General features: G+C 38.3%; 2 protein-coding genes and 2 long non-coding RNA genes across 4 annotated transcripts; 3 read left to right on the forward strand and 1 right to left on the reverse strand.

Annotated features, from left to right (window-relative positions):
- Positions 1–20,945: 20,945 nt before the first annotated feature.
- Positions 20,946–24,065, forward strand: LOC134793419 (uncharacterized). The gene is made up of 3 exons (XR_010144547.1): positions 20,946–21,184; positions 21,269–21,434; positions 23,544–24,065. It is a non-coding gene; the product is annotated as an uncharacterized LOC134793419 (long non-coding RNA).
- A 2,681-nt stretch (positions 24,066–26,746) lies between these two features.
- On the reverse strand, positions 26,747–29,072 carry LOC134793480 (uncharacterized). Its single transcript, XR_010144558.1, has 3 exons — positions 28,680–29,072; positions 27,614–27,830; positions 26,747–26,861 (listed from the first exon to the last, which is right to left on the reverse strand). It is a non-coding gene; the product is annotated as an uncharacterized LOC134793480 (long non-coding RNA).
- A 4,121-nt stretch (positions 29,073–33,193) lies between these two features.
- On the forward strand, positions 33,194–36,516 carry LOC134793534 (chymotrypsin-1-like). The gene is made up of 5 exons (XM_063765178.1): positions 33,194–33,314; positions 33,627–33,765; positions 34,838–35,087; positions 35,671–35,841; positions 36,294–36,516. Exons 1-5 carry the CDS (start codon positions 33,227–33,229, stop codon positions 36,444–36,446), a joined length of 801 nt encoding a protein of 266 aa, XP_063621248.1. The 5' UTR covers positions 33,194–33,226; the 3' UTR covers positions 36,447–36,516.
- Positions 36,517–41,885: 5,369 nt separating this feature from the next.
- On the forward strand, positions 41,886–48,301 carry LOC134794551 (chymotrypsin-1-like). The gene is made up of 5 exons (XM_063766364.1): positions 41,886–41,974; positions 42,551–42,689; positions 45,559–45,808; positions 46,774–46,935; positions 48,119–48,301. The coding sequence occupies exons 1-5, from the start codon at positions 41,896–41,898 to the stop codon at positions 48,299–48,301; spliced, it is 813 nt and encodes a 270-aa protein (XP_063622434.1). The 5' UTR covers positions 41,886–41,895.
- Positions 48,302–72,089: the final 23,788 nt, after the last annotated feature.

Below are 72,089 nucleotides of genomic sequence, written 5' to 3' on the forward strand. Positions count from 1 at the left end.
ATTTTTCTTTATTTATTTTTCTTCTTATTATTATAATCCATCACTACGCAAGATTTACCCACTCTGTTTGTAGGTTATTCTGCTCTAAATTTCGAACGCGCGATTACAAATTAGGCAGCAAGTAAACACGAAGGGGATTACAGTCCAATTTTCAGAATAATTGCACTCTGTGTTGCTGTGTTAGATTAAATCTAATGGGAACAATTGACTTCGCTACTATTTGACTAAATATGAATATGATATCAAAAACAATTCGGTTGTTTGTGTATACAGTGAAACCTGGTTAATTGGCACCTGGATAAATGGCAAACCTCAATAATTGCAACCAAAAGTCCGGTCCCGGTCCCTTGAGACCAAAAGGCCTCTATAATTGAAAGTTTGGAACCTCTATAATTGCAATTTAGATTTTAGTGCTTTTCGTAATTTTGCCTCTGTAATTGACCACATCGCAACTAAGACCTCTATAATTGACACTGTGCTAAAAAAATCCGTTATTTTTGCTTTTCTTTTTACCTCTATTATTGAAATGAGTCTTACTTATTACCTCTGTAATTGAAATAATGTAGTTGTATGCAGCAGAAACAATATTTTAATAGCAATGATCATTTTATTTATATCTTCATCCAGAATTCAATTTATTTATTGGGTATCTATCACAGCCTGTAGTAGGTGAAATAGTTTTGATTTAATCAAAAACAAAGTATGCTTTTTACATTCTAATTAAACTTTCTTCTACAATTCAAGGGAATTTTTAAACCCAAATGATTAATAAGAAAATAAAGTGGTAATTAATGTAGTGTAAAAGTACAAGTATAGACAGAAGCAATATATAGACCAGAAACCCAGAATTTAAGCGTGTAAATCTACTTTCAATGGTTATTTGCACCTCCATAAAAGAAATTTGTCAAAACGCAACCTCTATTAATGAAAACCTCTATAATTGACACAACAATATTTTGAACCTCATTAATTGACATGACCTGCTTAAATGGAAAACCTGGTTAATTGACAAAAAATGGCCGGTCCCTTGAGATTGCAATTATCCAGGTTCCACTGTATTTGATATAACTACCTACGTGATAAATATAAATAGTTGCGGGCAGTTCTATGAATGGAGATATCTACTATAATTTAAGCCCTGAGCAACTTCTCACTTAGGTACCTACTTTCTTCTGTAACAATTATTTAAGAATATCAAAACACAATCGTTTGAATTAATTTATTATCAAAGTTAGCACTAGAAAATGTGTACATATAATTATAATTTCTGTTACTATTTTAAATCACTATTTTTAGAAATATAACATAAAAACCCCTCAATATTAAAAAAAAGTTTGTGTTATTTTCTGTCCAGTTCACAAGGTATATGAAAAGCGTATTTTAATTATAGTACGACCCATTCTTTACTAGGACCACTAAAAGGAGAAACACCAAAAATCTCATTCTTCATAATTCATAAGATTTTCTTTTTAATTTATGCAGTGCTGTGTGTAGAGTTTTGCAATAAATGTTTTTCTATTCTATTGTTAGTACAACAACTAAGTATCAAATTAAATTAACTAACAAAAGCCGTACAATTAAAAAGCCACCAACATCCCATGCACAGTAACAAAGCACTCAGCCACACAAGTTGATCACTTTTGGCGGTTAACTAAGAAGCTTACCCACCTTTCCAGTCCCTAAATACAGTCGTAACCGCGGACTAGTCAATAATAAGGACCGCTCAGGCGCTCACATCCACACCGACGGTGGAACCCAGGGCGTGTGCGTAGACGTGCACGTGCGCGTCTGCGCGTGCGCTAAAATGTTGGAGCCGCGCACGCACACGTCGCGCAAGCGATGCGTCGTCTCTCATAAAGGCAGGGACACACTTTCCCACTTACGCAGCGTATGCAATGCATTATGACAATCTGAACCCTGAAAGTTGTATGCTTAGAAACATACTTGTCATGCGTTGCGTTGCGTATGACAAGTATGTTTCTAAGCGTACAAATTTCAAGGTTCAGATGTCATAATGCATTGCATACGTTGCGTACGTGGGATAAGTGTGTCCCGAGCTTAAGGAACTCATCCGGTGTGCACAGCGCAAGCGACATTTTGCTCAAAATAGAGATAAATATGTCGGCGGCCGATCGCAATATCCGCTAGAGCATGAAATTCCTAGGCACATCGTGAAACGTGAAATCATTGACTCGTTCCGTGAGGCGACGGAGTCCCGCTATATAAGTTGAACAGAAAAAATATCAAAGAGAAAAGAAATATAATAAAGACAATAGAAAATAGAAGAGGAGTACTAATTGGACATCTACTATGACACGATCTGTTCCTTTAGAACATCATAAAAGGAAAAATAGAAGAAGAGGAAGACCGAGAAACCGTTTCAACCAAATAAAAGAAGAGGTTCAGGTCTTGACATACCAGAAGGTTAAGGAGTTGACAGAGGACCGGACAAGTTGGAGATTGCTTCACCGGAAAACGTAATAGCACATCTCTTAAATATAAAGAAGATGGTATATATGGTGATATGTATTATTTATTGGTATGGCAAAAAGCGCAATGACCCGACTAAACAGGATTTGGTTAGACCGAGCAATCTCCAAAAAAATCAAGATTGGACTGGTGAAGACTTTGGTGTTCTCGATCTTCACTTACGGCGCGGAAACTTGGACCTTGAAAAAGGCCGACAGAGCTCGCATTGATGCGTTTGAGATTTGGTGCTGGAGGCGAATGCTTCGAGTGCCATGGACAGCTCACCGCACAAATGTGTCCATCCTACAAGAAGTGGGAGTTACTGTCAGGCTGTCAACCATCTGTCTTCGCAGAATTTTTGAATTCTTTGGGAGGGGGAGGGGGGGGGGGGTATATATTTATCTAATATGAAGTAGTGATGCGCATTGCTATTATTGTGAACAGCAGCCTATATAATCAACTCGTCTCTGCTCGTAACACTGCCATTAGCAACACGGGGCGAATGCAAAGCGGGCCTTTGTTCCCCATTGTGAGCAAACAAAGAGGTTACTTATGCATTATAAATCTAAGCCCATTGCCGAGGCAATAAGCTGCGGTAATGCCGGCTAATTATATAAATTATATTAATCGTATGTGGTTGGAAACATACTGGGTGCATGGTCATGCGTGTTTTTGTCGTTTTAAGGCCTGTGCACACCGGCTGCGTGTGCGTGACGTTCACGTGCGCGTGCGGTGTCGTAGTATACAGATCCTTATGAGAGACGGCATACCGCTTGCGTGACGTGTGCGTGTGCGGCTCCAACATTTAAGCGCACGCGCACGTGCACGTCACGCACACGCAGCCGGTGTGCACAGGCCTTTATGGATTGAGGGGTGCTTTAAGCTTTCATACCGGTTGTATATTACATTGCTGTACAGCATTCATAGCGGGAAATGGATGAAGTCACTGTCAATATTCTTATTCTTCATGCCCTTAAGGCCGATACAGACGGATTGCAAACCGACTGCAATTTGTATGGGAACTGCACACCGACTGCACGGCAACTGCAACCTCAGCCTGCAGTTCCCATACAAGTTGCAGTCGGGTTGCAGTCTGTCTTTATATAATCCCAACTTTATGCATGGGCAAGGTGGAACAATTTATTTACATCATTTTTAGGGTTCCGTACCCAAAGGGTAAAAACGGGACCCTATTACAAAGACTCCGCTGTCCGTCTGTCCGTCTGTCTGTCAAAATTTCACAGATGATGTATTTCTGTTGCCGCTATAACAACAAATACCAAAAATAAAATAAAATAAATATTTAAGTGGACCCATACAACAAACCTGACTTTTTTTCCGTTTTTGCGAAATGGTACGGAACACTTCGTGCGCGAGCCCGACTCGCACTTGGCCGGTTTTGATAATGAATACTCAACGCGGGATTAGAAAAATTTGAACTATTACCAATTGTGACACGGCACTTTGCATGTATAATTCAGTTTAACGTTTTTAGGATTGTCTCGAATATAGTATAGTTTTGTTTTATGGCAAGGAAGTCATTGATGTAGCAACAAAACAAATGACAACCATTTGGCCAATTAGAAACTAATTAAATCTGATGGTGTTGCTACTTCAAATTAAATCCTAAATTGATGGAATAGTATTTATTAAATATTTAAATCAAAACTTAATTTTTAAATACAAAAAAGGTGGAAATATGTTTAGATAATTAAATATGATTTATTTCTATATGTTGGACTTACATACAAAAATTATTCCAAGAATTTCATTAGTTACTGTTATTTTGATTGTGTTATCCCAGGGACAGTTAGGTTGAGATCATTTCCTGGTTGGCTTTTGCCCTGGATGGGCATCTTTTAATTTAGAAAGTGAAGCTAAATACATCATGCTATGGTAGCATCGATCCGAGTCTTGATTAGGCAGCAGCCGCTGCATCCATGAGCTAGGAAGCTCATGCAGAAGTTATTTTGCCACAGACAGTAAGTAGAATATGATAATATATAATTGTCTTCAGGTTTGACTCCTTGTTGAATCTTTGTCCCTACTTATTTGACCATTCGTTTTGTTTCCAGTCTGCTGGCGAAACAATGTGGTGGGATGGGTATCAGAGCTGTGAGATGAGTCCACTGTAGGAATTTCCAGCTGGTGAGAAACTTAGATCATATAATGTCTCTTAGGTTAGCAGAGCACATGCTTCTAGTTATTAATCTTGAATTGTTTCTTTCAGCTGACTGGGTTTTTTTTTCGTTTTTATGTTACTACGTATGTGAAATCAGTTCGCATATCAGAGTATGGAAGTCTGTCCATATTCCTAAAACTTCAAGTGTGTCTGGTGAGCAGTTCGCCATAAGAATTTCGCTCTTCTGCTGGATGGAGGTGACGTCACCTTCAAACTGAGACCTTAGTCCCTCGGTGTTGCTCTGCGGTGTCGGGTCAGATTCCCGCTGCAGCAAATCAGCTCCGGCACAGCGGAGGATCACACGTCGGGCTTGAACTGGTGGAACATTGTTATGAGGTTGGTGTACGCTTTCCTTCCGTCCTAGAAGTTTTTCCAAATTTAAAGTTAGAGAATTTATTAAATCGTATGTGATGGCAAATGATAAATTAGGTACTAACAAATTTAGATAGGTCTGCTTGTAAATCATTGTAGAACCATTTTTGGCACGACCCGGCTCTATCGTCTGATATTATAGAATAAGGTGCTTAATGCTAGCTTAATAAATGATTTACTTGTAGAACAACTTCCTCAGTGTGAGAATAGAAATAAATTATGTGTCACAAAACTAACATTTCATTTTGACATCCTTTAGAAACCCCTGAATAGTTGATGGAAATAAGTGTAAGCACTGCTTGAGTTTTTGGTTAAGATTTAGATTGGTTAATTTAGTAACCTTAATTGTCCGTGAGTTTCCCCTGGGCAAAGCCCCTGACGGGCTAGGAATACTCCGTGACACAATTGTTCCAGGCGGCGAAATAAGTCAATATTTTTCCATTTGTTTCCACCTAGTTGCTCATGGGACGGGGACACAGTAGAGTATACCACTATTCAGCACTAGAGCAGAAACGTATCACTTTCTGCGCACTTCATATATCAACAACCAGACCATGAGATATGAAAAAGAATTTCAGCGCAAGACGACGTACGATGGAACTAAAACAATCGATTCCTAGTATCCTCGATAGCTTATTATGAGCTTATGGCGATCCTGTGTCATTTGTTCCAAGACTATCGCTAATAGACTGTACTTTGTCTCGCCCACACTGTGTGGGTGTCCGACTTCGGTTTCGAAGATATGTTTACAATTTTATACCTTTTCCATTGTAAAAAGGTAAAATCCTAAAATCCCTACTCATACTATTATAAATATGAAAGTAACTCTGTGACCTCTCCATGCTTAAGCGGCTGAACCGGTTTAAATGAAATTTGGTACGAAGATGGGGCCCCTTTGTTTCACATAAAGTTTTAAGTCATAATGTACTTAAGTATTGTTTCAATTGTTTGTCATACTATGATTAGTCCTAAAACTGAAACCGTTAACTTTTCAGGATTTTCGTAAGGTACGGTTAGGTTAGGTTTGATTTACGGCAATCCTGAAATTTACGCGTTTCTCAACCAAACAAATAATGACTAACGAAAATGCGGACAAACAATACATTATGACATAAAACTTTATGGGAAACAATAGTGGAGACCCTTTGAAGAACGTTTGGGTCCTGTACAGTCACCTGCAATAATATGTAACATAACGAAGGCCGCAAAAATATCTGACACGATCTTGTTTGTAGAGCCATAAGAGCGTGTCACATATTTTTGCGGCCTTCGAATAGTAACATATTATTGCAGGTGACTGGACTCACTGCACCTTAATCGGGTTAGTTTAAAAAAACTTGTTCCGTAGTCAGGTAACATGTTAAAAGTTATTCGCCCAAAGGATCACGGCCGGCATTTCACAATCATATTTAGCCCTAAACCAGTGACAAAGCGATCCGATTGCGGGCTGAAAAATGCGGGCCCCTCGCCCTAACGACACACATTTGTCGAGGCCCGCACTTCTGACTTACATACATATATTCTATATTTTCATATGTTCTGTAAAAATGTTATTTTGAAGTTAAATTATGGTGGGAGGTGATGTACTGTAAGGGTGCGTGTGTGTGGGTGAGGCCGTCTGTGGTTTTGCTCGCTGTCCCTTATCAATTTATCACAATAGAAGTTATGCTTTAATTTTAAGTCAACATAGCATAAAACTGCTAAGAAATATTAATATATTACGAATGGTATTACTAGTGGTATTAGTTATCGTTGCAAAAATAATTATAAAAACCGGCCAAGTGCGAGTCGGACTCGCGTTTCTAGGGTTCCGTACATAAGTCCGATTCACGCTTGACTGCACATTTCTAATAGGTTTTCCTGACATCTACAGGTAAAAGAACTATTTTGTGTATTTTTTTCAAAAATTTAGACCCAGTAGTTTCGGAGATAAAGGAGGGGGGGGGGGGGCGGGAGGAATGGTAATTTTTTGGCTATTTTCTTAAATAACTTCGAACCTACGTATTTTAAAATTATAAAAAAACCATGTCCATCACTCACTACTTTCTAATCACTAATTTACATATGTATACCAAATTTCAACTTAATTGGTCCAGTAGTTTCCGAGAAAATAGGCTGTGACGGACGGACAGACAGACGCACGAGTGATCCTATAAGGGTTCCGTTTTTTTGCTTTTGAGGTACGGAACCCTAAAAAGTAAACAGAGCAAGTTTCTACTCAAAAACAGCAGACCTGATCTGCAAGTAAAACTTCTAATTTTTTTTCTTTCTTATAATCTTTGTATAACAAATACATGTATATTAGCATCAACTTCAACATCGCATATTAGACTGGTCTTATTTTTGTAAAATTAAAGCGGGAAAGTTAAATAATGTGTAGAATTGATTATTAAAGTGGGTAATTAACTTACCCACTTTAATACCTCTTTAAATATTGATTGTAGCGAAAAAGTGTACAGAACCTTTTTTGTGGATAATTTCATGTTTAATATACATGTATAATATTGTTTTGCAACGGGCCACCGTTTACGAGTTATTTACGAAAAACTAAAAAAATGTGACCTGTGAACTGATTGTAATTAACTTTCTTCCTTTAATGTCGCTTTAAATATTGATCCTGGAGAAAAGTGTTCCAGATGTTTTTTGGAGGAAATTTTATGTAGATATTTTATTCTTATCAACCTATTTTGCTATGGGACACAGTTTACGAGTTATTTACAAAAAGCTAAAAAGGGACTTTAAAATTGATTATAATTAACTTACCCGCTGCTTTGTCTTTTTAAATATTGATCCTAGCGAAAAGTGTTCCACATGTTTCTTGTAGGAAATTTTATGCTTATTATTTATGTATAAGATTTTTTTTGCTATGAGTCATACTTTTCAAATTATTAACGAAAAAATAAAAAACAAGGAACCTTACAATTTATTATAATTAACTTCTCCTCTTTATTAAATAATAATATTTCTCTTAAATATTGATCCCTGCGAAAAGTGTACTGAACCTTTTTTGTTTAAAATTTTGTGTAGATTATTAACGTTTAACAACATTTTTTGATATTGGCCACCGTTTATGAGTTATTTACGAAAAACTAAAAAAAGGGACCTTAGAAGTGATTATAATTAAATTTCCCGCGTTAATATCTGTTTGAATATTGATCCTAGCGAAAAATTGTACTGAATCTTTCTTGTAGGAAATTTTATGCAGATTACTTACGTAATAGAACATTTCTTACTATGCGCCACCGTTTAAGAGATATTTACGAAAAGCTAAAAAAAGGTACCGATAATGTCAAATATCTCACTTCCGGTCAAGATTTCGATCAAGCAACCGGCAAATTCGGGTTCAGCGGGGTCTAATTAGGTTAAAAAACCCGGTTGCTTAAAAGTAATATGATTTGCCAGTCGCATCAAGAAGGAGAGCGAGTTTAAATTTTTTTATCTAGTCTATATATTATCTGACATAGGTACTTAGTAGACATGTGTCGTTCAGGAGTGAGTGATTTAAATGAACTATATTTTGATTGAACTCGCTCACTCTTCAAATCACTGATGATTTAACTCGCTCAGTCCCTCACCTATCTCTTTGTTCCTTGCGCGCTCTTTCCCACTCATGATTCGAATGAGCCGGCCGAGCGTGACGAGCAACGAGCCAGTGAGACGATGCGAATAGGTTTCGGAAGAATTCGGAGGGTGTCGGGAAAACATAGCGGAATCGTATCGCGTGATTCGCCATCTTTGTCGCACTTATGGCTGTGTGTATCTGATTGACATTTTCCTCTACTCACTCTTGAACAATATAGTCTACAGATCCACTGAGCGAAATGAGCGAAATTAGTGATATATATCACCGCGAGCGAAAGATATGGATCAATCTTTTCAATTCAGTGAAGCGTTTTGCGCGTCTCTAGTACTTAGATACTTACTTTAAGAGTCACAAGTCGACAAAAAGCCTATACCTAAAATATACCTAATCGAATATACGCTCTCATTTAAAAACGACATACTTACTTAAATTACATGAAACTTGGCATAAAAATATTTGTATTCAGTAGGTATTCAACTATTATGCGTATTCAGATTTATTTTATGTGATTTAGATCGTGTCATTCACGAAGACGCGTGCCTAGGTTCGTATTGTTATGCCGTTAAAGGTTAGATTTGTCAAATTCGCGCGTCATCGCGAATGACACGATCTATTGATATGATACCTAAATCTTTAGTTAGATAAATGTCGCTTTATATGCGTAGAAAGCTTCAATACGATTACAGGTAACACTAAGATATAAAGATACCAGCATGCAGGATGTTTTGAAAACACTAAAGCAACAGTATGTTACCAAAAATAACATTCTCCTAGAAAATCCCACTCCGGTCTAATAAGAAATTTCATAGTTCGCCGCAACCCACATAACATATTCATATTATTAATTTTATACCCGCTAGGGGTCGCATGTGGGGTTTACAGCCCGTTGTCTGTAAACAAGTGCGGCTACAACGCCGCACTAGCACCGTCGCTCGCGCTACAAGGCTGTGGTGACCCCCAGCTGTTCACACATAAATGCAGGCATTTGAGAAAAATATTTGCTATATTTCGAGTTTTTAAAGTGACTGTTTGTTTTAAAAATGGAGGCGTATTTGGAAAGTGCATATTCTGGTAATAGTTTAAGATTTGTGTTATGCTGAATCAGTTTCGCGGATAAGTTTTTGCAGAAATGGCAGTAGATTTTACTGCCGTTCATTGGTAGAGGCAAATAACAATCGCTTATAGAAAACGCCAATTAAAACTAAAATAATGTATGAATAATATGCCGAATTCACTTCTCAAATTTATCGATATACATTTGTTTCAGTACTCCTTCGCTCGACGATTGATGTATCGTTCTTCCCGAACTCATTATTAATAATGAACTCATTATTTATAATGATTCATTAAACTCAAAACTAATTCGAGCTGCAATGGAACTGACGACCGATCGATGCACAGACCATGGATTGACCTAGAGGCCGCAAATGCCGTGTGACAACCAAGTGTGTCGATTTTGTATAGACTGTATAAAAACCGACACACTTGGTTGTCTAGCTCTAGCTGCTGCTGCTGATTAGCAGCAGGATTATTTTACCATTCTTGGCGGTTACTGCATTACCTACCTCCAATAAGTGACACGCGACTGGGCACTGGCTGCATCTAGTTCAACATGGTCTGTGGATCGATGCGTAATGGTGGGGAAGATGGATGATATCTCCCACAGGAGCATTTTAACTTGCAAATGAAAACGATTGCCCTTTTCTACCCGCGAAACGGTTTCCACTCGATTATGCGCTTCGATTCCAGTGTAATTTGAGCTTTACGTAACAAATAAGTCATCCCATTCTTGAAGCTTTCCCGGTTGCATTCTAAAAGAGTGTAGGGTCTAGCCCACTAGTATTTTTCAAATAGCTTGGGTACGGTGACAGCTGTCATTTGTTCTCAATCAATGCTATTGATTGATTCCCGCTCTCTCCGCCACAGTGGAAAGGAAGCAATAAAATTTAGCAAACAACCCTTATACTGGTTTATGTACAAATCAGCCATTGAGCGTTTTGAATAATTATCAGCCCTGAGTTTGGAACAGTTCGACCGGTGGTTACAGATTATCTTGTAAAAGTTTTTGATAACGCAAGTTCAAATTTCATTCGTTTTCGAACCATCCCTGTAATTTTGTTGAGAGTTAGGCGGAAATATCAAGTGAATCAAGATTCAATATGGTTTTTTCACATCACCTAAAAAAAGGACTTTTTCTTCCCTGCTAGGAGGGATCAAATGACACTTTACTGTTCCGAGTTTTTTTTTTCTTTTTTGCATACATATTTTTTTAGCTTAAATAATATTTTGGAACATGATAATTTCCTCATAGGTGATGTGAAAAACAGTATATATCTATGTATTTGCCATTATTATACTCAAATATTAATTATTTGATTTGACGCCCGATCACTGATTTGTGAAATACAATAGGTTTTCGGCTTAATACAGATGACCTAAATGTATTAAGAAGATTGGAAACGCGAGACCTTACGGATAAAGAGATGACATTAGACTAGTTGGTTTATCCGAACGAAATCCTGCCTGGTTTAGCACGAATGAGAATTCATGGCTATGCATAAAGCTCCACTCCGCCACACTTAGACCAGGATTCTGACCCCCGATCACGTACAGAAGTATCGAAGTTAAGAATAAAGTTATACTGGACACGCAGTCCCAGTCGAGTTTGAGTATCTTTTTAATAGACAAACATTTGGTACGCAAACACTCAGGCTAGTTGACATGTTTCTCGAAAGTTCCGAGTTGTGGAACTTCGTGTTTGGAGCAATTTCGAAATTGTGCTGACGTCTTCGGAGTTCTTAAAGTTTCGATGTAGTTCATCAATTTGTCGGAACGTTTACCTGGAGAAGTATGTGACGTGAAACAACAGTGGAAAAAACTTGGACGGAATGCTCTTCGTTCCACCATGCAGTTAATTTTTAACGGTTGGCATAATATTGGTATGTGAAATAGGAAATACTTTTCGACTTATCAATCATCATCATAATTACCTTTCTCTGTTTAGCCCTATGATTGAGAATTAATAAATAGCACCTACAAAAACCCTTTTATTGTCGCAGACACAGTCACAAAGGAAGAGCTTCACGCCTTCTGCTCTACCGACCTTTTGTAATAAATAAATATTAGGGAACATCTTACACAGATCAACCTAGCCCTAAACTAAGCAAAGCTTCTATTATGGGTGCCAGGCGACGATATACATACTTATATACATTAGAAAACACCCATGACTCAGGAACAAATATCTGTGTTCATCACACAAATAAATGCCCTTACCGAGATTCGAACCAAGGACCATTGGCTTCGCAGGCAGGGTCACTAGTGTCACTACCCACTAGGCCAGACCGGTCGTCGGTCGGTCGGTGATGTAAGTAGAGTATGTGTACAAACTCAAGAGTTTAAACTGTTAAAAGCGACCAAAGAGCTTGTAGACGGTTTTCCCTTGTCGACAGACGGTTTTGGCCACATTTATCTTACTTGCCGAAATACATTATGTGTCGATTTATCATACATTAACATACATACATGCATACATAAGTTTTTAGAGAGTTCGGTACAAATTATATTAAATTTCGTCAACATTACACATTGCTGTTTACAGTCTTTATCTCGTTTCGCTGGTCTTACTCTATATTTTATTTGTAGCAATGTAAGCTAGGTACGTTAGAAACAAAAACAACCAATGCATGCTCTTTTTGGATTCCCGGCGAATTTTCCTTACAGCTGGGTGTGTGAACACTAGAGTGGAGTGTCCACAAACGATATTTCAAGCCCGAGAGCGTCAGCGGCAAAACCTATACGAGCGTTTCGAGTGGTGGCCGTTTATTGTGCGGAAATATAACGGAGTTTAAGAAAAAAAATATTTTTACGTCCAGTTTATTTAGGTTAGTAACCAAGCAATAATATGGAGAAATATAGTATTTCTGTCACTATACAAATATTTAAGACGACAACAACATTTCGCGCTACACGTTTCAGCCACTTCTTTTTGTGACGGAAATGGGCAGAGTGGCCAGACTGTACATCACGTTTTTAAATTTCACTATGCCACTCACCACTAACCACTATTATTTATAGCTATATTTTAATAAAATCTTATAAGCTATATTTTTACGATTTCCCAATGTCTGACTTTACACAATATGTATGACGGAGGCACGGGCGACGGCAGTGGGCATAGTACCTCAATGTATTACTTCACAGCTAAATTAGTATGCTACCAGTGCATGAAATAAACATTCGAACTCGTTAACCATACTAGTGCCTACTTTATCTCAGTACTAAATGATAAAATATCTAGTCGCTATTGGGATGCACTCAAATAAAAGGATCACATAGAATCGTTCAAGTCTTTATTCAAGTCAAGCTAGGCCGGCTCCAACCGTACACCTGTGACCCGAGAAGATTTAGCCCTATTTGGGACCGGCAACAAACTCGGCGGGACACATCTTTTCAAAACAACACTTCTTCTCTTTATTTTACAAAAGTAAGCTTCTAATGAAACATAAGAAATCAAAATAACACTTGGAATAAAACACTTAGCTAAATGGATAAAGAACGTTGGATTCTAATACGCTTTCAGAATAATCCTTCAGGTATAAGCCTTCAGGAACGTGGCGAGTTAGGCACGAGGTTGGCTAACGAGTACGTCCGACTTCTAGCGCTGTCCGATCAAGACTGCCCACCAGCGGCGGAGCCTCGCTGCTCCAGTCCTCCCGCCTCAACATCAAGTTGGTCAACCTGCTTGACCAGTCTACCAACGACAAAAATGCCAACTCGTGCCTACCTTCACCCAAGAGAAACCTCTTGACGTTCCAAAGCCTGCTACCTGTCATCTTAGTTCAACAATACGCCAATAGACGGCGTTACTCTACGTTATGAATTTCGTTACAACTTCCAAACAGCAAACATTGCTAGTAGCCAAACATTGCTAATCAATTGTATACAGGCGTCTAAAACTATGAACTGTAACGCTGCAATACGTCCTTCTGGAGTCACGCCCCGACATGTATGTTTAAAAACCACTAAATTAATAAAGGAAAAATTAAAAATATACGAGTGGATCGCGACGCCCTCGTAAGGCAAGGTATATTATATAACAATGACACATAATTATAGTGGTGATATTATCCGCAGACGGGTGTCTCGGTAGCTTAATTGGTTGAGCGACGAGTATCAGTTGCGAGTGAATTTTCTTTTATTTCTAAAACTTAATATTTTCTCTGTTTTATCACCCACTATCGCCTACATACGTAATTAAAGCGCATAATAAAATCCACGAGTAAAACTCCAAGTGGCAATTTAACTAGAACAAGGTTAAAGGAAATAAGAAATTCCTTGTTCTCAAGCCCAGGCACAAAGTTAATTAAGTTTAAACCACTTTGTTTCATAAAAAACCTGTTGCGCTAGTTTTTCTATTCAGCAGCTAAAGGAGGAAAGGGGACGATGTCACGTGACCGCTTCTTTATACAAACGTAGGTAGTCCCCGTTTTCCTCTCTGCGTATTAAGATAAAAGTATGTTCTGTAAGGTATGTTTCTTTGTTGCCTATTGATCCTAATTGATCATTAACGGGTCTAACGCGATTAAATTTCATTATTAGTACCTACCTTTTTTCCGATGTTTCAGCCAGGTTGCACTAGCTGTGGTCACGGTTGCTTGTCACTGTCGCTCTAATATGTAAGAGTGATAGAGAAACACAAAGCGTTACGTTATCGTAGCGCAAGCGATTGTCACCTTGGCCAGGCACCCTGGTGTAGGATTCGGCAGATTCCCACGGAACCGCCGTAATACTCTCAAATTGCGCTTTATAGAACTGTATAGCGGTATAGGGACCGTGCGCGTTAGAGGGTCTGCCATTTTGTGGCCCGAATCGGAAACACATAAATGCACATGTACATTGCCAAAGCAAGTGCTAACACCATCTACCGTACTCGTAAGTACGTTTCCTTGTGCAAGTAGGTTCTGCCATCTTGTGGGCTACAATCGGCTACATCTGAAGCATAAACATCACATTTACGCTTCGCGCCGGCTCCTATGCTGTCCTAGCAATGTACAAGTTGCAGAACATTCTCAAAAATTCAGTAACATTCTCGGGAATTTCCGGAAACTTACACGAGAATTTAAATTAAATTTCCAATGAGAACATTCCCTATGAGAATTATCAAAAAATGTACTATTAGTATTACTTTAATAAACCCGTAAATAAGACAGTCAGTTAAAATAATTGATAACGGCGGTGTCCAGAGACTTCCTGAATAATTTTTATGGTTCGTAAAATTTAAGTTCTGAGAACATTCCATATTGAAAATTTCGCAACTTTGGAAACTTCTCATTTGTGCATTGCTATGCTGTCCCCTATAGTTCATGCACGACCCCTATTGGTAAAGAGGACTTGCACTGACATATAATTCTGTGACATCAGACCCATGTAATAACAGTATTAACCCGTTCCCCGTATTACATGGCATCGCGTGATTACGCCGCAACTGGTTCAATTATCCGACCTAATTATCGATATATATCGGTACAAAGCACCGCCATATTACCGATATAACGCGTGTTAGTGTTAGCTGAGTAAACGCGGTATATGATGCCTATTTGACTTAGCTTTGTCGTGTAGATCGATTCAACTGGTGCGTAATGACTGTGAAAAATTTGATGAGACAAAATAATTTTTTTTTTTTTTTTTTATTTATTTACTCAATAAAAAATACACAGTAATCCATTACACATATTTTTTCGCCAAACTGCATGACAGTTTGTTGGCGAACGGTAGCACTCAACAATCTTCCTTAATCTACTGTGTAAGGTATAAGTAGGTACTATCGGCAATACACTTACCCGAGCAGTCGTTAGGCTTTATCTCCTTGCAACAAAGTTCAAAACTGGTCAGATAACTGTGACGCCGATGGAATATTTGTTAACAGGTAACATACTTAAATACAATCTTATATCTAGTACTATGCTATATTATATAATAATATGTTTATTCTAAAGAAATTTAACCAATAGGAACTGGTATCAGGTACCTATGTTGCACTTTATAGCATTATAGGTAAAGTAAGCATTATAGGTTCATACAGACTTATTTAATCCGAATCTTGTTATCCAGAACATTACGTCGATAATTAAATGAAGTAACTTAAAACAAAAAACAAGTTAACACCACGTTAATCTGTTTTTGTGTAATTGTCTAATAAAAACACTTTTAGTTTATTTCTAAAGGACAATATGCTACTACAGTCGTCTTCAGATGGGATTACATTATAGATTCTCGGTATTAGGTACTCCCTCGTCCGTTTACCGTAATAGTTATTGGCCCGCGGTTCAACATATTTTTTTCGTGTTAGCGATAAGGTTCTTAGAGAACGAGGGTACACTTTGGTTGTTTTGAACTTTGAACAGCTATATTGGTTGACCGCTAGGAGAAATTTAAACTTTTCCTGCACCGGAAGTATATTACATTTTTTAAAAAGTGTATCATATTGTTTATTACATTTCTTTCTGATTTTGTTATGTACTAAGGTCTTAATTATTCTAAGTTGGATATTGAGTATTCTACTTATCTGTGTTTTAAATGTACCTCCGTAGACCATGAGCCCATAGCTAAGAACTGAATCGGCTAATGCATGATACAAAGTATACAAGGTCTTCTTATCAGTGAAGTGTTTTATATTATTGAACTTACATAATATGGACCTCAATTTATTACAAACTGCGTCTACATGAGGTTGCCAGTTAAATTGGCTATCTATATGAAGACCAAGGTACTTAAAGGTGTTCACAGACTCAAGGTTATTACAATTACACAAGGCCATGTCATTATGTAGGCAGTCGTATGAATGACCGACAATATGCATAAATTCAACTTGCGTTTTCATATAAGGGGATTACCTATAGGTTTTTACATTAAAAGAATAAACCCTAAGGCGTAAAAAAAGGAAGGATAGGAAACATTCGCACGCTTTTGATAATCTTCGGTAGCTCAGTTGGACCGGTGTTCAAAAAGGTCAGAAAGTCTTGCCCGAAATGATGAATTTTGAAATTTTTCCTTAAAATTATTTTTTTTTAGTATCGCTTGCAGACTTATATGCTTGGTAAAATTAGTTTACCTAAATATTTTTTTTCATAGGGAAAGAGCCCATCTTATTTTAACATGCATAAAACGATATTATTAAGTTACCTACCTGCCTCGATCTGCTTTTATTGAAATGGATCCGTTTTAAATCCCGATTCAATAACTACATGGAAAACGAAGTGTCGGACGTCTCGGCCCAGACCCGGGCCGTTCTATAGCGTGAATTATACTTAAAGTAATAGGAATATCGGGATAACGGCTTTCACCATTATCCATTCTAATATAGAAATAGTGAAGTTTGAATATAAATTTAATCATTATTTGGCATAAGTTGCATTCAGCCGTCGCATATTAGAAGTTTTGAGACCATATTACGGTAAATCCTGATCGCACAGACTCTCAATTAGCACAGTTTAGCAGTTTGTCCGTGCATTTGAACTAGTAAACCGTGTGTGTGTGTCTGTAGCCCGATGTGGATAGTAAAGGACAACTCGCGTTATACCGGGCCGTGTCCGGGCCGGAGCTTCCGGCGCTTACTTTTCTATGACATGACAGGCAATCACGTGATGCCATCCATAGAAAACGATGCGCTGGAAGCTCCGGGTTGGACACGGCCCGGTCTAACGTGAGTCATCCTTAAATCTGCATGAAATACCATTTCATGTCAGAAAGTGTGATGAAAATGTTTTATTTTTGTTTACTTACTATAAATAAAACATCTTTAAAGAAAAGAGTAACGGCGAGATTAACCCATAGTCCCATACTAATTAACGCTTGCACGATGTCATCTAATTTGCCACGTACATAGTATGCTTGGACACAGCTAGGAGTCTGCCCCTAATTGATTCTCGGGGGGACAATGTAATATTTTCTATAGGACTCGAATTGAAAAATTGAACTTTCCTTTGTTTTGAAATTTTCCTGGATTTTCTGATTCTTTTTCCAACTTTTTGGAAACATTTCGCAAATTGCACATCTGTAGGTATGGGTACCTACTTAAAATATCTAGATTAGTACCAAATTTCACCTAAATTGGTTCATGAACTTTGGCATTTATAATATCCATTATATACCGAGATGATTTGCGTATGAATTATTAGTGGATGGTAAGGATAAACAAACACATTTTCTGGGCGTAGAAGACGTTGTTTATTGTTTAAAAAAAGAGATAGCGAGACTACCTCCACGCATTATGTGACTGGCGGGAGAATGCATCAAATCGTGATGAGTGTATGGCGGAAGAAAGGGGAGGCCTTTGCCCAGCAGTTTGGCACAAAATAGGCTATTGAAAAAATGTTTATAATGATAATAGCTGATTTTATTCATGAGTGATTCTCAAGAAAGGGGCATCGACAGGTTAAAGTTAATGAAAAACATTTTTTTTTGATTTTTTTACTTTTAAGAATGAAAAATATGTTTTACTACTTCAAGTACCCCAAATTTACAAAGGGGAACGGAAAATGAAGAAGTTATTTTCAAGACTTACAATTACCTATACATGGAACACAGGTTAAAGTTAAGTTACGTTACAGGTTACAGTAAAAAATACATTATTTTTTATTTTTTCTCTTGAACGGATAATAATACGAATGTCTCACTTTTAGCATAGACGAATAAACCTTCATACAATATTAAAATGATATTATTACATAACAAATTCGTAAAATAACCGAGACAAGTTAAAGTTAACATTCCGTTACAAGCCCCAGATTCCTGCCTTTAACCACTTGTCTCTACGAAACTACGACACTTGGGTAATGATGGTATCCTACGGTGGTTAGCTTGATACTTACCTAATATTTTGCCATAGTTATGATCTAAATAAAATTTTCTGTGTATGAGTCAGATGCAATACCCCGGATGTACAGGTAACAGTGAAAATATCCTTGGACAAACTTGGTGCGTGAATATTGTTGTAAAAAAAATATATAAGGCACGTGCAATGTACACTTTAAAAGGTATTGTCTATGTTATTATATAGCATGATATTTTATTTACATAAATTGGTGCTTATAAAATCTAAAGATCTAAAACCGGAAGAGCGATGCTTTTGGACAAGACAGGTTACAGTGAAAAGTGCTACTCTTTATTTTTTATAAATATAAGTATTAAATTTTAATAAGAATAATGACTTGGCCTCGATAAACATTAGTTTAGATTATCTAGATACATTTTTGTTTCATATAAAAAAGAGAAAATAAACATACATTCAATTCAAAAACTCGATGACAGGTTAAGATGCCACTCTTTTGAGAATTACTCTCATCAGCTGTAAAAGTAATGCTACTTAATAACATTGAATTAAATCGCTTACCTCAACTTAACTTAGCTTAAGGTCTGTAAGGAAAGTGCACCGAAACGTAAACCTAACTCTAAACCGTTTGCCTGCATTGTAGAAGTAAACATTAACTTTGAGAAGCTGATAGACGGTGAAACAGTTGCTAACTCATCCAATAGCGAACTGTATCAGTTAGGGAACAATATAAACAAAACTTAATAGACGTAGTTCTGAACAGCTAAGTCGATATCTTCTTACAAATAATACCTAACTAGTAGCTCTGTCAGTGGCGTAGCGTGAACCAGATTTGGGCGAAAACCATATCTGTGAGGCCCTTTTCAATGTGTTTACTCAGGTCAATAAAAAGGTTGGCTTTGCGAGGCCCCCCTAAATGCGAGGTTGTGGGCGAAGGCCCCATTCGCCCACGCCTAGCTACGCCACTGGGCTCTGTGAGCTTGTAGACCTCGCACACCCCCCATGGCTCCGTTAAAAACTGACAAGCCTACAAACGAACCTATACACTGACATCAGAATGATATTTGAATCATGTTATTTAGTTAGTTATCGTGCGTCTCGCCCGCGCCAATACATGTCCGGACAAGTACGAGCGAAATGCACGATGACTGAATGACATCAGTTAGATGACAAAAAAATACAGTGTGGAAAGATAAGTCGGGCCCTGGAGGGAAACTACCTTAAATCCTTAAGCTGGCTCATTTTACTTAAAGGAGACATTCCTTTATTTTTAAAAAGAAACAAAACTGCATTTAAAGATTTTTAAAAATTCGCTTGTCTCGACCGGGAATCGAACCGAGTAAAACTTCCAAAAAAAACACTCGCTTTTTTTTCTACTAGTCGATACAGTTAATGTTAATGATAACATTTCTCCAAGAAACATTAGGTCTTACACTCGTCTGTCGTACAAAATATCCATAAAATCGAATATTTAGTACTCAAGAATATTTTTAGACAAGCGAAATGGAAGAAAAAAAGAAAAATCTTTGAATGCAGTTTTGTTTCTTTTTTAAAATAAAGGAATGTCTCCTTTAAGTAAAATGAGCCAACTTAAGGATTTAAGGTAGTTTCCCTCCAGGGCCCGACTTATCTTTCCACACTGTATATGCACTTAATTATCGAACCAGGCGGCCTAGCCAAGGTGACGATCGCTTGCGCTTCGCCATGGAATCGCTGTGTCTCTCTATCACTCTTCCATATTAGTGTGACAGTGACAGTTGCGTTTCGTTCGTAGCATTAGCGATTGGCATGTTGTCTACGGGGCCTGCTCACAAAATTTCACGAGGATCGACGGGGACTAGCCAAGATGACAATCACTGATCAATGAAAGGACACTTGACATCATTCCGATTTTGACAGGCCATTAGATAGGATATTATAGACCTATGCTCCGCTCACAGTGATCCTACTAGAAAAAAAAAAAACAAATAACCTATCAATATCGTACACGGACTCTTAACACCAAGAATGACGTTGCCCGCAACGCAGGCAGGTGAAGCACTCTACAGATTTCCCCAGGCACGCCGATGTGATTGACACTGCACGAGATTTACGCCCCCACGTGTGGCAGTGCCAGTTTAACGAGCATTTTTGAGAGCTGCGATTGGTTATTTTTGAAATGCACTTTTAGGATATGCAGCGAACAAATGTTAATGTTACATTTTAGTCCTAGGTTAAGATAAGATAGGTTTTTAATTTAGTCTATTATATTATATACCTGCGGGCTTAGCAAGGTTATATCATATTGCGCGTGGAATCTACTGTCGTCTTTTAACGATAGTCGTATTTTTATCGTTTTGCTGAACATGGTTACGGGTTACGATAAGAATACCACGTCGATATCGTATAAAGTTATCCACTATCATTCGTAAGTGACCACGATTGTCTATGCCTAGAGTTTATGAAAAATCCATTTAATGCCTGGCTTTATTAAAATGTCGGACGTGTGTCGGACGATGTTTGAAAACGAATAGTTAGTTTTATTACTACACTTCCAAATTGAAAAATGTTTAAATGAGTGACAGCTTTATACAAATTGACTTACATTATAACATGCACGGATAATCGTGTTTTCTCAACTGACAATTCACTTGACATTGACAAGCATCGCGTACGCGCATGATTCAGTGAATTTAGTGAAAATACAAACCAAGTCGAAGAAAAATACTGATTTGCTGTGTAAACTAAAGGAAATGCCACCCAAAATGTAAGTTTCTCTAATTTATTTATAGAAAAAGTTATAGTTCGTTTGATCATTAACTGGTTTTGTCATGAATATGTTTAATTTCAGTCGATGCTTCGGCGCACAAGAAAATGCTAGCCAAATATATAACTCAGCATCCCCTGTTCGCCTACACCTACAGGGAGATTCATGAGCCTCTCGGAACCCAGAGATACAAAATGCAATGCTGCACAGTGCACACAAGTTCTAAGATCTAGAAGAAAGGATTGAAGATGTAAGTACACCTTTCTTAAACTAAAATCATGAAAAGTTTCTGGTGCCTTTTAATATTATTGACACTTAATATCTATTTCTTCTCATTCTATCTATTATGTTCTACTAAGTGACAAAAGTTTGTTAAAAACCTGTTCTATCACTACTATAATTGCAGGAAGTTGATTTGGCAACAATGCATGATGTGTAAAAGTTACACTACAACACTACCTATGCATACATTTATTCACACTGCATAAAAAGTGCATACTTAAGGGTTCTAACAAATATTAAAATCTTTGAAACCCGTAGACCTCACTTTAAAAACTTATATATTTTTTTACTCTGTTTGTATATTCTAGAAGCTGGTTTTGTAGCAAGAATAAAAGTTTATTGAAAAAGAAAAAGACACACTTTATGCCATAAATCTAAGACATAAAGATAAAATATTAATAATAAGTATTTAGTTTTTATGCCCGTTCCGGATGTCCCGCTCACTTAAACTTTAAGTCCTTCCTATTCATAACCGTTTTATGTATGATTGTTTTGCCGTTCAGGCAACCTATCTATGGAATGCACTCCCTCTACCTGTAAGACAAGCCCCAAGAAAATTTGTTTTTTGAGTAGTCATGCTCGGTAGTTATCTGCTAAATGTCTCGTCTAGTGTCTATCATCCCATATACATATTAGTACATTTATTTTTATAACATATATGTATGTTTATGTTAGTATGTATATCTAAGATATACCTACTGCATTTGCTTTTTGATTGGTTTTTGCACCAACCTTTAGTGTTTATATGTGACGTCCCACGGGTAAAGGTACCTTATGGCGGTTGGCGCTTACGCTATTAACTATTAACGCCGCTCCAATATTATTGCGGCGCTATGCGACGTAAGCGCCAGCCGCCATAAGGTACCTTTTGCCGTGGAACGTCACATATTTGTTTCTATGGTTGACTAGTAGGTGATAGATAATGCCTTTTGGCATTAAGTTCGCCATTTTTACGTAATTCTATATTTTTGTGCAATAAAGTTTATAAATTAAATAAATAAAGTAGCCATACCCACAAGTAACTTACAAATTCCCTGCAAGAGTTAGGCCGGCGCCCCACTGCTGCCCACGCTATGTACACGACCCACGTTCCTATACAAAATTTCGTGGGCTTGCCCACGGTTTGTATTAAAACGTGGGCCGTGGATGTAGCGTGCGCAGCAGTGGGGCGCCGGCCTTATTCAATACAAATAAATTGTATTAGTACCTATTCTACTAAGATTATAAAAAATATAATACCTACTCGTACAATATTCTTACTTATAACATGTAGGTAATATAGGAATACTGGGAACAGTTATGTTAGCACTAAAGCTGGCCATATACATTTGACAGCTAAGTTTGACCCACTTCCCGATTTCCGATTGAGCTGAAATTTTGCATACATAACAATATGTAAATCGGATGACAATTGCAATATTATGATGACATGGAGCTGATCTGATGATGGAGACATGAGGTGGCCATGGGAACACTGTGATAAAACAACGCAAACTAATTGTGCTTGGTGTTGTTAGAATGGACTCATGGAGTATTAGTTGCCTGTTGAAAGAAAAGTACAGTCAGCGATAAAAGCTTGTACCAAAAATTATATTTTTGCCAAAAACTTATTTATATTGTTAGGGCTTGGGAGTAGAAGCTGGTTTCTTTACTGCTGGCAGCTGGAATATTTTTTTTGTGTTTGGTAAAGTGGTCTATTGTACCTATACCTGACTATGGGAATGATTTTAGCAGCCTATGTATGTGTGTGGGTATGTTTGTGTCGTATATTACCCTAGCATAGAATATCTGAGATACATTTTGATAAATAAGGTGTTGGTTGGTTTGTTTTTATGACGCAAGTGGTACAGAACTACACTTGATACATAATACAACTTTAATAACGGATAAATAATTACTAGAACAAAATTCAATTTATTTTCAATCGATAATTTGGACAACTGTAACAAAAAAATCCCCCTGGCTTAAAAACGAGAGCTTTCTAAAAGTGACATTAATTTCACATAATTTGCCAATGAACCGCTGTAAGTACTAGCCTGCGCCTGACCTAATCTAATATAATTTGTTTCTGTTTCAGTCATAACATATTGGAGGCTTGAAAGTGCACATACCCATAGATTGGACGTTAAGCTCAACGAGACCATGCGATGCATCTCAGGCACTATCCGATCTACAACCGCCACTGGCTGCCGGCATTGAGTCACATTGCCCCTCCTCACATCCGACGACTCAAGGCGTTGAAGAGGGAGGCTGAGAATATCACGAATAACCCCACAATGCCTGTCCACGAGGAATTCTGCCGCCCGACTGCCCGCCGACCCTGTGCTACAGCTGGGAGCCTGAGCAGCTTTAATATTTCGGATAGGTGGATAGCGGAATGGTCAGCTTCGGCAGCTCGGAGTTGCTGTATATCTGACCCAACTAAAAAACCAAAAGGGTTTGACCTTCCTCGGAAAATCTGGTGCCGCCTGAGAACCGGACATGGCCGCTGCAATTCAGCCACACAAATGGAGGTAGACGGCTTTCCCACTTTGCGAATGCAGAATGCAGACCACTTAGCATATCTTCCAACGCTGCCTACTCCACTCCTCCTCCACTCCTGGGCCTGTTGAGGACCTGAAGACCGTGATACCTGACTTGGTTGCTTGGCTTGGCAACCTCAAGGCTACACTCTGAATGCCCTCATCAGTTTATGATATGAAATGAAATCACTTTATTGGAGCATTCCACGAGCTGTCCCGTACAAACGCATTTTATTTCCTGTGTTGCGACTTTTTTTTTCGCCATTTAAAGCAAGCGATTAATTTTCCGTGCATGTTTGACCATTTGTCATAGAAAAGGAAACTCTTATACCTGCAAATCTCCAGAAAATCTGCATTTCTACGGGACAAACGGTAGACAATTGCATGGAATGCTCCATTGCCAAAACATGATAAGTTGATGGTAGAAAAAATATTAGGAATACAAACCATATACCTACATATAAATTCTATGATAAGTATGTACTAAGTTATTCTAGGTTAAGTACTAACTTATTGTCTACTCTATACATAGGTAATTACACTTAGCAAGACATGTTGGCCGTGGGTACCAAGCTCAGCATGTGCTAGACTGGCGTCCAGCGCTGGTTTTCAGTTTGGCCCCTTTTTGTTGGAGGTCTGAGAGGAATGTTGATCTTTTCTGCGCCGTTAAGCATTCTATTTATATTGGAAACGAAACTTATAGATGAGCAGTTATGAAATAGCAATACTACAATAATATGGATATCAAATAAAAGCTAGTGAGAAGACCATTCCAAAAATATATATATGTGTCATACCTATCCACAAATAAAACAACAAACAACCTTTTCAGTTCATTAGTATTATCATTAAGCGTTTTACAACGTAAGTTAGGCCGTCGAATCAGACAGAATGGTAAGGGCCCCCGCTCAGTGGCGTAACTGAGGCAGCAGGGAAACTTTTGTCAGTCGTATTTACCACCACTGTGAAGTGTGAAATGCGGATGGTAATCTGGCCCACAGCGCAAAAGAGAAAGACGATCTTTTAGGAACTCTTTTTGCATCGAACTCGACCTTGAAAGACGACGGTAGCGCCCTACCGCCCACCATCCCGTAGTGTGAATACTCTATGCCAGAAACTTCTATCAAGCAGAGGGATATTCGGCGGGAGTTGCTATGCTTTCGTTTTATAAGGCGAGCGGGCCAAGTGCTTCAGAGTTGTGTCCAGTGTTAGCGCGTCTTACGTTAGGGGTCTCCTGTCGAAGTTACCATCTTATGGACTGTCCAATAGACTACCTATTATGCAAGTGGATCGCTAGCCCTTTGTCCGGCAGGCGCATATGAGCCGTAGTTGACGGAACCTGCTTCAATAGCTGCTGCTGCATATCTGTGACATGTTGTCTATCGACGACATTCATCGATATGTGGACTACTGAGGCTTCCTATACACTATACAGGATGGCTAAAAAATAACTACATTCCCGTTGCCAGGGAGGTTTTGGGATTATACTGAGTAACTTTTGCTACGGGACCAACCTCGAAATCGCGAAAAAAATAGTTTACCCTCCCATAGAAATTGGACCAGCCAAAATGTATGAAACAGCCAAATTTTTTTTCGCGACTTAGGGGTTGGTCCCATTTCGTTTCGGAGAGGGGGGGGGGAGGCGCAAATTTGGTGCCTGCCCCGGGCGCCATATGACGTTCCTGGTACAAAAGCTGTTCATACTTCATAGTAATCCAGCGATAAAGCTGCTGGCATGATGGGCACTTTCACACCGGGTACGGCAGCCAATGATTTGTTTGTACACCTACATTTAATGTGTAAATAAACTTTGTTTAATTTTTTGGCAATAGTTGTTTTATTTACCCATTTATAATATTCTCTCTAGCACAGAGCCGAAATTGTTAACTTATCTATAGAGTTTAGTAAACAAAAAAGACTTGACAACACCACAAGTGACGAGAATTGTCATTCTTGTATCTACCTAAATGGAATTTAACATAGTTTTTAATATTCAACATTAGTTATTGGCGTATTGAGTCTGACCGCAGTTATAGTCACTAAAGTAGACTTATTAGCATAATAGAGCATTTAGGAATATTCTTATTTGACCTTTTCACCGCCAGACTCACTAGACGCGTCCTTAAGACGCGTCTTTTCATACAAACGTAGTCCACATTTTTCTCTCTGGATAATAACATTAAATATTTTGATACAATTTGTTGTATATCATATCAACATCAACTACAGCCATGCCCCTACGGTTGTTCTTTTTTTTTAATTTTTAATTATTATAAGAGTTAGAAGAATTTAAAAATTTGTATGTAATCTGTCTTCCGCTCCTAATTTTTACAATAATCAAAAATTCGAACGTAGGGGCATAGCTATATGGTTAATATACATTAAATTATGTAAAAATATTTTCCATAATGTCAATATCCAGAGAGGAAAATGAGGACTACGTTTGTATGGAGAAGCGGAAGCGGCCATCTCCCTTTCCTCTTAAGTAAGAACGTGCCTAAAATGTTTTTATTACCTATGCTTTCATTGTACTATACTGCATATGAGTCGGATTTTACATTTAGAAGCTATAATATCACAAATTTTGTACGCATAAGGCTAAAATGAAAAATAAGAGTAAGTGACACCTACATTGAAGCATGCCCGGGAATGGTGTTCTGTGTGAAGATTATCCGTCTTGAATGTTTACTAGTCTCTACTTGTATAGAAATATAGGTAAATTAGGTAGGTATTTGTGTGATAGTAAAACATAGTAATAGGCGAAATATGTATTTATTAAGCTTATTAAGAGCCGGTTTTGTGCATGCTTGCATGCTTAGGAAGTTTTTTAGGAGCGTCTTCTCTAATTTTTCCCTTGATCCACGAGAAGTTTTCTGGAAGAAAAAGAAGGAAATAAGTAAAAGTAGGTTCATGTGGCAGCGATGGAGTAAGTATTTTCACATGAGTGCAGTCTAGTGCACTCAAGATATATACTAAACAATCGCCAGGAATAATATCCATTAAACAAGGCAGCACATTAGAACTAGGTGCCTTAGTTAAACCTAATAAGTATTGCATTCCCAGATTATATATCCCAGAGATAACTACTTATCATACATAACTATCAAACAATGGGTAGGTACATATCTCAATGCATAATACAGCCGCACTCATACTTATTCAAATAAAAAAAACCGGGCAAGTGCGAGTTGGACTCGCGCACGAAGGGTTCCGTACCATAATGCAAAAAAAAAACGGAAAAAAATGCAAAAAGAAAACGGTCACCCATCCAAGTACTGACCACGCCCGACGTTGCTTAACTTTGGTCAAAAATCACGTTTGCTGTATGGGAGCCCCACTTAAATCTTTATTTTATTCTGTTTTTAGTATTTGTTGTTATAGCGGCAACAGAAATACATCATCTGTGAAAATTTCAACTGTCTAGCTATCACGGTTCGTGAGATACAGCCTGGTGACAGACGGACGGACGGACGGACGGACGGACGGACAGCGAAGTCTTAGTAATAGGGTCCCGTTTTACCCTTTGGGTACGGAACCCTAAAAAGGAAAAGTTACTAAGACAGTCCTTGTGGAAAGTCACAGTTTTTTATGTCTAATACTTAATTCAGTGCTCAAAAGAACTTACCTTCTGTTTACAGCATCTACAAACTGCTCGAGGTTCAGGCTTACAGTAGTGTGGCCAATCCAGTCAGTAGTGCTCCAATGGACAAGCCATGATCTTGACTAGTCCCACGTTGGTAGTTAATTGCCATCAGCTAGCAGGTGTAACTGTTACACACCAGCAGCTGCTGCTGCTGCTGCTGGTGTAGGTGTGCTGCTGGTGTGGTGTATACTGTTAGAACCTAAAACAAATAAGTACCTAATTACAGTACCGGCCAATAATATATCACCTCCATGCTTTTATTACGTTATAACTTTTTTTTATATTTGTGAGTGACTTCCACAGCTTTAGGTAGTTTAGTAGTATTCCTTGTCCAGCGATGAGAAAAATTGGTCTATGTAATGATTTTTTCATAGAGGTTTTTTGTTTTAATGTATGGTCAACTTCATTATTTTTAAAGAGCTTTTTTAGTAGTATGCTGAGTCTCTTATTGTAGTTCACAGTATTTCAGTATTCATAATATCTTATACCTTTAAACGAGCAATTCTTGTATATTTATTTATTTATATGTATATATATTTCGGGGATATCGGAAACGGCTCCAACGATTTCGATGAAATTTGCTATATGGGGGTTTTCGGGGGCGAAAAATCAATCTAGCTAGGTCTCATCTCTGGAAAAACATGCATATTTATATAAAATGACTAGTAAAATATGAAATCTACAAACTAACCTACTACAAGTTCATACAAAAACACACAAAGGTGATATGTTATTGACCGGTACTGTAAATCTAATTTTGTCAAGTAGATTTTCCCCCTGGAGGTTAGGATATGAATGTTGAAGTAAATAGTAGCTTAAGTAACCTCTGTTAGTAGGTTAGTAGCATAAGTAAGAGATTGTACAACAGATATCTTAACATACTAACTTTTACATACAATAATGAGGCCGGTACCTAGTATTGAAGAGTTTAGTAGCATTGTCATTAAGACGTCTGTTTTACATAGAATCAATGATTTCAAATATAATAGGGTCTATGCATAGAATACATATTAACTTTATAAGAAACACTGCAATTTTATAGCTTTACCTTTGAGATGTTTTGGTAGGTAACCCATCACCGTTTTGAAGCTCGGCGTTAAATTCGGCACATAAGTAAATGCACTGCACACTCCTTACGCACTCTGTAAATATGCCGAAACTCTTCGTCCGTCATATCAAATGGGCTGCAAGTGTTTCTTAAAGCTGTTTACGATATTTTTCTTCAACAGCAGCCGCGAGTAGGAATAATAAAATTTGACTTCCCTGCGAAGAAAATATTGACAATATTATATACAGCGGAACATTGTAACTAATAACTCTCAATATAATCATAGAAAAACTGATATTTACCTGTAATTTATACCTTAAAATATGATTATTCACTACTTTTGCTTTCACGACAAGGCTTATCGTCATCTAAGAAGCACGTAGTTAAAATTAACTAAGTTGAACTGTCAAAATGGGACAATCTGTCAAATTATCCACATCTTATCCAACGACCATGTTATGCAAATTGTCTTCTATCATCTACCGCTGTCAAATGTGGATAACTCCATATATCGTCTGCAACCATAGTATGGATGATAAAACCGACGATAACGGCCGTTTTATCCACACCTATTGCGTGATAACTACCTTGTCGTACAACCTTGCTAAGCCCGCTGAGCAAGGTTTTAAAATTCTAACTAGCCATTATTTCTAATCTATGAAAAATATAATGTGTCCTTTTCCAAATCTAAATCAAATTTCAATCGACAACGAAACTTCGGATCATAATCCGCAAAGCCGCATAACTCCACAAACGGCCGACGCTTTGAAACATAAAATTGATTTAAAACAAATGGAGCATGTGCGGCCCTCCTACTGCTCCGCGTAATTTGATTAAATAATTTCTGACCCTCATCAAATATTCAGGCTTATTTTACTTGAGCCTTGTGCCGTTTTGTAACTAACATAGATGGCTTACTAGAACTGTTGCACAGACTATGGGCCATCTACTATTTTTCGTTAATCTGCTCACCCGCTCCGTGTAACCGCGCCAGCTAGCGGACGCCCTTCGCGGCCCACTTTATATGAAGGGTTACTGGGTTAAACTGTACTGTATAAACGGTTAACTCTGAGTTAGTTGGCTATCCCTCGAACGCGCAAGTCACACTAATAAGCCTACTTTTAAGCAGGTTCATCTCAGAATTACGTACACAATACCTTTACCGCCACATCAAAAACAATTGTTCACACCGGTGATTTCCATAAAAACGATTTCGCAGTAAAATGTAAAGGAATTGAAATAAAGCGTTGTGATGATTGTAAACAGTGGTCCGGATGCAACAATGAGCTCACTGAATATTAAGCACTGGACGGCTGCTCACCGCCAGAACTCGGCAAGTGGCATTTTGTATAAACAAGCACAGATAAAATAATAGTTCCTTCGTCACAGACTTGTTTAGAGTCCGTCTAAGCTAACTATGCACCGACTTTAATAGAACAAAGTGAGGAAGTGTCATTATAACCTTCATATTAAATTTTATTAAAAATTGTCATGAATTCGATTCGAATCGGCTTACAAATAAAAGATCAGCTAAGTGCTGATAATAACTTTTTTTGCTTGAAAACGTCGCTTTGTTCCTGCCCTTTTTGATATTCAGTATATTCAGTATGTTTCAAACAAATAGGTAAACCGCTTTCTCGAACTATACATATGTATGATCCCACATCAGCGGTAAACACGATAACCTGCCGCAAAGCACACCTTTTGTTTATAAAGCTTAGCCGTCCAGGTTAGTTCGGGCAGATTCTCGGGCAAAGTCTATCGTTACCACCGTTCTATCCGCTGTTAGTTAGCAATGTTTGTGTTGCACTGTTGTGTTAGAGTGGGAAACACAGGCTACCAATCGCCTGGGGCTATCAAATCTGAACGGGTTTATTAGTTCTCAGAAACTCGAACTAGTTTGTGAATTGCTATTTTACGTAGGTAGAGTTAAACGGCCCGTTTTCCTATTTATCTATCTCATGTTATCAGACACTTAGCTACCGCTACTACTTCATTTCAAGGCTTTTATAATATTTATACTCGTAACACCTATTGGACCAAATTTTTATATTAAGAACATGTTTTGTTACATTTTTAACTCAATAAATTATTTTAATTCAAGAACCACATTTAAAAAATAAAACTTTACTATTTTTACCATTACAGATACAGGGTTATGATCTAAAGCAGCCGATTGCTAGAGCGAGTGTATTTTTAAAGTTCATTTATACGGTTATCATTTGCTCGCGTGTCCGTATTCAGTACTTTCAGTAGCATTGTGGCGTGGCATTTATCAATGAGTCCCAACTGTTGGTGATCGCTGAGATGAATCCATGATAATTTTCGTAACTAGCGGCTCGATTCGGAAAATGAATTAGATTTCTACTAGACTTCAACAAGTTACGATATGGATAATTTAAAGAATTTGTAAGATAAATATATCAAATTTGTCGTTTCCGCGATTCTGGAGGTCCTCTTGAACGATTTCGACAAGTTATGACTTAGATATCCAAGTCACATCTAGTCGATATCTAATGTAGATCTAGTTGATCTCTAAATCGTCTCAAGATCTTGTGATTATCTCGAAATCCGAATAGGCCTGTAGGTAACTCAACGGATAATTGAAGCCTGACCAGGAATGTATGATCACGCGCCATGTTGTGAAATTTCACTGGAACGAATTTTTTCGTACCTACTATACGTAACTGTCATCCTATGCATGAAAATAAACTGCGCCCTCTTGATAATGAACATATATTAAGGCTTACTTACTGGTCAGGCTTTACATAATTTTTTTTCGGGGCAAGTTTTAATTTCGTATTTATTCCGCCCCGAATGGCAAGCTCTACAAACCAGACAATTTTATACAAATGTACCAAAAAAAAAACGATACTTAACTAAATAAAAATCGGCCCACAAATCTATACGGTTTCCTGTATTGGCGAAGGCCATAACAGAGCTCCAATCGCATTCAACATTTTACACAAAGAGGTTACTTAGAATCTAAATTTGATCAAACATTCCCGTAGAACTTTTAATTTTATTGGGAAACTTTGACCAGCTTTGGCGCAAATTGTACCCAATAAAATTAATTTGACTTTTGGGGCTTTATTCGAGCGGCCGATTTCACTGCGTGATGGGCTTCATTGTTTCTTTATGTTGGTTTTGATGTTGAAGCTAGGGATCTATCTTCGGATGTTGTGAGTATTGTACCTATGACGGGCTATTGACAATTTATATAGGTACATAAGTAGTTTGTCCAGAGACTACCTGATCTCAAAATAGATAGAGAGAATACTCTTTGTCTTACGCTAGTATACTAGCACCCAAAAAAGGCATGAGTAGGTATAGGTTTTTGTCTTCTTATAATATACTGACAAATTGGGTTTGCCAGACTATAATTAATATACGTGTAGTGGGTGGTTTGTATTTGTGATGTCTCACCCAACTTTCCCATAGAATTTTCGTCGGGTAGTTACAAAAATATCTGTATTGACATATTGCTGTGACGTTATCCGCGACTTTTTTTTTTAAAACCTCGCAATAATGTATTACGTACGCATTTCTTATTACGTACGTACGTCATTAAAACACGTGCAAAGTTAAAAATGAATATAAAATATATTTATACTACATACCACATACCGTTACATAACACGTGTGAAATAATATTTATGTACATGCATATTATAGTAACAATTATTATTGTAGTGTAGTAACAATGTTAACACTTGTACTGCAGTAGGTAAAGTCACCTCGCAATGTTGTAATGGTGACGGTAACGTCTGTTCTCTCTCTATTCATTACAACTTGTATTTCTACTCAATGAATGTAAGTGCAAACGCACAGTTTATGAAAAACATCGGTTTTTGACCTCAAGTTGATATTTAGAAAATTAGTACCTACATATTTCTTTTCAATACCTCAACAGCTTTTTAAAGACTCCGGAACGACAGCTTTTAATGAAAGACTTGAAGATTATAGTAGGTATAAAAGGGCCGTCTTATCCTCTAGCCGCTCAGAATAATACAATGGAATATTAGAATAAGGCCTATTAAAAGGCCCATTCGATTGTATTTTGAATTTCATTATTTTTAACAAATAAAGATTACATTTGTTGGCAAGTTCTGATCTGTGGGCGGCTAGGGGATAGGTATACTCGTATTTTTACAGCCTATATATGTAGGTAGATTATAATTTTATGTGGATTATGTAGTATGTAAAAGAACATTTTTTTGCTACGGGCCACCGTTTACGAGTTTTTTACGAAAAATAATGAAAAGGGACCTTCACCCCCACCCTCCGGTACTTTTAGTATGTTATTTAATACACCATTCCCTATAACTATGCCAAAATACGCTTATACACGAATGAATGATTTCCCCCGATTGGTAATGTTTGGTTTTCGTTTGGTGTACTAATATGGTTGTTTTATACCTCATGTAACTTGATGGCGCTGTGAACGTGTTAACATCGGACTACGTACCTACGTAGTGAGTGTGGTGTAGGTACACAGTTACTATATAATATGTCGTCGAAAGACGACAAATCATTGATTCTACAACATGTCCAAGATGTTGCTGTTTTCCGTTATATTTGCCAACGCGGTGATCACCTTATACGCAATGCCCGCTAAGGAAAGCAATGCAACCGGTAAGATTTTTTCGAATATGAGTACTATGACCGGTAAGAAAAGTTTATTGTTTTTTTATGAAATACTTGCATTAAGTTTAACGATTCCTAATCAGTTACCTAATGTTAAAAATATTTTATTATAACTGATACACGCTTTTATTGCTCATGTCTTTATAATAATAAGAGTGTAGCTACATAAAGTAAATACTTATAGGCCTTTCTAGTTTCAGTTACAATATAACATTGTTTACTGTTTCTATTTAACTAAAATAAATATGTTTTAGTGTATCATACCAACATCTTCATTATTTTCCAACTCATTTTATGCAGGTGACGAGTTATCTTCCCGTATTTTGTATGGAGAGTATGCCGATATATCGGAGTATCCATATTACGCGTATATTAAAGGAGCCTGCGGTGCCGCCATCATCTCGGACAGGTGGCTGGTGACGGCGGCTCACTGCATACAGTAAGTGCAATCGAAAGAACCTCCAAGCAGGGATCGGAACCGGTTTTTGCAAAAACTTCGAAATAACCATAATATATCGTCGGGTGACAAGCAAAACTCACTAAGTACTATCAAAAAATTAAAGTAACAATGCACTTTATTACACTTGTAACACGGTTTACTGTCCAATAATTTCAATGATGTTAGGTAGTGACTTTTGCTGGTCACCCGACGAATTTAGAATTATATCATACTCCAATTGTAGGACTCAGTTCTGTTATTAGATAACGACTTCGTATTATTAGATTGCCCAATTAGAAATGAAATAATTAACAAAGAACGAATAAATACCGTTTTCGTTCCCATACAAAAATACCGGTATCTGATCCCTGCCTCCAAGCATTAAATTCATACACCCAGGTCGCACCGGAACCGTTGCAATTTCACAATAAAGTTACAATCTCACTAATCCGGCACTAATGCTGACACAGGTTGACTGGAAGTTAGAGCAAATTTGTATATTATTTTGATGTGTTTTAGTATGTCGTAGAAATACATTTTACTAAAATACTAAATTCTAAGAAAGATCGCGCAAAGTGAAGAAAGGCAACTAGGAAAGCGGACCCTGGCAAAGGCCGGGATAACGCTAGGTAAAAGAAAAATACTAAATTCAAAGAAATCCTTCTGTTATCTGGAACATAGCCATTTATAAAGAGGTTGAAGTGCGATAATGTAAGCGCACATAGTAAATTAGGACATATAATGATGACTTCTACCCCAAAGTTAGTGCCGGATTACTGGGTCTACCGCGAAGTGCCGGATTGTCGAGATTTTACTGTATTTGTTTTGTTTCATATCTACCTACTCGTAGTCAGCCCTCAACATCTACAGAGGGCAACACATGTGATTTAGCAAGTATATTATGCTAAAATACGCCATATATTAGTGCCATTATATAAAGTGTCATTCTATGGAACTATGTTAACAAACCGTCATATTGAAATCATCATTCAGTGACAATTTCAATATGGCGGTTTGTTTACATAGTTAGCAAGTTCCATAGAATGACACTTTACCGACTTACATTTTTCAGGCCGATGAGAGAGAGACAACTAAACCAAGTGTGGGTGGGGGGCAACACTGTCCAAACCAGCCAGCTTTACACAATCGACTTTATGGTGGCCCACCCACGTTATAACAAAATCATGATAATCAATGACATCGCGCTCCTGCATCTGGCCCAACCGCTGGCTTTCAGTAATACTGTTCAACCTTTAGAACTACCAAGAATGGAATACGAGCTAAATGCTGTCCACAAATTTGCTGGGCATGGACAAGATGAGGTAACTATAGATGGTATAGATGGTCAAGCAGATCTTGTCAGTAGAAAAGGGCGGCAAATTTGAAAAATGTAGGCGCGAAGGAATATCGTCTCATAGAAAATTTGAATTTCGCGCCTTTTTCTACTGACAAGATTTGCTTGACCATCTATACATACTTTTTGAAATACTTATTTTAATAACAATCTGATGATAATTGAATGATTTTGAATGATAAATATTTAGAAGCGTCCATCACGATGATCTGTAATGTTGTACAGTTAGTATTTTTCTCGCGTTGGTGTAGTGAAAAATGTTGTATTATAGGTACCTAGTTGGTAGCAAAGTTTATTTAATACTCGGACCTTGAAACCCTCGCCATCGCTTTCGCTTAAGATTCCATCAATCATACAAACCGGTAACTCCGTTTTAGAGTCCTGATTGATTACATTATTTATATTTGCTGACGTTTGACGTCGTCAAATTGTTAAACGTCGTTAAATTATTTGTGATATTTGGGCCAATTTTTATTTATTTTGACTGGGCCACCTGGTATGTAGCAAATGTGATTCTTACCTTACATACCTATTCATTTCACTTGTTTCAGTATGGTAACCCGACCGAACACCTGATGAGTATGAAAGCTCGCACTCTAGGTGTAGAAGAATGCTTGTCTAACATCCCTAAAACTCAGTGTTACATATACCATCAATTATACTACGTCAACAAAGTTAGTATTTGTGTTCAACGGATCGGCAATAGATTTGGGACATGCCATGTAAGTACCTTTAACTTATGATGAACAGAAACTATTTAACTTAGACACCAAGATAGAGGGCAAAAACAATTAATGAGCGTTTCTTTTATTTTTTGCCATTTTTATATATTGTGACCTTTTTTGCCACTTTTGTGTTATTTCTAGCCAGGATCGAGAGCCCTTTTCATCCTTATCGGAGAAAAAGGTGTCCTAAAATTTCAAATTTATCTTTTTGTTACCGCCATACAAAGTATATGGGGAAATGGTAACACAATAGAAAAAAACTCTGGGACATTTTTTTATCCCAGAAGGATCGAAAGAGCTCGTGATTTCGAGTAGAAATAACACAAAAGTGGCAAAAAAGGTCACAATATATAAAAATGGCAAAAAATAAAAGAAACGTCTAATACGCTATAATTCAAAAATAATTTAAAGAACTAGACGATTAGGCATAATATTGTTTTAACTTTCAGGGTGACTCAGGGGGTCCGCTCGTCCGGGGCAACACTCTAGTCGGTGTCCTGTCACACGGACCGGATACCTGCTCAAGGTCCTTAGTGGACTTCTTTACCAACGTCGCTCCCTTTGTGGGCTGGATCAAGGAGATCACCGGTGTTGGTTACTGAAGAACAAACACATTTTAGAAAAAAGTCTCTTCTGTGGACAATAAGTACAATAAAAGTTAATGACCCGATATATCACGTTTTTGTTATTTGATTTTTACAAACCTCATGTTTATCTTTTTTAGGGTTCCGTACCCAAAGGGTAAAACGGGACCCTATTACTAAGACTTCGCTGTCCGTCCGTCCGTCCGTCCGTCCGTCCGTCCGTCCGTCCGTCTGTCACCAGGCTGTATCTCACGAACCGTGATAGCTAGACAGTTGAAATTTTCACAGATGATGTATTTCTGTTGCCGCTATAACAACAAATACTAAAAACAGAATAAAATAAATATTTAAATGGGGCTCCCATACAACAAACGTGATTTTTGACCAAAGTTAAGCAACGTCGGGAGTGGTCAGTACTTGGATGGGTGACCGTTTTTTTTTGCTTTTTTTTTCGTTTTATTTTGCATTATGGTACGGAACCCTTCGTGCGCGAGTCCGACTCGCACTTGCCCGGTTTTTTTAATTATTTATTTATTTGGTGGACCGTTTTTTTCTCTATTACACAACTATCGATAGGTATCGATAAAAAATGTTTCTAACATTTGCTAGATTGTGACTGGCTTTTGTTTTGCCGCGAAAATTCCGGGCCCTGATTATCAGTATAATTTGGGATTGCTCCGGTGTCGTTAAAATTCTTAGGGTAGATGTCGCTATGTGCGCCTCCCTAAGGTGTCCCTAAGGCATGTACAAACAGCAAGACTCTTAATTGTCCATCGGTGGATCTTATTACAAAATGCATAAGGTCCACCGATGGACAGTTAAGAGTGTGGGCGATGGTACACAAAAAATGGAAAATATTCTTTTTTCTTTTAATTTAAAATGCAAGCAACAACAACACATAAAAAGCTTAAAATAAATTAATAAAGTTTCCTTAATATCAGATTGAAGATAAAACATACCTATATAATCAGAGAGAAATATAATCAGAGGCGTTAGTGTTAATTAATTAATTTGTCAAGTCGAGAGCTCTCGAAGGATTACGGGAGTGTTCGAGGGCCGTAATTAGGCGGCACTCTTCTCCGGATAATATCATGAGGAATCGCGGTTGCTGCTTCACTTCGTAGGCTTATGCCACTAAAATTTATAGGTGTAGGAATATACGAACTTAATTATTAGGTACAGTTTGGAATAGCAATGTGCAAGTTGCAGAATGCTCTCAAAATTGCTGGAAATTCCTAGAAAATTTCATGAGAAAGTTCTTATGCAAGTTTCCACTTCGAAAATTCTCTTTCAGGATAGGGGTTATTACTCAATGGTCCTGAATAGGTAGTTAACGACTGTTTCATCTCACATGCGTGGTTTCAAGTGGCATCGAAATTAAGACTATCGGCGCGATTCGGGAAATGAATTAGAGATTAACTAGATACAATATAGTAAAGATATGTGACGTCCCATGGGTAAAGGTACCTTATGGTGGTTGGCGCTTACGCTATTATTAACGCCGCTGCAATATTATTGCGGCGCTATGCGACGTAAGCGCCAGCCGCCATAAGGTACCTTTTGCCGTAGAACGTCATATCTTTACTATTTCATATCTAGTGAATCTCTAATGAATTTCCCGAACCGCACGCCAGCCGCCATAAGGTAGCTTTTGCTGTGGAACGTCACATATCTTTACTATTTCATATCTAGTGAAACTCTAATTCATTTTCATTTTTAACAAGCAGAAACGTCTGCTATTAAGCTTAGAATAAATTTAAAAGTGGAAAAATTACTGTCTTGGGTGAGACTTGAACTCACGGCCTCTCTAATTCATTTCCCGAATCGAGCCGAATCCGTCAGTGCGGTTGGCAATAAACGTGCAGAAAAAATACTGAGAACTAACTATCCATGAGAATTTTTGCAATTTTTGAAAATTATATTTGGTGCATTGCTAGCTTGGAAGAAGTTATACGCATGCTTAGTAACTATTTTTAACATGACAATTTTGTATTATTTTGAAATAGGATCTTTTTGTCATACCATACTCCTGACAGATGAATATGTTACGCTAAATCCCCGTTCATAGAATAGGACTCTGAATTTTGGGGCGTTTCCGGAGTTGGCCCCATAGACAAAATTGTTCAGTAGAATGACCTGCATGTTCATCTGAATGTTACCATGATGGGAAAGATTACACGGTTTTACTCACTTCAATATTATCAGAACACATGCGCAAGCCATCCCATCAGAAAACAATTTGTGTCAAAGATTTCCCTACAGGCTCCCGTCTCTGGCAAACGACTCATATGGGGTGAAAATTCAATCCAAATATAAACTGCCAACTTGAAGCAGTTAGGATTTTAAGCTGTTCAATATTTTAGGGGCGTGAAACAGTTTAACTACCATGGGATACTGTAAAAATTCAGGAAAATAATGTGATTCAAAGTTCAAAGTCACTAAAGTAAAAGCTGCTATTTAACTGATCACCAGATTTAGTAAAATTTAATACCAAAAAAATCTATTTTACCACCCTAAAATCATGAATGATCACCAAAATTATAACACCATTTTAATGTAAAATGATTACCAATTTTATTACATTTTACTATCCTTTTAAAGGAAATGACACCAAACTAATCATTATTAACCCAAAAACAGTCAATGATTACCAAATTTCAAACCCCATTTTAATGTGAAATGATAACCAAATTTTTACATCTTGCTATCCTATTAAAGAAAATGATACCAAAATAATCATTGTAAACCCAAAAATAGTAAATGACCACCAAAATTAGAACTCCATTTTAATGTAAAATGATAACCAAATTTTTAAATCTTACTATCCTATTAAAGCAAATGGCTCCAAAATAATAATTGTAAACGCAAAAATAGTAAATGATCACAAAAATTGTAACCACATTTTAATTAAAAATGTGCAAACATTTAATATATCGTTATCCTATTAAATTAATTAATCCACTTCGTCACCTTTTTCTAATAGCATTTTATTTCTGTAACAGTCGCAGTTCTAACCTAACCTAACCCACTTTTCTAGTAGCATTTTGTTTCTGTAAGGGTCGCAGTTCAAACCTAACCTAAACCACTTTTCTAGTAGCATTTCTTTTCTGCAAGGGTCGCAGTTCAAACCTAACCTAACCCACTTTTCTAGTAGCATTTCGTTTCTGTATGGGTCGCAGTTAAAACCTAACCTAACCCACTTTTCTAGTAGCATTTCTTTTCTGTAAGGGTCGCAGTTCAAACCTAACCTAACCCACTTTTCTAGTAGCGTTTCGTATCTGTATGGGTAGCAGTTGAAACTTAACCTAACCTACTTTTCTAGTACCATTTCGTTTCTGTAAGGGTCGCAGTGCTAACCTAACCTAACCCACTTAACTGATAGCAGTTTAACTTACTTTTCTAGTAGCATAACGAAATGCTACTAGAAAAGTAGATTAGGTTAGGTAGGTATGCGGTGCGGGCTACGGGGGGTTGAGCGGGAGGGGCTAGTAATTTTGGCATCAGTTTACTTTATTTGGTAATATGTATAAATTTTTTGGTAATCATAGTGGTTTATTTAGGTGAAAATATCGCATTAATTTGGTCTTCAAGATTTGGTGATCATTAATGATTTTTGGTGATCATTCAATATATTTGGTATTTGAATACAATTTGAAGTGCAGTCGTGATTAAAGTGGTGGTACTTTTGTATTTTTAGGCCTTATTTATTTGGTGTTCAGTAATTTTTTTTGGTAAGCATGATTTTTTTATTTAGGGTACCAAAGTATTTTTTGGTGGTCATTATATTTGTAGCCTAAAGTAAATGTAAGTATATGGGAAAGTCAGTGCAACCATTAAGTAAACATAGTGAAGATAATTCTGATGATTTTGTGCTTAGGCGCATGCGTAAGTTATAGAGTCTGTTCGGAAAGAGAAGAGTCGTGAAATATAAGGGAGCCCATACATTCTACGACTTCTCTTTCCGCACAGACTCCTTAGAGTCCCTAGAGTCCTTAGAGATGGTAGAGCATTTTTTTACACGCAATAACCTTCTCTGCATCTCTGATAATGATGGTTCTCAACAAAAACATAAATGTGAAATGAGAGCCAAGTTCATTATTAAGCATACCGTGTCGTAACTTGGCACCCATAATAGATCTTAATTCTTTTGTCGGCGAGTCAACAACGACACATATTCTTAATATTGAACTTGGCTTTCATTTTACATTTATGTTTTTGTTGGGGTTTATTTATACAACAAGTAATGTAATGTTACAGAAATTTACAAACTTATTCTGTTAAAAATGTTGTAATCATCATTTAAATATAATTTTACACTTTTTATCTATGCGGTATGCAGTTAACAACTTTTTAAATCATTATTACGTGCGCACAAGTATTTTTATGATAGATAACACGTGCAAAATAGAAATGCGTAAGTTAGGTAATAGTACATTGTGCAACATGGGGGGTAAGTGGATTATTGTACGAGAGTCTATTATATTTACGACAGCTGTAGGCTGGAGTGAATTAAAGACTCGAGTAATATTCTTACCCCCGGAGTTACACACAATGATTTCCATCACACTTGCGAAGAAAAAACTAAGTTTTAAGCGAAATTGAGTCGCTTAACTTCAAACTCGGGTAAATCCATCTGTCAGATTATACGATTATGGTATTAAGAAAAGGTAATAGGGTAGATATTTGCTGAAAGGGTCGAATGGATTTACCCGAGTTTGAAGTTAAGCGACACAATTATTCTTAAATACGGTGACATTTCAAACATTCGTCCGCCATATTGGATTTTTTTGGCAGTGTAGGCATCGAAGGCACAGACCCATCGACATTAATCCACAATAGAAAATTGTGTAAAAATATTTTAAACGGCTATTAATTTAATCAAATTAATATTTTAATAGCATAATAAACAAAAATATTAAATGGAATAGATACCTACTTGTCCCTATTTGACGTCGACACAAGATGCTATCGACTTTTCGTCGGGTAATTACAGAAATATCTGTTTTGATATTTTGCTGTGACATTATCTGCGAATATTTTTCGGAAAACCTCGGAAATACTTATTTACGATACAAGTGCGGAAAAGACGAAATTCGAAACGAGTGGCGATAAATTAAAACACGACCGAAGGGACGAATTACCTATTCGCACGTGTATCGTACAACGTTTTACAGTACGTATATTATGGCCCTTTAAACTTTTGTCATACGCACGAAAAGTGCAATTTTACGCACTAGTGCGGGAAAATAGGACCATATGTAGCTACTGTAAAAAATATTAGATACGTCACTAAAACACGTGGCAAGTTAAAATTAATAAAAACCATATTTTACTGCATACCGCATACCGTTAGATAAAACGTGTTAACAAGGTACTTACCTAGTAAGTGAAGTGTAGGTATAAAGTTACTATATATTAATGCCGTTGAATGATAACATATCATTGATTCTACTACAACATACCCAAGATGTTGCTGCTTTCCATTATATTAGCCAACGCGGTGACCGCTCTATACGCCATGCCCGCTAGCGAAAGCAATGAAACTGGTAAGAATAGTTTTTTTTATATACATAGTTAAGAAACTTCTTGCAATATTTTTAATAACAGTCAGTTATTATCAAAAATGTTTTACTGTCTTCGATACGCGCTTTTATTCCTGGCTGTACCTTCTGTCCTTATTAGAGTTAGACCAAGAAAAGTCTGCAGCGATTTTGCAACTGTTATTTTAAAAGTCAAACTTCTATGAAATTATGACGTTTAAATAACACTTGCACTGCGTGGGCTATCAAAATCGCTGCAGACTTTTCTTGGTTTAACTCTAATGATTTTCTTCTTCGTAATCGTTTTAGTCCCCAATGTGGTTTCGTTTTTCAACGAGAAGTTTAACGTCTGTTAGCCAAAGAAGTCATTAGATCAGCAGCTTGTTTCTTTAAAAAAAAAAAATGTGTTCCCGTTCACCATATCAACGTCGTGTCTATATTGTAACCATCTTATTTATTCATAAAACTAAGCAGTTCTCAATTATTCATTTATATTTTATCCCTTTCTTAAATATTTTAGTCAAATTGACAGATTAAGACAAACAATTAATAGGAAATTGAGGTTGATGTTGCTTCTTGCAGGTCATGACTTATCTTCCCGCATTTTGTATGGAGAGTATGCCGATATATCGGAGTATCCATATTTCGCATATCTCAATGGAACTTGCGGTGCCGCCATCATCTCGCACAGGTGGCTGATCACGGCGGCTCACTGCATCCAGTAAGTACAACAGAAGCCTCCGAGTCAGCTAGTCAAAATAAGTAAACTATTTAAAAAATTCACAGATTTCGTGCCTCACACGACTATCGAGCACATTAGAAATGAATCTACGGAATTCGAAAAAATATTGTCGCTGAGCGACGAGAAAGTCTGGATAAGGAAAAAGTTACATAATAAAACTACAACGTTGAATGATAATTATTTTATTCTTAGATTAACACAAGTATCCTGGACATAACGCATGTGAACAAACAAATTGCATAATTTCTACACGCGTATCGAAGTTTGAATAATTGTCGCCGTGGCGCATAAGTATAGGTACATATTTAATTTTTCGATTAATAAGCAGGATATATTAATGTTCAAAGTACAAGAAAATTATTACACGGCAAATCCGTAGTCAACTCAAGAAGTGGTAGCCACATCGCCGTTATCGTCACTCGAGTCTTGATCGGCAGCGGCCCATTTGCTGTAAGATATGAATTTTCTTGACAGCAGTTTGACGCGACGAGAGATGACCATAACAGCGTTTGTCTATGTTGCACCAAACCTGAGTTCCAATAGGTACTACCAGGGTTCAGCATCAGCTATCTTGGGTAATGCTCTACCATGTGATCATCATGACGAATCGGATGTCCAAAACAGCGCGTGCCTATGTTGCACCAAACCTGAGTTCCGCTAGGTACAACCAGGGTTCAGCATCAGCTCTATCTTGGGTACTACTCTCCTAAGTGCTCATCAAGACGAGTCGGATGACCAAAACAGCGTGTGCCTATGTTGCAACAAACCTGAGTTCCTTTAGGTACAGCCAGGGTTCAGCATCAGCTCTATCTTGGGTACTACTCTCCTAAGTGCTCATCGAGACGAGTCCGATGACCAAAACAGCGTGTGCTTATGTTGTATTAAACCCGAGCTCCACTAGCTACTGCCAGGGTTCAGCATCAGCTATCTGCTAGCAGCCGCCAGCAACATGCTGAGGTGAGACCATTTCGTGGCACTTTCTCTTTTTTATGTTTCTCTATATAAGTTTTTATTTTGTGTTTGTGCTCACGAATAAAATTATTTCTATTTCTATTTCTATTTCTATCTCTACCTCTACCTCTACCTCTACCTCTACCTCTACCTCTACCTCTACCTCTATCTCTCTCTATTTCTATTTCCACCACCACAAGAATGCATAGATTGTCGAATAGTGCGTTATCTACGCCCGTCTCAAACAGGATAGATAGAGTTAGACCAAGAAACCTCTGCAGCGATTTTGATAGCCCACGCAGTGCAAGTGTTATTCTGCCGTCATAATCCCGATAATTCACAACAAACACCGATAACGAACTCTGCGAAACATGAAGTTATAAATGTCATATGAAAAATGTCGTTCTGACTTTTTGACTATTTTAAGGTTAGGCTACAGGGCAAACCCTTAACCCGATCGTCTTTGTTTTAGGCTCAAATTGTAGCTGACTAAATTGTCCAGAGCCATTTTTCTCAAATTTTTGATATCATCCTTCGTTTCCAAATTATCGAGCACCAAAATCAAAAATTCGGAAAAAATTGAATTTTATTTTCACTATTTCGACCATAACTTTTTTTGTTTTTGACTTTCTCGAATAATTATTTTTGCACCTTACAGCTCTCGTGATTATGCGTCTTTTGAGCCTATTTTTTAATATCATATCTTCACAACTTTTCGAGATATAAGGGGATCGCACTTTTTCGTGAAATCGGACCCTATACTGGAGCGAACGAAAAGACATTTCCAATGTCAAAAGCCAGCTGTTTAATACCTAGCCTATGTGTCACTTCCAACATCTAAGAATCACCACACATTGAAATCCAATTATATTCGTAAGTCGGCCCCAATATGCATGCCAGGTACATTTATCCGTTTGCCACTCTTACCTGTATCACACCCCGGACACTGGCGATCAAATGTATGAAACAAATGCGTTCCTACGCACACAGTCTAAGCTCGTGTAGGTGAACGCGTACCATGCTTGTGTGAGTGAGATAAGACGTGCTAGGGTTCCCGCCATTTGGTTGACAAGTTCGATGACCTCAATGACCCAAAACTCATTGCGCGAATTAGGAAGAAATAAGAATCACATTATGCTGTAAGGTCGGTATCTAAGCTCGATTTATACAATAGTTTCCTATTTTGAATCAGTATAAACGAAGTAACAACATTTTTGTAAGGAAATTCAGGCCACCAAAATATTACGTAAGTTGAAAACATGATTTTTTGTTCATATAGATATTGTGTTGTTTTCGGTGTGATCTGATAGGTTTAGGTCTAAAACAGATAGGGTAAAAGAAATACTAAACATAAGTACCTATTGTAAGTTGGTATTCTACTAAAACATAAAATACTTAAAAAATAACTGGGTATGTAGGTACTTGCCTTGATTCATACAATGGGAATCTGTGGAACTTTCTTTTAGTTTTGTCGTTTATAGAGCTTTAACAACCGTACACAGCAAAACACACGCCCATTACAAAAGGTTTTGTAAATATTTGTTTAATATTTTACGTGGCCTCCGCTCTGCGCACCGCGTCGTCGCGTCCTTGCCAGCCGGTAACTGAGAGGTAACCGAGAGCGGGTGGGCGGCACTTTCAACGGGAGGCAGGGAGTGTCCATACTGTACGTTAGTACTATTTATTATACTGTACCTGTATTGAGTGCTTCACCGACTTAAGGTGGTTATACTACTGCTCAACATGCTAATGCCCAATAGATGACACTCTGCTATCACGTCTCAATAGAGGTGACAGGTGAGGTGGATTGTCAATACAATGACTTAAGTTTCAAGATGACATGTACTGTGGGACCGCGTCGAACACCAGTACCACCACCTTATGAGTATTTTTCCAGGGGCGTCGAAGAAGACCGAGTGAACCGAGCGTGGGTGGGAGGAAACACTGCTCAAACTAGCCAAGTTTATCCAATCGACTATGCGGTTGTCCATCCAGAATATGACGAAGACATGAAAATCAATGACATCGCGCTCTTGCATCTGGCCCAACCGTTGACTTTCAGCAATACTGTACAACCTTTAGATCTACCACAAAAGGAATATGAGCTAAATGCTCTCCATAAATTTGCTGGACATGGAAGGGATGAGGTAACTTATACTTTTCAAATTACAGAGGTTATAGGTATTGTAAAGGTAAATGCCTTTTATTAATTCCATCCTTTACATTATTAATCAGGTATTTGTATTTATATAATCTTTTATAGAAAAAAACCGAATTCTCAAAATAGTTTGAAATGCCATATAAATTATTGGCTGGTATTTAACTGATCATCAGATATAGTAATCTGGTTTTTCTGGTAGCATATTTCATTTCTGTAAGGGCCGCAGTTCTAACCTAACATTACCCACTTTTCTAGTAGCATTTCGTTTCTCTAAGGGTCGCAGTTCTACCCTAACCTAACCTACAAAATTGAAATCTCCAAACTATGTGTCGTTGAAGAGTTCTGTTCTGATCATCATCAGCAGTTTCACTTCATCAAATGCGACAGTTTTTAATGGAAATGCTTGATTTTCTGATGAAAATACAAAAATCTCTATAAGCATGCCTTTAAGATTTGAGAAGTTTCCTCGATTCCACATGGATCCCATCATCAGAACTCGAGCTTGACAAAAATGTGGCTTAAAAACTGAACTTGCTTAACAAACTTAACGAAGAGGACAAATCGCCAAACGTGAAGTATGTGTCGTTGAAGAGTTCCATTCTGATCAAATGTCACTTTTTTAGATGTATTTATGCTTGATTTGTTGATAAAAACACAAAAATAACTATATGTATGCCTTTAAGGTTTGAGGATTTTCCTCGATTCCTCATGGATCCCATCATCAGAACTGGGTTTTGACAAAAGCGGCACCAATCTGTATGCGTATACATACAATCAACAAAAAAATTTTCAAAATCGGTCAAGTAATGACGAAGATATGGAGTAACAAACATTACAAAAAAAAACATACAATCGAATTGATAACCTCCTCCTTTTGAGATTTGGAAGTCGGTTAATGAATGGTAATTTAACAAATATAATTCATGACTTACATTAGCCCTTACATTTCAGCATGACCTTCTGACTAAATACCTGATGAGTATGAAGGTTCGCACTTTAGGTGTAAAAGAATGCATGTCTAACTTACCCCCGGATCTACACAGATTCTACACAGATCAGGATAAAGTGGTTATTTGTGTTAAACGGATAGACGATAAGCCAGGATTATGCTATGTAAGTACAAACAGCAATACTCTTAATTGTCCATCGGTGGATCTTATGCCTTTTGTAATAAGGTCCACTGATGGACAGTTAATAGTGTGAGCGATGGTACAAGACAAGTATCTCTATCCACAACAGTGTCTTTTCTTTTGGGTCATACTCAAAAAATATGTCTGCGGTCTAATCGCAAAATGTATGAAAAGTGTCGTGGCAATTCACAGTGGCAATTAGATGCAACCGCAGACACTCGTATTCTCAGAGAATGACCGTTTTAACTTTTGATCTTTTTAGTGGTATGCCTAGACTCTGCGAAACCTGATGTTGGCAGGCTGAAAATGGTGCCGTTTCCTCCACCAACCGCTTGCACTTTCCCTTTACAAATCTCATATATATATTCGCCGTAGAAAAAAATGCATCTTTTTAACAAATTTTGCTTTAAGACGAAATTTTAATGCTATTTTTTCCATACAAACGTTCTCGACATTTTCCTCTCTGAATTTTAGTCATAAATGTTTTTTTTTATACCTAGTTCAATATTACCAGTAAATACCTATGTGTCTCTTTTTTAAGATTCCAAAGGCAAAAACGGCCGCCTATTACTAAGACTCCACTGTCCGTCTGTCTGTCGCCAGGCTGTATCTCATGAGCCGTGATAGATAGTTGAAATTTTCACAGATGATGTATTTTTGTTGCCGCTATAACAACAAATAGTAAAAACAGAATGAAATAAATATTTAAGTGGGTCTCCCTACAAACGTGATTTTTTTGCAGTTTTATGCGTAATGGTACGGAACCCTTCGTGCGCGAGTCCGACTGGCACTTGACTAGTTTATCTAGGTTACTTTAAAAAGCGCTAAAAACGGCTCAATAAATGCGCCGTAAACAGACGCATACAAAATCGGCAACATAAAGGACACAGGCCCCGTAGACAACATGCCAGTCGCTAACGCTCCGTAGCAAACGAGACGCACCTGTCACTGTCACACTAAAATGGAAGAGTGATAAAGAGACACAAAGCGATTCGATGGCGAAGCGCAAGCGATCGTCACCTTGGCTAGGCCGCCAGATAATTTCTTTCTCATTCCGCTCCCAAAATTCCGTTACGATTGATTAAGTTTTAGAGGAGAAAATGTCGAGACGAGAACAAATTCTCGATTTCTGAGATTTTTTCCTGACTGAGCTTTCATTTTTTCAGGGTGATTCTGGCAGTCCGCTCGTCCGTGGCAACACTCTTGTCGGTATCGCGTCATATATTCCGGAAACCTGCCCAGAGTCCCGAGTAGGCATGTTCGCCAACGTGGCTCCCTTTGTGGGATGGATCGGGGATATCACCGGTATCGGATACTTGGACTCTGAATACGAAGACGATCCCAACTGAATGGGATTTTTAGTCCTGGATAAATTCAATAATGTGGACAAAGTAAATAAGTGAATAATGTCAATCATAGAAGTGTCATATTACTATCGGAATATTATATGTAAAGTTCATTATATGGAACTTGCTAACTATGTAAACAAAAGTCTATAGTAAATTCATCATTCAGAGACAATTTCAATATGGCGGTTTGTTTACATAGTTAGCAAGTTCCATAGAATGACAATTTATGTAGTAGTAAAGCGACACAAAAATAAACAATTTAAGTAAGTAAGTAAACACTTTATCGTACGAAAGAAAGGAATATTGGTCACATTCGACTATTAGTATTGAAAAATTATTAGTATTGAAATGACAGCTCACGAGATTGACTTTAGCCAATGGACAATAACATCAAAACAAACTCTATTGTACACAATTATAGATACATCAATTAATAAATATTAGTTTCATTTTAATAGTTTTACCTTTAAGATGAGTGTTCTTTTGATACTTCAATAATTGTATAAAATAATCACAACACATGCATGTGTTAGCTAATGGAGATGCATATGTACCTAATAAACAGAAATTAACGTTTGATAATTCAGTTCTAGATAGGTACTTCAAGTGTAAAAATCGGTGACACGAATGCACGAAGCTTCCTAAAGACGAAAGTGGAGGACCCGCGTGAAATCGCCTTTTCATACAAACGTGAACTCATTCTCCTCTCTGGATATTAACATAACTGAAAATATTTTGTCACAAGTTGTTGTAGGTAACCGAAGACACAGACGGCTCGATTCGGAAAATGAATTAGATTTCTACTAGACTTCAACAAGTTACGATACGGATAATTTAAAGATATTTGTAAGATAAATATGTCAAATTTGACGTTTCCGCGATTCTGAGGGGCTACCGCGAAAACCGAAATTCGCAAATTGCGGGGATCTTACTCTTTTACTCCAATGAAGGCGTAATTAGAGTGACAGAGAAAAATGCCCGCAATTGACGATTTTCGGTATTGGCGGTAGCCCTACTGGAGGTCCTCTTGAACGATTTCGACAAGTTATGACTTAGATATCCAAGTCACATCTAATCTAGTCGATATCTAATGTAGATCTAGTTGATCTCTAAATCGTCTCAAGATCTTGTGATTATCTTGAAATCCGAATAGGCCTATTCCTGGTACCTAGGTACAGAAGACTCACTCTAACAAAACGCGTCTGTTACGATCAGGACAGATATGGCCGCTAGGTGGCGACAGCGCCACGCGCGGCTTATGGCTAGCCACCAAAATTGGTGTGGAACGGATGTACTTTTAGCAAAGCGACGAAATCGCGGAGTGAGCCACGCCTGCCCAAGACCATCGGCTTCATAAGCAGGCGGCGCGATTCGGGAAATGAATTAGAGATTCACTAGATATGAAATAGTAAACATATGTGGCGTTCCACGGCAAAAGGTACCTTATGGCGGCTGGATCTTACGCTATTATTAACGCTGCTCCAATATTCAGCCAGGGCAATGGTACCTTTTGCCATGGAACGTCACATAGCTTTACTATTTCATATCTAGTGAATCTCTAATCCATTTCCCGAATCGCGCCGAGTGTCACTACCCACTAGGCCAGACCAGTCGTCGAAATGAGTGCAATATAAACAAATGGAAACTACGCTTTAATAAACGGTCTGCAAGCGGGCATATCTGAACCAAACTAACTAAAATTTAATTGAATTCCAGCACTAAGTGATATTGGCTGTGCTGGCCTTCAGTTGCGATTTCATCTCCGATACTCTGATATTAAACTTGATGTTTAATACCTATCAGACCTTCATTGGAATTACTTTTGAAATTGATATATTCATAAAGATAGTTTATATCATCTATATTTAAAATCATTGAGATATTATTACTATAGAGAATCCATATCAAACAATGAAATTGTCGCAATCACAACCTGTACCATGCGTAAAATTCATTCGCGCGCACCCGAGCTGCATGCATTGCCATTGTTAGTAGCTCGGTACTACTTACATTGCTAGCGGGTCTTATTAATTGTTACATTTATTTTCGGCAGTTGTGTAAAATTCTGCATTTACGTCGGTATAATTCGGTGGCGGTATTTACGCAAACATCAAAGGCGTCGGTCCACTGTTACATTATACACTCGGCGCGATTCGGGAAATGAATTAGAGATTTACTAGATATGAAATAGTAAAGATATGTGACGTTCCACAGAAAAAGGTACCATTGCCCCGGCTGAATATTGGAGTAGTGTTAATAATAGCGTAAGCGCCAGCCGCCATAAGGTACCTTTTGCCGTGGAACGTCACATATCTTTACCATTTCATATCTAGTGACTCTCTAATTCATTTCCCGAATCGCGCCGACTGTGGTTTTGACATGCTGAACTGCTGATATAAAGATAAAGTACGAAAATTAGGCTTTCAAGTTTGTTTGTTTTATGATGTCCACAGGAAAGTTGCACAACGTTAACTTTACTCATACTGAACCACTAAAACAATGGGGAAATGAATTAGAGATTCACTAGATATGAAATAGTAAAGATATGTGACGTCCCACGGGTAAAGGTACCTTATGGCGGATGGCGCTTACGCTACGGGTATTATTAACGTCGCTCCAATATTATTGCGGCGCTATATACTATTTCATATCTAGTGAATCTCTAATTCATTTCCCGAATCGCGCCGCTAGACTTATTTCGGGATTAGCTCGATTCGTGTAACATTACCTTATTATTTATAGTTCGACAAAAGCTTTATTGGTCCGCGTACTATTCGGCGAACCATCTTTGCCGGCGAACTTTTTCAATAAAATGAATAAGCACCCGCTCGCAACTTTACTGGCAACATCGGATGTTTATTGCTGCGATTAACTCGAATAATGGCCGTCGATTGAGTGGATTTGTCTATACCCGTTTCATATTAAGCGTAGTTTTTCAGATTAAGCTCGTGTTTTACCTAGCAGTTCGATTCTGAAGAGATACAAGCGTCATATTAGATTGAACCTGTCATTGTAACAATTTAAATTAATCATCACTACTAATATTGTAAATACGAAAGTAACTCTGTTTGTCTGTCTGTTACCTCTTTACGCTTAAACACGAGTAGGGATGGAGAAAGATTGAGGCCCGAGGAAGGACATAGGATAGTTTTAGGGTTCCGTACCCAAAGGGTAAAACCGGACCCTATTACTAAGACTCCAATGTCCGTCTGTCTGTCTGTCTGTCTGTCTGTCTGTCTGTCTGTCTGTCTGTCTGTCTGTCCGTCTGTCCGTCTGTCCGTCTGTCCGTCTGTCTGTCTGTCACCAGGCTGTATCTCATGAACTGTGATAGCTAGACAGTTGAAGTTTTCACAGATGATGTATTTCTGTTGCCGCTATAACAACAAACAAAAACAGAATATAATAAATATTTTAGTGGGTCTCCCATACAAGAAACGTGATTATATTGCCGTTTTTTGCGCAATGGTACGGAACCCTTCGTGCGCGAGTCCGACTCGCACTTGGTCGGTTTTTTCAGACTTAGCTCTAGTGTTTTACCTAGCAGGTCGATTCTGAAGAGATACAAGCGTCATATTAGTTTGAACCTGTCATTGTAGTCGTTACTATATTAATTATTCATCCCTACTAATATTATAAAAAATGCGAAAGTATCTCAGTTTGTTTGTTACCTCTTCACGCTTAAAAAGCTGAACTGATATAGATGAAATTTGGTATGGAGAAAGTTTGAGGCCCGAGGAAGGACATAGGATAGTTTTTATCATACATCATCATTCCACGCAGATGAAGTCGCGGGCAGAAGCTACATTTTTCTTTAAAAAAATGTATATACATACAAGATATACTTTTTAATATATTGCAATTTTGATAGGCTACAAATATAATGATCACAAAAAAATACTTTGGTACCCTAAATAAAGAAATCTGTCGTACCAAAAAAAATTACTGAACACCAAAAAAATAAGGCATAAAATTACAAAAGTACCACCATTTTAATAACGACTGCACTTCAAATTGTATTCAAATACCAAATATATTGAATGATCACCAAAAATCATTAATGATCACCAAATCTTGAAGACCAAATTAATGCGATATTTTCACCTAAATGACCACTATGATTACCAAAAATTGTATACATATTACGAAATAAAGTAAAATGATACCAAAATTACTAGCCCCTCCCGCTCAATCCCCCGTACACCGCACCGCATACTTACCTAACCTAACCTACTTTCTAACTAGATAAGTGGGTTAGGTTAGGTTAGAACTGCGACCCTTACAGAATCGAAATGCTAATAAAAAGTGGGTTAGGTTCGGTTTGAACTGCGACCCTTACAGAAACGAAATGCTACTAGAAAAGTGGGTTAGGTTAGGTTGGAACTGCGACCCTTACAGAAACTAAACGCTACTAGAAAAGTGGGTTAGAATTAGGTTTGAAATGCGACCCTTACAAAAACGAAATGCTACTAGAAAAGTGGGTTAGGTTAGGTTAGAACTCCGATTAGCACCCAAATTACTGCGCGCAGCGGCGGCCTTTGGGCGTATACTGCCCAACCTGGGAGTATTGGCCAAGGCCTCATGCCGCCGCTTATACACGGGTGTGGTGCGCTCGATGGCGCTTTACGGTGCCTCAGTATGGGCGGATTCCCTCAGCAGCCACAACATTGCCCATCTGCGACGACCGCAGAGGGTAATGGCGCTGAGGGTAATCAGAGGATACCGAACAGTGAGCGCGGCAGCCGCGTGCGTGTTGGCCGGTTCCCTGCCCTGGGACCTGGACGCGAGAGCCCTCGCGGCGCTGTACCAGTGGCGCGGGGAGGCGCGAGCCCGGGGTGACCCGAAAGCACCTCAGGAGGTGGCGAAGCGGCGCACCGAGCTGTTAGAAGACGCGACGGAGATGTGGGTGCAGCGGCTAGAACGGCCGAGGGCTGGCTCCCGCACTATAGAGGCGGTACGCCCAGTCCTTCGTGGGTTGAAAGACGCTCCGGTGTCCTTACTTTCAGACTAACGCAGGTACTGTCGGGGCATGGCTGTTTCGGCAGCTACCTGCACAAGGTTGCCCAGCGGGAACCGTCACCGGAGTGTCACCAATGCGGAGCCGGCGTAGACTCGGCCCAACACACATTGGCTGAGCGCCCAGTTTTTGGCGAGGAACGGGAGGAGTTAGTCGTCTAGGTAGGGCAAGACCTTTCGCTGCCAGCCGTAGTTCAGGCCATGCTGGGCAGTGAAAGTGCGTGGGAGACTGTGCTCACGTTCTGCGAGCACGTCATGGGAGACAAGGAGGCGGCCGAGCGCGAACGGGAAGCCCAGGCCGAGGCTGACCCAATGCGCCGCCGCCGCAAAGGCAGCAGACGTGCCGCTCATTAGCGGAACCTGCCGCCCTGATGAGAGCCAGCGGGCGGCGGACATGGGGGCGTCCCCGCCCATGACGCTGGCTCCCGAGATGGTAAGCGCGACCTCGTGTTCCGGAAGCGCTTCCACTGGGGCGATCAATAAAAAATTAGGGGTATGGATCCTAGTCAGGATAGCCGCTGCGGGGTCGCGGACGCATTGCGCGAGCTTCCCCGTAACCCCGCAACCATAGCGGCGAGAGGATACCATGGGGTGGGTAGTGGGGCCTCTTTACAGCCCTGAGTCCCACATAACCGTCCGGGTTTCTCCCCGGCCCGGCGGTATGCGTAGAAGCGTTCCCCATGTAAAAAAAAAAGGTTAGAACTCCGACCCTTACAAAAACGAAACGCTACTAGAAAAGTGGGTTAGGTTAGAACTCCAACCCTTACAGAAACGAAATGCTACTAGAAAATTGGGTTAGGTTAGGTTTGAACTGCGACCCTTACAGAAACAAAATGCTACTAGAAAAGTGGGTTAGGTTAGGTTTGAACTGCGACCCTTACAGAAAAGAAATCGTACTAGAAAAGTGGGTTAGGTTAGGTTTGAACTGCGACCCTTACAGAAACGAAATGCTACTAGAAAAGTGGGTTAGGTTAGGTTTGAACTGCGACCCTTACAGAAAAGAAATGCTACTAGGAAAGTGGGTTAGGTTAGGTTTGAACTGCGACCCTTACAGAAAAGAAATGCTACTAGAAAAGTGGGTTAGGTTAGGTTTGAACTGCGACCCTTACAGAAACGAAATGGTACTAGAAAAGTGTGTTAGGTTAGAACTGCGACTATTACAGAAATGAAATGCTACTAGAAAAAGCTGACGAAGTGGATTAATTAATTTAATAGATTAAATATTTGCACATTTTTAATTTAAATGTGGTTACAATCTTGGTGGTAATTTACTATTTTTGGGTTCACAATGATTATTTTGGTGTCATTTTATTTAATAGGATAGCAAGATGTAAAAATTTGGTTATCATTTCACATTAAAATGGGATTTGAAATTTGGTATTCATTTACAATTTTTGGGTTATTAATGATTAGTTTGGTGTCATTTCCTTTAATAGGATAGTAAAATGTAATAAAATTGGTAATCATTTCATATTAAAATGGTGTTATAATTTTGGTGGTCATTTATTATTTTAGGGTGGTAAAGTAGATTTTGTTGGTATTAAATTTTACTAAATCTGGTGTTCAGTTAAATAGCAGCCATTTTGATAACGGGGTTTCCTGCTATGACACGTTAGCTCTGTGCAATTTGTGTGCCGTTTACATTGAGGCATCAAAGTAATGTCAGTCGCGTGTGCATTTCGCTCGTACTCGTCCGTATACATATTGGCGCGAGCGAGACGCACGAGCATCATGTTGATGTCACAATGCAAGTATGAATTCGCCTCAATGTCCGCCCCGTGCATGGTATAATAATTATACTCTGCCTGGTACTCTCTTCCCGTCTTTTCGTGGTCACGTGACTGACACAAGCCTATTACGTCATCATGCGACAGCGCTATATGATAATGTGCGATAGCGCTATATAAAGTGGCAATGTTATTGTGACGTAGGCTTGTGTCACTCTGGGAAAAGAACACCATGTTTTATTAGACTATGGCCCCGTGCAATGTGTGTGCCACGGGAGCAGAAACGAGTTTACACTCAGTCTACCAGATTGATGCAAACCGGACGCACGCCGGTTTTGTGCGCGATCCAGCGACAGTTCTAAATGCAAATGGGCTCAGGTGCCGGCGACCGGACGAATTTAAACGCACTGGGACACAGATTGCTTTATGAGATTAGACTTTTTAAATTAGGAGCCAATTGTTGCTCAGGGCCCTTTGTTTATGGCTAATTTGGTTTTAATTGACATAAACACTATATTTTTTTATTGATTTAGATAAAAAAGATAAAAGATAAAAAAATAGTTTATTCACGTAGGCATATTACAATGCGCTTATGAACGTCAAATAAAGCTATACCGGCTCCAACCCTACACCTCTGCCTCGAGAAGATTTAAATCCCCCCTCAATTGGAGGAGAGTATCCCATTATGGTACCGGCAACAAACTCGGCGGGACACATCTTTTCAAAACATTATTACATCTTATAATTAACATGCATTACGAGTAAATAAGAAAATACAATTTAAATTACTATAGAATTCATGCAATTATACTCAGCAGGTATATAACTTCATAGAAATTTTATAAAGATTTAGACTAAAACATGGAAAAATTTATCTATTCCCTTTTTTTTAAGTATCTAATAGTAAGTACCTACCTTCAATTTTGCGTTTAGCCGCTTCTTCTTCTTAGTCGGCGTCTTCATTGCTGAAGGTCATCTCTAGTTTGAAGAGTTTCCTGCGCGATGTACCATGCTTTTCCAAGTGTTCCTGTCCTCGGCGGCCTTAATAGGGCGGTTAGCCGCTTAGCCGCCTCTTAAATAAAACTGGTATTTATGTGTTTCGGCTGTTGACCTGCTGGCTGGACAAATATACGTTAAAGCACAGTAAGATCACAATAGGGTATTATACTGTATTTAAAATAAACTATTTTACATGAAATAAAGCACCAGATAATTATTAGAAAAACATAGATAGCAGCTATTTTTAAACACAATTTGTATTTAATAAATCGGATTGAAATATAAAAAAACCGGTCAAGTGCGAGTCGGACTCACGCTACAAGGGTTCCGTACATTACTCAATTTTTAACAATGTATTTTTTATATGTGAAACGCGAATGAATTGCCTTTAAAAAACCCGTAGGGGTCGGATCAAAAACTAAGTAATTAGTCCGACTCACGCTTGACTACATATTTGTAATAGGTTTTCCTGACATCTATAGGTAAAGTATTTTATGTATTTTTTTCAAAATTTTAGACCCAGTTAGTTTCGGAGATAAGGGGGGGGGGGGGGGGGAGATGGTCATTTTTTGCATATTTTCTTGAATTCCAAATAAACGTTTTATCTTTCTATATATCTATCTATCTAATTACTTTTAAACTGTTTATTTTAAAATTATACAAAATATATAATTGAGATTCTCATAATGAGCTCTTTCATTTGATATATTTATAACACGATATAGTTTGAAAAACTTTATTTTGTAATTTTCTCATTTACCCCCCCATAAGTTTAAAATTTATTTGTTTACGTTACATGTCCGTCTTTGGGTCACAAACTTACATATGTGTACCGAATTTCAACTTAATTGGTCCAGTAGTTTCGGAGAAAAGAGGCTGTGACAGGCGGACAGACACACAGACAGACGCGCGAGTGATCCTATAAGGGTTCCGTTTCTTCCTTTTGAGGTACGGAACCCTAAAAGTAGGCGAGTTTACCGTGACGTCACTATACTCGTTTTAATATAAATTCCATATTAATTAGCAAATCGTTTTGACAGTTCTGAAAAAGAAGCTGATTTGACTAGTAGGAAAGTAGCCTATTATATCGGCTATCCTGACTCAGGTGCTCGCCCACTAGGCTCAGTGAAGGGAATATTTGCCCAGAACCGTCTGATTGTATATTTGTCTTTGGTCAGGGCCGCTCAATTTGTTCGTTAATGTTTTCTACCAACAAACCCCGGCCTCCGTTGATAAGTAATTATTATTGAGTTGGTTTTAATCAGGCTTAGTGATTTAATGGTATAATCTCCAGTTTGAGTTGCTTAAATAAATATATTTTACTTTACAATACGACGCGATAGATTATATAACAAATATGGAGGTAGGTATTTAAAAAATATCTAGTTAATTTATCAAACAATTAAACCAGGAGAAAAGTGTCGTATGCATAATTATTAGACCGCAATTTGACTTCTGATTCTTCTAGCGGAGTTCCTTAAGATCTGTTTTCCTAGGATAGCGGTGCCGTCATATAGCGGCCGTCACCATACACAATTATACGGCTAAATACCGGGTGTGGCCTGTAACATGAGCAAAAAATTAAACTGTAGGCTGTACTCCTCATACTGACCAACATTTGTTCAGCGACTTTTAAAAATAAATTGTGTTTTTTTTTTAATACACTTTAAAGTTGATTCTAAGACGCAATGTTTTGCGAATTTTGTTAGGTTTAAGGCGTGACAAGCAACGTCAATCACAATGATATGGCGTGGAGATGGCGTCCATTGAAGATAATATTTATTTTGTATGAAAAATAGGGCGTCTAAATAATTCATAATTTTTAAAAGTTGTTGAACAAAAGTGTCACCGTTTGAGGAGTAGAATCTATGTTTTAATACTTTGCTCGTGTTACAGGCCACACCCGGTATAATACGGATGGGGTAGTATTTTGTATGGAGACGGCCGCTATATGACGGCACCGCTATCCTAGGAAAACAGAGCTTTAGGCTTTAAGAAACCCGACGTTGTCAAACTGAAAAGTAGTGCCATTCACGCGTCACAGCGTTACCACCAGTGGTAACTAGGTACCTACAAACAGCAACACTCCTAACTGTACATCGGTGGACCTTATTACAAAAGGCATAAGGTCCACCGATACACACACACACACACACACAGTAAACAACACACACAGTTAACAGTTCGCGCACGAGTTCCAAAAAAACCGAAATGATCCCTGTATGCTCCCCAAGCCGCGCTTGTAGGCCGAGCACAAGATTGGCGCGACAGTATCTCGCGGCGAGATAGACTACTCGTCTTTTTCTATGTTAATAAAAGAGGGACGGATAGTCTATCTCGCCGCGAGATACTGTCGTGCCAATCATGTGCTAGCCCGGCTGTCCCGGGCCTAGTAAGTACACTATCCCGCCCCCTCAGCCCTAAAACCTGAACAACGCGTGCAAAATCCTTATCCTTACTAATATACTCTGGCAAGCCAGCTTTGTCACTAGAAAAAGGGGGCAATTTGAAAAATGTAGGGGCAAAGATTCGATCTCCATACAAATTTGGAATTTCGCGCCTTATTCTACTGGCAAAGTTGGCTTGCCCGAGTATATCATAAGAGCGAAAGTATTAACTCTGTCTATCTGTCTGTCTGGTACCTCTTCACGCTTAAACCGCTGAACCGATTTACATGAAAACATAATATAAGACCCGGGGAAGGACAAAGGGTAGTTTTTATTAATCATCATCATTCGTCGCAGGTGAAGTCGCGTGCAGAAGTCAGTATCCTCATAAAAGACTCATTAGTAGTTCATGCCGAGCCTACCGCCGTCTTAAACATTAATTCCTCTCCGTTTACCTCAGCCAGCTCATCATTCGACGCAGGTGAAGTCGCGGACAGAAGCCAGTATCCTCGTAAAATACTCAAGTAGTTCATGCCGAGCCTACCGCCGTCTTAAACATTAATTCCTCTCCGTTTACCTCAGCCGGCTCATCATTCGACGCAGGTGAAGTCGCGGACAGAAGCCAGTATCCTCATAAAAGACTCATCAGTAGTTCATGCCGAGCCTACCGCCGTCTTAAACATTAATTCCTCTCCGTTTACCTCAGCCGGCTCATCATTCGACGCAGGTGAAGTCGCGGACAGAAGCCAGTATCCTCGTAAAAGACTCAAGTAGTTCATGCCGAGCCTACCGCCGTCTTAAACATTAATTCCTCTCCGTTTACCTCAGCCGGCTCATCATTCGACGCAGGTGAAGTCGCGGACAGAAGCCAGTATCCTCATAAAAGACTCATCAGTAGTTCATGCCGAGCCTACCGCCGTCTTAAACATTAATTCCTCTGCGTTTACCTCAGCAGGCTGGCGTTTTGAGCCGCCATCTGATTTCCCTGGAGCCACGGCTTAGATTTTAATGCTCATTCGAAAAATAAATAGCTTGCCGAGGGAAAAAGATGTTCCGCATATTTGTTCCGTGTATTTTTGGTTTATTTCCCAGCAGGAAGTATCTTGGTCAAACGGATAAGGCTGCGTTTTGACCAGAGTTGTGCGAGGATGCGTCGTGTGTGTGTTTGTTAAGAACCAATACAATGAATTCATTTATTTTCCTAGCTCAGCGTACAGTAATTCTATAGGGACCGTGCGCGTTGGAGGGTCTGCCATCTTGTGGCCTGAATCGGAAACATTGGTGCACATGTACATCGCCAAAACAACTGCTACCATCTACCGTTCTCGTAGGTACGATCCCTTGTGCATAGTAGGTTCTGTCATCTTGTGGGTTACGTAGGAAGCATAAACGTCACATTTACGCGGCTCCTAGAGTTCATGCAGGCCCCCTATTGGTTCTTAAAAACACATCCATCGCAACGCATCCTCGCACGTCTCTGGTCTAAACGCAGCCAATGGCGTTATACATAAACGTCTGACAACTCTAACAAACCGTTGATAATCTTTATCCCTATCCGTCATTTTGACATTTGTGTTGGCTGAAAAGAGACAACATAAATGTTAAAACAAAGGTTTTTCAAGTTTTATGAATACAATTGTATAACTCAGACCTCACTCCGCCACTGTGCGGGTAAAATTCCGCAAGCTGTTGGGTAAAAGTACGCATGTGGGATAATTGTTCGCATCAAGAAACGAATATTTATGAAATTGTCTGATCAATATTTTGGAACCACGTGAGAGATGGGTCTGAGTTATATTCATAAAACTTGTCAAACCTTTGTTATATTATATAATAACCCGTCAACACAACATCTACATTTAGTACCGGTACCGTTCCGACTTCACAAAATAGTTCTCCAACAATATTTATGCAAAAGAGAACCAGTACCCAAATCAAACAAAGTTATGCAGTAAGAATTCACTTTGTTACATACAAGTGCTTGTTACGTATGCAAGGAATTTCAAAACTAACTTGGAACAGGAATTTTCTTAGAATATAACAACTGAATTGCGCACGGTCAGATGAGTCGAGTCGATTTCATAACGGCTTAAGTCTATGGTCCATAGATTACCCCCGTAGACTCCGCGCTGTGAAGCGTTTTCGACCGCACGTTGGTGTTCTTTTACTAGAAAATACTTTAAAGTTATTCCCTGCATTTTATGCGCAAAGGCATGGGAAGTACCTACTTATCGGCCTTTAAGCAGCTCTATGTCTCTTGTTTATGGTAAAATGTAGCCTGTGTTTAAAAAACTGATATTAAATACTTAACAGGATTTGGCACCAATATGAGACGTATACCACACGTCCCATTATTGATTTATTGGTTCCACGTCCTTTATAGGGGTGTTTACTTTAGTAAGTGATCTGTAACTTGGCAGTGTATTCTCATTGGTGGAGCCAGCATACGATTCATATGGAGTCAACCAATGTAACCTGGTCTCCAGATCCGTGACAACTAAGCGAAATCTGCGATCGTACTTATACTGGTTAGTCCAAGCGATCAAATCGCCCGCACTCGGTAAACAGTAGTGGCACTCCTTTAGAATCTAAATTTGCAAACTCATTTAAATAGTCACCTTATCGCATTAGAATAAGGTATGTTTTTAAAAGATTATATTTAGGTTCAGTTGTGCTTGTGACGTTTTTGCATGGGACAATATAATATTGGCCTGCATATTGAAAGAGCCCAAATGTGCTACGATCTACGATAGTACTGAGATGGCTGTCGTAGCGTCGTAGCAGCGTAGCTCGAAGGCGCGTAGGCAGTTCGTAGCAACAGGCGTATTTCACAGTAAAAAAACAGGCAAGTGCGAGTCGGGTTAGGTTAGGTTAGGTTTCAGTCATAAGATAAATACGGGTAAGCGCCACTTGCACCATCCCACTAACCCGGGGTTAACCCGTTAAACCGTTAACCCAGTATTAAATTGTACTGGTAACCATAGTAACTCCAGGTTTAACCAGTTAACTCCGGGTTAGTGGGATGGTGCAAGTGGCACTAAGTGTGGCTGCGGGTTAAGTGTATTAAATGCGACCTAGGTTCCTATAATGGCAGCCAAATAAATTATTTATATTTTCATATTTAACACTAGAATCACTCACACACTTAATTGGAACTACGTTAAAGATGTCACGATATCAACAAGTAACTCTCCAAACCTTGTATCACCATCACTACAGATATTGCAAAAGCAACCTTGTATGTAACTGTTAAAGCACACATTTGTAAGAAGAATAATCGCTCGTTGAGAGCTTGTTATTTTTACACGACTGCCCAAACAAAAAGAGTGTATTGTTTTCAGCGTTCATGTTTGTATGTATGTGAGTTTCTTTATTCCACCTTAACTTCTGAATGCCTTAACCGATTTAGACGTATGATACATCATTAGAATCCTTACGTCATCCCGGGTAACATAGGCTATGTGACGTCATTATAAAAACAACATGGCGGACTTAATACGTCATATTACGCAACCTTTAGAAAAAAATATCGTGCAAACCTATCGAGTAGGGTATCAAAATGAAGGGCTTTGAAAGCCGATTGATAATATATATGCAACATGTGGGTTTAAGTTTCATTTTGAGAAAGTAAGAATTGACAAAATATGTTAAGAGAAGCTAATCTCATAAAACCAAATATTATTATTGAATGGGATAGGTACTTATTAAAATAAAAGGAAAGGGTTTGACCGCTGATCATAAAAAAATATAATTATATTATGTATATTAGGTACATACTACTCACAGTTTTTAAAACATGTTCATTGCGCTTATGGAATCGAAAAGTTTAAAATATAACTTCTATTTATTAATCAATACGATGCAGAGTCCGTCTAAGCTAACTCTGCACCGACTTTGGCAGAACAAATCGTGAAAGTATCATTATAACCGTATGGTTTGATTTAATTTTCAAATGTTGTTCAATTTCAAAATTTCATGAGTACCTATATAAGAGGAAGTTTGAAAGTAGCTCCAGTAACGGAGAAAATGAGGAGTACTAGGTTAGCGTGGTATGGGCATGTAATGAGGAGGGATGAATGCCATATAGGCAAAATATTGTTAGGGATGAATGTTGATGGACGGAGAGCGTATGGTAGACCCAAAAAACGATAGATGGATTGTGTGAAAGAGGATATGAGAAAGAAAGGAGTGAGTGCTGAGGAGACGAAAGACAGAGGAGAATGGAAGAGAAAAACATGTTGTGCCGACCCCACATAACGTGGGATAAGGGCAGGGGAAAGAAAGAAGGAGGTTTGATTTAATTTTAACATTTATGATGATGACATTTTTTTAAAGCCGAAGGGTGAGCTCCACGTAGGGCCTACGGCTCAGAGCTTAAGAAAGATGTGCGCTTCCTGCAACTTGTCCAAGTATATGCACTTGGTCCAAAGCCAGGCGCCAAAGGCGCCCCCACACTAAAAGGGTCAGGCGTAGCCACACGTACGTGACGCCACTTACCAAAGCCGGGCGCCTTCGGTGCCCTCATACTCAAAGCGTCGACCGTAGCCCGACGTACGTGGCGCGTTGTACGCGTTCAAAGCCGGGCGCCTTCGGCGCCCTCATACTAAAAGAGTCGGGCGTAGCCCGACGTACGTGGCGCGCTGTGCGTGGTCCAAAGCCAGGCGACTTCTACTTTCTCATACTAAAAGTGTCGGGCGTAGGCCAGGCGCCTTCGACTCTCTCATATTAAAAGTATCGGGCGTAGCGTGACACGCTGTATGATTACCAAAGCCGGCCTCATACTCAAAGCGTCGGGCGTGCACGAGGCACGTTGTACGCGTTCTAAAGCCGGGCGCCTTCGGCGCCCTAATAGTAAAAGAGTCGGATGTAGCCCGACGTACGTGACGCGCTGCACTCGGTCCAAAGCCAGGCACCTTCGACTCTCTCATACTAAATGTCGGGCATAGCCCGACGTACGTGACACGCTGTACGCTTACCAAAGCCGGGCGCCTTCGGCGCCCTCTTACTCAAAGCGTCGGGCGTGTACGAGGCGCGTTGTACGCGTTCTAAAGCCGGGCGCCTTCGGCGCCCTAATAGTAAAAGAGTCGGATGTAGCCCGACGTACGTGGCGCGCTGCACTCGGTCCAAAGCCAGGCGCCTTCGACTCTCTCATACTAAGTGTCGGGCGTAGGCCCACGTACGTGACACGCTGTACGCTTACCAAGACGCCTTCAGTGCCCTCTTACTGAAAGCGTCGGGCGTAGCCCGACGTTCGTGACGCACTGTACGCGTTCCAAAGGAGTCGGGCGTAGCCCGATATATGCGGCGCTCTGCGTGCCTTTCTGTACTGAGGACGCCCTCGCAAAAGTAATATAAAGTGACTTCAAATGGTTAGTAAAGAAATCATGACCCCAAAATTAATTAAATAAATTAAAAATTAAAAAACACGACTGCGAAAAAGCGAACTGAAAAGATAATAAATAAATTAAAAATTAAAAAACACGACTGCGAAAAAGCGAACTGAAAAGATAAAAATATTTTTTAGTTGTGTTAGTTACTCAACTTAATGAATGTAAAAATTCTAAAAAGTATAAAATAAAATTAATTAATTAAAAATTAAAAAACACGACTGCGAAAAAGCGAACTCAAAAGACAAAAATAATTTTTAGTTGTGTTAGTTACTCAACTTAATGAATGTAAAAAATTATTAGAATATGAGTGTTTAGTGAAGGTTATAAACAACAAACGCAAAAGTTTTATGCTCATTTAGGATCGTGACTGTGCCTGTGTCTGTGTCCCCGACCTTGATGTATTGACATTTTCCCATTTAAAAGGTCCCCGACTGCAATTGAAATAAAATACACAGGCACAGTCACGATCCTAAATGAGCATAAAACTTTTGCGTTTGTTGTTTATAACCTTCACTAAACACTCATATTCTAATAATTTTTTACATTCATTAAGTTGAGTAACTAACACAACTAAAAATTATTTTTGTCTTTTGAGTTCGCTTTTTCGCAGTCGTGTTTTTTAATTTTTAATTAATTAATTTTTTTGTTAAATATGTTTGGCGTCGAGACGTCTAGGCTTTGTTACAATCGTACTTATAAATATGTATACAATTTTGAACTTTACTCCATTGCAATAAGAATAAGTGGCAATAAATTAAACCAGAACTCTGAAAGGGCCTAAGTACAAACTATGAACAGTTGGCAATAAGTCTTTTTGTATATAAGTTGTAAGTTTGTAAGTTGAATAGATAAGACTCGTATTGTGAGTGATGCCTATTGTCTGTTTGTATGTAGCCTGACATAAATTGACAGACCAAATGTGTTTGACCTTGAAAGGACCTAAATGTTTGTATATTTGTGAATACAAAGTGAATGTATATTTTATGGGAGCCACAAGTACATATATCAATTAATAGTCACGTTGAGTTGCTCAGAAATCATTTTTTTTGCACTTAAGAGTCACACGAACTAGCCGCCGTAGAATCGGCTACTTTCCTATTAGTCAAATCAGCTTCTTTTTTAGAACTGTCACAACAATTTGCTAATATGGAATTTATATGAAAACGTGTATAGTGACGACACGGTCAACTCACCTACTTTTTAGGGTTCCGTACCAAAGGGTAAAAACGGGACCCTATTACCTTTGCTATTACTAAGACCGTCCGTCTGTCTGTCCGTCTGTCTGTCATCAGGCTGTATCTAATGAACCGTGATAAGTTGATAACTATAGACAGTTGAAATTTTCACAGATGTTGTATTTCTGATGTTGCCGCTATAACAACAAATACTAAAAATTACGAAACCCTCGGTGGGCGAGTCCGATTCGCACTTGTCGGTTTTTTTTTTATTTTAATCCGTTTTATTAACAAGTTCTGTGGTTAAAAATAACTGCTACCTATCTATGTTTATCTAATACCTTATTATCAGGTGTTTTATTTCGTGCACAATGTGAAATAAATTATTTTATGTAGAGGAAAATACCCAATTGAAGTTAAGCTCTCATTTTAAACCCGGTATATTTTTCATACAAACTAACCGGTATTGAATTTCGGTTAGTGATGGGTAGGACATCAATTTAAAATGAGTTTGTATGAGTACCTCATTTTCTAAAACTAGTGGCTCTGTGAGCTGTAGACCTCGCGAGCAGAGTTTAAAACTGAATAAATGTATGGTTCCGTTGTTTTGAAGAATTTAGAGAATCTAATTTGACCATAAAAACTTAACTATCAATTGCTTACAAAATTCGGGAATTGGTTTAGATATGCGACCTGTAGAGTAGAACATATGGACATACGAAACAATTTTTGGCTAACAGGCCAATTCAAACTTACACTGATATCAGATAGACATCTAACTGATGTCATTTAGTTATCGTGCATTTCACTCGTTCTTGTCCGTACATGTATTGGCGCAAGCGAGACGCACGATGACTACTAAATAATATGATAAAAATATCATCCCGATGTCAGTGTACGGTCGATGCCCCTTAAGTATACACGTCGCCATACTAATTGTATAGAAAAGTGGATAGAGTTAGACCAAGAAAAGTCTGCAGAGATTTTGACAGCACACGCAGTGCCAATGTTATTTGTGCCAGTGTCAAAATCTCTGCAGACTTTTCTTGGTCTAACTCTACTTATGTTAGGAAACCAACATTACCTTTGAATTAACCTGTAAACTGCAACTAAGAAGCTTCGTGCGCGAGTGTGGCCCATAATTTCCGAAAATCATTTTTTCTTCGAGGCAATTACTCCGTTCTCATATTTTGCGTTGCCCATAATTTCCCGAAATCATTCATTCTCGGTAGCAATTACTCCGTTCCCATATTTTCCCAATGGTTTTCTTCCGCAATCGCCTATTTTTAATATTTTTAAATTAATCTTTTCCTTATAGTTTTCGTTCTTTTAAATATCTAGGATAATATTTTCTTGTTACTGTATGTTAATAGTGTAGTAATTATATTTATTACTTGTAGGTATTTCACATACAACAAATATCAAAAACACTAAAATTAAAGCATAATCTAAAAAACTACAAGTAAAAAACCAAACGCTGTCAGCCAATAACTCTAACCTACCTATCTCTGGGAGCAGATTCGTTTTTAGGGTCATCAAAAAAAAATAACCCTAACCTACCTATCTCTGGGAGCAGTTTCGTTTTTAGGGTCATCAAAAAAAATAACCCTAACCTACCTATCTCTGGGAGCAGTTTCGTTTTTAGGGTCATCAAAAAAAATAACCCTAACCTACCTATTTGAAAAAAACCTGGTTATTTTTACCACTAGCATTAAAAAAAAGAGAAAATATGGAGATAGAGAATATTTAGTTAGTGAAAAAAAAACCTACTGGTTATTTTAACTACTAGGATTAAAAAGAAAAGGGAATAAATTGAGAAAAGGATAGTTTAGTTTATGAAAAAATTTACACGAAAAATTAAATAAAGCGAAGAAATTCCACTGGGAAAAAATGAGAACGGAGTAATTGCCTCGAAGAAAAAATGATTTGCGGAAATTATGGGCCATTTTAGCGAGGCGATCCAAATTAAAAGGCTCAAAGTCTAACTAACTTTATTGTTAGTTAGACTTTGAGCCCGGGAAAGCGCAACGTACGAGCAACCTACAGCTAGTTCCCTGAGCCCAAGATCGACCACTACCCTAGGCAATGTTAACCCCTGCGATTTATGGATGGTGACCGCCCATGCTATAAACGTAAGTGGAAATTGACTCCTGGAACAGCCATGCCCTTGAACTAAAACCGCTAAAAAAATGTTCAAACAAAAACTCAAACGAATACGCTTACCTCGCGCTTCGCGCTCGCTTGATCAATCAGCAATACGATGTTTAAGTGCAAAAAATAAATAAAAAAAATTGCATTTACTGGGGATCGAACCGGGTACCTATCCCATATCCTTGCTTGTAAGCGTCTTTCCAACTGCGCTATGATAGCATTTAGATGAGCTGACGAAATTTGGTTACTTATTCTCGAGTATGAATTTAAATATCTAATCTAAAGAGAATAAAGTGTATAGGGGACGTGCATGAACTATAGGGGGCAGCACAGGAGCCGTCAGATCTTCGGCGCGAAGCGTAGATGAGTAGTTTATGATTCCGATGTAGCCCACGAGATGGCAGAACCTAGTATGCACAAGGAAACGTACTTACGAGAACGGTAGATGGTAGCACTTGCTTTGGCAATGTACATGTGCACATATGTTTCCGATTCAGGCCACAAAATGGCAGGCCCTCCAACGCGTACGGTCCCTATAGTCGGCGTGCGTGAACCATAGAGGGTAGCATAGGAGCCGTTAGATTTTTGGCGTGAGGCGTAAATGTGACGTTTATGCTTCCGATGTAGCCCACAAGATGACAGAACCTACTATGCATAAGGAAACGTACCTACAAGAACGGTAGATGGTAGAACTTGTTTTGGCAATGTACATGTTTCCGATTCAGGCCACAAAATGGCAGACCCTCCAACGCGCACGGTCCCTATATGTAGTAGAGGGTTATTGTCATACTAAATTTTGTAGTCACAGTAAATTTACTGCCATCTTTCGATACAGGATTAAAATGAAAATGAAAAAAAAATATCAAAAAATGTATATATGTATGGATAAATGATTTTTTTTATTTTTAGAACGCCATATGATTTTGACCCATGTTCTTTTACTGATATGAGTAAAAATTGTTAAATATTAAATGGTGTCGCCATCTAGACGAGCATAGGCCAAAGGTATGGCGTCGTATATTCAAGAATCAAATTTTCTTTAAAGCGCAAAAATCCATCATCTCTTGCATAAAATAAACGAATGCGCTTAGCCCGCGCTTGATAAATAAAAAATACGATTTTTTCATTTTTTCAAAATAAAAATTATAAAATAAAAAACAACAATTGATACGAAATTTAAGTATAAAAAAATACAAAAAGTTATGTAGCAGCATACAATTACTGGGGATGGAACCAGGGACCTCCCTATGCAAACAAAAAAGCGAACGTTTGCAAAATACGCCATGATAGTTCTTACTAAAGCTGACGAAATTTAGCTACTCATTCTCAAGTAAAAACTAAATATCTAAATACCGCCGAAACCAGCGATACAAATTTTCTGAATTTTTGGCCATTTAATCTATAAACATATATCAAAATGAAAAAACTCTTATGATATCGATACGACTATTTGTTTAGGCGACAGGTATCACGACTCCGCCATTTTTAAAAATATCCAAAAACCGGATTGACAAAAAAAAAATATTTAGTCATAGAATCTGGTCACAAAATTTCATGAGAATCGGTTAAGAATTGCGACCTGTAGAGGAGAACATCCGGAAATACAAAACTAAATATCTAAATACCGCCTAAACCAGCGTTAATTTTTTTCTGCATTTTTTGCTATTTACTCTGTAAACATGTATCAAAAAGAAAAAACTCTGATGATATTGATACGACTATTTGTTTAGGCGCCGCCATTTTTAAAAATTTCCAAAAACCGGATTGACAAAAAAAATTTATTTAGTCATAGAATCTGGTCCCAAAATTTCATGAGAATCGGTTAAGAATTGAGACCTGTAGAGGAGAACATCCGGAAATACAAAACTAAATATCTAAATACCGCCTAAACCAGCGATATTTTTTTTTCTGCATTTTTTGCTATTAACTCTGTAAACATGTCTCAAAAAGAAAAAACTCTTATGATATCGATACGACTATTTGTTTAGGCGCCAGGTATCACGACTCCGCCATTTTTAAAAATTTCCAAAAACCGGATTGACAAAAAAATTTTATTTAGTCATAAAATTCGGTCACAAAATTTCACGAGAATCGGTTAAGAATTGCGACCTGTAGAGGAGAACATCCGGACATACGAAAGCAAAATGCCCGAGTCAAAACGTAGACCTTCGCTTCGCTTCGGTCAATGAGGTGTTACAATGTCTTACTTCAAATGAGGTGAGGTACTAGCATATTTTCAGCGTCGACTATTCTATTAATCCAACGGGCCAATGGTGACAAAAGTATTTAATGTATATACATATTTATGTATTCATCACTTCCTTTATAAATAAATAAATAATAATAATTAAGGAGTGCAATTCTGGAGGTTAAGAATATAACTTATAGGAGAAAGATCCCACATAGTAACTTAATTTGCTGCTTTTATGAAACTTGTTCTAATTTAGCTCTTTTTTATTGTTAGATTGTTTAGTCCTCCTCCTCCTTGCTACTTGATATAATTTTAAGTATAATAATCACTAGCAAGAGCGACCTGCTCCGGCTTCGCACGGGTTAGCCAATTATACATACACCTAAACCTTCCTGAAGAATCACTCTATTGATAGGTGAAAACCGCATGAAAATCCGTCCAGTCGTTTTTGAGTTTATCGCGAACATACAAACAAACACACATACAGACAGACGCGGCGGGGGACTTTGTTTCATAATATGTAGTGATATATTTCATAAGTCTTGTACCTATTAACCATAAAACTACCACATTTTTAACAAACTAAGGAGAACAAATTCAATATTTTCACAAGTCATTATTATATAATAATGACTTCTATATAGAATGACTTCTATATAGAAGTGACAAACTTACCACCTCAGATAATTTAACAGTAATATCATCAATATGATATTAAACAAAGTACCATTCGCGCCGGCCACCGCCGGCTACATTTACATTTCATTTTTTCATGCAAAAGGCACCAAGGAAGATCCGCGGGTAAATTTAATGGCGAAAACGATGTCCATATTTTGGTATAATTATAAGAATTATCACTAGGTATTAGGTATTAGAGAACTAAAATTAGCTACAACGACGTACGAACAAAATAAATATAAATATGTCAAAATCATAAACGTTTACAAATAATGTTAATAAAAAGTATTGCAAATTCAAATCGTTATAATTTACATCTACATGTTTATTTTACCTATGCAAATTATACTTACTTTTTATTTAATAAACTTGAAACTTATTGAAATAATCATATATTGTGTACGCTACAGTAATTTATTTCAATAATATTTTAGTCACTAAAGGATTACTGTTTCTAAGCAAGCTTCGTAAATGCCTGTCTGGTATACAGAGTACGTACCGCGATCCATGTTCGTCATGTTGCCTCCCTGTCACACTTACGTACGAATTTACAAGTGCAACAGAGAAGCAACACGTCGAACTTCCTTTTGGTGACTGATTCCTCGCGCCATTTTGACAAGTAAGTTAGGATCAAAAAGGCTTAAGATGTATGAAAGCTTGCAGCGCTTACGCTTGTTGTCTTTCGTGTTTAATTTTTAACGTATTTTCGGTGGTGACGCGAGGCGATATTGAAGTACGGCGCGTGTCTGTCTCACTCCCTCTTTGGGTATTTCTAATTCATTGTTTCATTTTGAAAGGATTTTTGAGGTGTTCGTGTCACAGAGAGGCAGTGAGTGGTACAAACTCAACGCATTCCTCGGTGGACCTTTTGTCGTTGCAATAAGGTTTGTAGTTCGGCAGTTGACAGTGTGGGCCATTACTCGTTTCTTCATTTGAGACATTTTGAGCTTTGAATGTCGGCGAGCAGGCGAGCACCTCGTGCCATCCAGGGACTCTTTTGAAAGTTGTGAGGAGTGTATGAGTTTTTGAGGTTCGCGAGTGAATTTGAAAGGATAAGAGATTTTTGAAATTTGAAGTGTGTGAATGATTTGTGTGGCAAGAGGTGTTTGTGATGCGCGCGAGTAAATGAGTAAAATGAATAGAGGAGTGAAGTAAGACATTTTTGCGGTATGAAGTACTGCGACAAATTAACAAAATGAGTGGTACAAATGAGGTGCCTCGCGAGTGAGCGACTCAACACTAATTTCGGTATCTCGGTTGTTTATGTATATTTTTGCATTTAATTTAGCTAATCTGATCAATCATTATCCTTACCTAAATACTATTCTAGAATAGCAAAAAAATATTGTGAATGCCATGTGATATTTTGATTTTTAGTTATACCGGTAATGGTCCCTGTTTTAAACCGATATTCCGAGATAACAAGCAACTTGATGTCATGAACATTCAAGTAACATATAAAGAAAGGCTTCAAAACATACATTCCCGATTTATCCATAGTCGAAGGAATATACCATCTCGCGGAGCGTAACTTCCGTAAGTAAAAGCTCGAATTTTGGTATATTCCCAATACGAGAAGAATTCCTGGAATCGAATCAAACTCGCGCTCAGCTATTGGAGCTGTTCTGCGACTATTCATTCAATTCATACACAATCTAATTCAATGATTTTTTTCATTTCAATTCAGTTCAAATGGGGTTAAAATAGTCTAGTAGTTAATTGATTTGCAGTCGTTTTTTTAAGAGCGCGTGCGATCGTACATAACGCACGCAATAGGTGCAAGCGCAGGTGCAAGACTGCAATTCAATTTCAATTCAATTCACCGGCTTGAAAATATAGCCCGGGAGGCCAATGCAAACTTACATTGTGACATCAAATTGATATCGAAACGATGTAAGTCGCGCGTGCATTTCAGTCGTACTCCCTCCGTACAGTAGAGGTCAAAGATATGTTTACACTTTTGCACCTTACTCCTTTGTAATAAGGTGAAAAATGTAAACATATCTTTGACGTCGACCGTATAAACAGCAACACTCTTAACTGTCCATCGGACCTTATGCCTGTGGCGTCTCCTCCA

This window comes from Cydia splendana, chromosome 1 (genome assembly GCF_910591565.1).
Source record: "Cydia splendana chromosome 1, ilCydSple1.2, whole genome shotgun sequence".
NCBI lineage: Eukaryota > Metazoa > Arthropoda > Insecta > Lepidoptera > Tortricidae > Cydia > Cydia splendana.

What these genes read in the sequence shown, in the direction of transcription:
- LOC134794551 (XM_063766364.1), top strand. Translation starts at nt 41,896, where the DNA reads ATGTTGCTGCTTTCCATTATATTAGCCAACGCGGTGACCGCTCTATAC. An exon ending in ACGGCGGCTCACTGCATCCA is followed by an intron (nt 42,690 to 45,558) that starts GTAAGTACAACA and finishes GTATTTTTCCAG; the next exon opens with GGGCGTCGAAGAAGACCGAG. An exon ending in ATAAGCCAGGATTATGCTAT is followed by an intron (nt 46,936 to 48,118) that starts GTAAGTACAAAC and finishes TCATTTTTTCAG; the next exon opens with GGTGATTCTGGCAGTCCGCT.
- LOC134793534 (XM_063765178.1), top strand. Translation starts at nt 33,227, where the DNA reads ATGTCCAAGATGTTGCTGTTTTCCGTTATATTTGCCAACGCGGTGATC. An exon ending in CTGGGCATGGACAAGATGAG is followed by an intron (nt 35,088 to 35,670) that starts GTAACTATAGAT and finishes CACTTGTTTCAG; the next exon opens with TATGGTAACCCGACCGAACA. An exon ending in ATAGATTTGGGACATGCCAT is followed by an intron (nt 35,842 to 36,293) that starts GTAAGTACCTTT and finishes TTTAACTTTCAG; the next exon opens with GGTGACTCAGGGGGTCCGCT.